Below are 72,089 nucleotides of genomic sequence, written 5' to 3'. Positions count from 1 at the left end.
TTCTCTGCCAGCCAGGTATTAAAAAGGAATAATGACCAGTATGTAGCATACACTGTTGGGTAATAGCAGTCCATGCCATGTTATTTCTTATCACCATCCTCAAGAATGCATGGCCCTGGTAGTAACACTAGGGGGAGAAGCAATAATATATTGGCCTCAGAATTTGCAGCACAAAATGTAACACAACAGAAAACAAGGTGGAGAAGTGTGATGACAATAGTGACACCGCTTATAGGTCATTGCGGAGACCTCACCTAGAGTAGTGTGTTCAGCTCTGGATCTCCAGAAGGACAAATACATTACAGATTGTGCAAATAAGGGAAATTGAAGGACCTTGATATGTACAGCTTCAAAGAGAAAGAGATACAGGGTTATGATAAAAGCTATCAATAAGTACAGGAGGGATGAATATTTCAGAGAAAGAGAAGTGCTAGAATAAGAAGTAATTTTCTAGCTCAGTGTTTTTCAACCTTTTTTTGGTTAAGAAACCCCAAGTGAAATTCTGTGGAGGCCCCAACCATCTCTAATAGCAACTCCGATCAGATGTATTGTAAGTTCTTCTGTATTTGTTACCATTTTGAAATGGCCAGAAAATTGCAGGGAATCCTTTAGGGATGGCCGAGGAACCCTGGTTTAAAAACACTGCTAGAGGGAGGAAGACTCGGGGAAATATGAGGAAGCATGTCTTCACAGAAAGGGTGCAGGATTCATGGACTAGCCTCACAGCAGAGGTGCTAGGGACTAGTACAGTAGGGCAGGAGTTCTCAACTTCAGTCCTCAAGAACCCCCCCCTCACTCCCACGCCCCCAACAGGTCAGGTTTTCAGGATATCCCTGCTTCAGCACAGGTGGCTCAATCAGTCACAGACTGAGCCACCAGTGCTGAAGCAGGGATATACAGAAAACCTTGCCTGTTGGGGAGGTCTTGAGGACTGGAGTTGAGAACCCCTGCAGTAGGGGAATTAAAAATGCTTAGGATACACACAAAGCTATCCTAAATATAAAAGGAAAACAAGGATGTTTCTATGTTACCCAATCACATTGAGTACTTTTATCTGTAGAAAAGATAAGTCTTTTTCAAAATAAAAGGAATTTCTTTAAGTTGTAAGATCACAACCATGCAATAAAAACATCAGAAATACTGCTCTAATACTTTCCCTTTTCAAATAAGTTGAGATATGCTGAATTAGAGCACAGTGCCACTAGTTTGGATTGGTAAGGGAGTTCTTGCACTTAATTTTTTAGGACTCTAGCACTGATGCACAGCAGCAAGGCATTGTGGGGTGTGACTTTGGAAGCTCCCGCAGTAATTGGCAGCTGTATCACCCATGCTGTGTGCACACACTGAGGTGCAGTTTGGGGCGTTATTAAGCGTGTATTTCCCCCGCGAGCACAGCACACTATACAACATGCGATCGGGCAAACCGTTTTGTTAGCAATAATGAGTAGATAATATGATTTATTAATTAGGGGTTCACAGAACAAATATCTTTAGCAGGAAGTACACAATGTAAAAAGATGTTAGGAGCCACTGGTCTACTCCGGGCCCTCCCAGTACAGTAATGCAAATGTCTGAACCACAACCATAGTTCTGTATCCTTCTATGTCCTGCAGAAGAATCTTAGTGGAGATTGGCAAGACTTTTTAGGGGCTCCCTTAATGTCTTAATTTACATTTGACTGAAAGAAAGAAAAATTCTATAGCCCAGGACCACAAAGTTCTGTTAAGTGACACCAGGTGTTGTTAACGTTAGTCACGGTGAGCTTAAAGCTGCAGTTCTAGCTGCCATTTAAAAAAAAAAATTCCGTCAATATGTACATCAATACAATCTGCACACTGACAAGTGATTAGCTAACTTGCAGATCAATCAGTTCTCCTGTAATCGATCGATTTGCTCGGGGTTATTGCTGCAAAACAGTACCCACAATGCAACGTTCTGTGGGGAAGATCATGTGACCAGGCAGTTACTAGATACAATTGGTGCACTGCTAGAGAGAGGGCGGGGCTTAAAAGACAGAGCCTGTCTCGGAAGAGGATGTGACTTCTAAATGGTTTGTACAGAAACAGAAATGCTTGCTACATTAGAATACATAAAAAATGTCTTTTAAAATAGTTTTTTTTTTTTTTTTAACTACAAGTATTTTCTCATAGTACAGAACTGATTTATTTTAAAAAAAAATACATGTAGGATATTGTTTGAACTGCAGCTTTATCGTCAAAGGCCAATAACGCAATGTTAAGTCATGTTTTGTACTGTAAAGAGCATTGCGCTAACTGTAAAGGGTGTTAGTGATGATTAAATGCAAATGAGGTATTACAATAACTGTGCATGTCCACAAATGTGCATTAGGGTTAATGTGTGGCGTTAACGTTACATTAAGTACTTCTATTTTATTGTGAACATTTTACACTACACCCAGCCTTTTCTTTTTTTTTTTTCTGCTTGACAAAGGGCTCGCTATAGCCCGAAATGTCTGGTGTTGCTGCTCATCAATACCGATGTGTGCCTATTTTGTATACAGATTTGGAGCCAATCTATCTGCTGCACTTAAACCCTCTGCTCATTTTCTGCATTTACTTTTTGACTGCTTCGTCCTCAATTTTGATTGATATGATGCCACAGCCCTTTAGGGGTCTATTCATCATAGGCCTCGTCCAGGGTGGCGCTGAGCGGACGGACGCGCTCACGCTGGCCGCGATGAAACACATTGCGGCAATGTGTGTGGCCAGCGTGAGCAAGCGCCTGCGCCCACTCGGCGCTCAGAATTTGCCGCTCGCAAGCGCGTCACATGAGCGGTTCGCCCAATGAGGGCGAACCAGCTCCGTGACGTCGTGGCCGCACCCCCAGGCGAGCAGGGGCACGAGCGCCAGCGCGCCCGTTCCCTGCCTGGCCACAGCCTTATTGAGCACCTCCATCAGTTCTATTTTTCTGTACATGTCTAACCATCAAATATACATCACAGAAAGATACCCAATTTACAGAATTGAATACTAGTTAAAAATGAATGAAATGTGTGTGTGTGTGTGTGTGTGTGTGTGTGTGTGTGTGTGTGTGTGTGTGTGTGTGTGTGTGTGTGTGTGTGTGTGTGTGTGTGTACATACTACATTATACTGTTTGTATACATAATATTACATACTGCTAACTGTTATAACTCTGAACATGACGGCGTTTCCATAGGTTTCAATGGCAGTGATAACGCATATTACACTACATTCTTACATATTGTTTATATTCAAGATTTTGGTGGAACGTAGAGGTACAAAATGCTTAACAAACATAACCATATAATCTGGTTTTATTTAGACTACGGAATACAAGGGAGAATATTGGGCAGGGCATCCTACAATTAAGATGTTCTGGGATGTTTTCCATCAATTGCCTCTCGATGAGAAAAAGCAGTTCTTATGTAAGTATTTCTTTCATTTCATTCTAGCAATTAGATTTAAGAGCCTGAACACCAGCATTTGTTGTTGACATGGAAACTAACATATGGCAGTAGCATATATATATTTATTTTTTTCTTAAATACCCTGCTTTTGGAGCTGTATTTTCATTTATATGGTAAACTCCGTGCCAGTCAGTGTCTTTACTCACTGAGCCACTCCTTCTCCAAGTTGTGATCTTAATATAAAAGGAAATAAAAGACTGTGAAAGTTATGTAAAATCACTTTGATGTCTGTGGGAACTTGAACATCCTGTACCAAAAACATTATCAGCAAAAGACACAACATTGCAGCGCCCAGATCAGGACACTATCACACAACACCTCTCATTGACTTCAATAGGAGTGTTTGTGCGATTTATTTCCATCATTAACACACTCACATTTTAATTAATATCTCCCTCTGTTCCAGTCTCTAGCAACAGCATATTTTCCCACCTTCCACTTTTCCGTTCCTGCTAAATGTTTCACCCTGGATATACCTGTGGTGTGTCCATGAAGCTCCAGAAATTGCTAATGTATTGGTAGTGAAGCAGCAATTAATTCAGCTCTTTATTTTTTCATGTATTGCTGGGGGGGTTTTGTTTGTTTTTTTTGTGTGTGAATATTGTAAATGAATGTGCCATTATTAAGTATTGCTGCTATTTCTGTGTGATTAATTGTCATTATTTCTTAACAGTATTTTTGACTGGCAGTGACCGAATTCCTATTCTTGGAATGAAAAGTTTAAAACTTGTGATACAGCCAACAGGAGCAAGCGAGGATTTTCTCCCAGTGGCTCACACTTGCTTCAATCTCCTAGATCTTCCCAAATACACAGATAAAGAAACTCTAAAATGCAAGTTGATCCAAGCCATAGATCACTATGAAGGTTTCAACCTTGTATAAGGATTTGATGCTGAGGAATTGCTGCCGCTGGTTATTCTAGTGATTTTTGATTTATGATTTCAAATAACTGAGCAAAACAGATGTGAGGTCTAATTTTCTATTTATATTCACAGGAATTTTCTGCCGGTCATCTTTGAAACTAATAAAACAAAATGTGTACAGGCTGTGTAAGTCACACACAACATGTACTGTATTTGTTGTACATAATGAATATCTAACGTCTTTCCATCTTAAAATAAATTGTGTACTATGGATACACAGGCATCAATTTTATCTCGTATCCATTTATGTATTTCTGATCACCAAACAACATTTATTTTGTTTATAATTGTTACACCACACACACCTTGTAATCAAGATTCTGCAGAACCACAATAAAATGTTTTTACATTTAGGATCCGCTTGCTACATTTTCCATCCCTTTTATTTGATTGGGAGATTCTGAAAATGTCCTCCAATGATTATACTCGGGATCGATTAACACTGTGAAATTGTGGTTTAATTTTTTAATAACTTTACTGATTTTAAATCGGTAAGCAGTGGTTCTCAAACATCTCCACACGACCACTAGCCACACCAGGTTTTACAGTAAGAATAACATGCACTTCCACCCAGCAGCAGAATGCACCTTGTTTGAATATAAAGTGTTGGGTGGTTGAACCCTTGTCGAGCTTCAGGCCTACGGAGCGGTTTGACAACCATTGTTAAGAGTACAGTGGTGTATTTCATATATGTAATAGTCTAGAAAATAAATGTTTTCTATGAATTCTTAGAAAAGGTGCACTCAATCATGGCAAATATAGCACCATAAATGTGCAGTCCCTGCAAGGTCACAAATAAAGGAACTTTAATATTAAATTGTTATTTTTCTAAATAATTATAGCTGTCAAATTATTAAAGAGATATCAATCAACTGCACTTAAACATGCCACAAACACTAGTTTGTATTAGTCATGTGAGTGACTGCCCCTTTTGAGTTATTCCAAAATGGATCTAACATTGGACAGTCTTCCAACACATGCTCCAATGTAGCCCACTCAATTGTATCTCTGCCCATCTTTTACTTTGTCTGTGCATGTTTTAAACACATTGAGGTGGCGCGGAGTACAGCATTGAAAGTAGATCTGTTTTGGTGCAGTTGTTACTGTATGCTGCAACTCTTTAAACATTACCAGACATCTGCTTTTCTTTTTCCTATAGTACATTGACATATTAGCAATATTAATAATAATGTATTGCTACATTCTATTTTATTAATCATACTTTTAGTGCATGTAATTAATAATTTGCAAATATTTACATTTATCCCCCTTAAATTTTGGTGATGTCTAAAGCTCCTTCCACTTGGCGCATAGAGCCAAAAACACCCTTAAAGGATTTGAACAGTTACATAGGAGTGTCCTCTAATCCAGGGGTTCTCAACTCTAGTCCTCAAGCCACCTTCCCCCGCACCCCCAACAGGTCATATTTTCAGGAAATCCCTGCTTCAGCACAGGTGGCTCAATCAGAGGCTCAGTCTTTGACTGAGCCTCTGATTGAGCCACCTGTGCTGTGCTGAAGCTGGGAAATCCTGCATTAGTCGAATCTGTTTTGAGTTTGCAGGGGCTGTATGTGTGTTTCTAATCTGTACCTACTGTACCTTGTGAAAATAAGGTGTAGATTTGTCCTAATTTATCCAGTAAAACGGTATAAACAATGTTTAAATAAAAAAAAAAAAAGCTGTATCATAGAAGAGCATCTCCAGGGTATCAAAGGTAAAGCAGGGAATTCATGAATACTGGTTAGGCAATAAGACAACCAAATTGATTGAGTAATTAGTAAAGGGGGTAAAAAATGCTACCCCACATTTAATTGACTTAACGAAATGAAACGGGCGAAGTGTAAAACTATTTTTAGCAACATTAACCAATAAGCCCACATGTACAGACCTTTGAGCATGGGCAATCTTTGATTAACCATTAAAAATATAAAGAAAACCCTGGATAATATCTAAACCAGTAGGAGGAGAAATCATTTCATCCAAGCATAACACTTCTGACTGCAATTAGCATAGGATCCTGAAGAGGGAGCAGGTCATTGCAGAAATGAATGTTGATTCTGCAGACCTACTGTACGCCAAGTATGTTGTTAAAAATGAATCCAGGGAGGCGCATGCGCGACCGCTGACTGCATGGACGTGTGAGTTGACAGCTCAGCTCACAGCCGTTGTCTAAGAGGAAAGGGGCCGATATTGTATTAATTCAGGAGACCCATTTTAGCACCACCAGCTTCCCGAAATATTTTGATAAACAATTCAAACAGGTGTTTTTGTCTTCTGCAAAAGAGAAGAAACGCGGAGTTGCGATACTCATACATAACAGAGTGGGACTGGTGGTGGACGCAGTAAAAAAGGACGGAGGGTAGGTTCCTCCTGCTTGCTGGGTCCATAAATTAGCAGCCAATAACAATTGTCGTAGTGTATGCACCAAATGGGCACGACGCGGCCTTCTACACAGCAACATTCACAGCTATTCAAAAACACACTAAAGGTGCCCTGATAGTAGGAGGTGACTTTAATACAATGCTGAACCCAGCCCTAGACAGATCAGGACCGCCCAGGCTTGGAGCAACGACTAGGCCCAAGGCACTGGAACGGGCTAAGGGATCTACAGTTGATCGATGTCTGGAGGAAGTCGCACCACTTAGACAAAAACTACACATATTCACACCCACATGACTCCTTTAGCAGAATCGATTACTTCTTTGTCTCTAGTAGACTGGTCCCAAAGATCTCCCACTCTGGGATCCACAACATTTCGTGGTGAGATCATGCACCCACAGAGCTTAGGTGCGCTCAGATAGGGCTAGACAGACCGGGAGAAAACTGGAAACTGAATGAGTCCTTACTAAAAATACCCAAATTACAGGAGAAGGTGGGGGGAAAATTAAACATTTCTTTAGAGAAAATGAGGGAAGCGTTCGCTCTCATATAACCCTCTGGGAGGCACATAAAGCAACACTAAGAGGCGTTTTAATTAATTTAGCGGCCAGGAGAAAGAGAAACACAAAAATTCTAGAAGGTCAGAACGAACTATAGGAGTTATGGGAACAGCATAAGAGGACTCCTAATCCGGCTATCCTCCAAAAGATTAGGGATGCTCAGATTAAGTTGAATCTGCTCCTTACCTCTCAGGCCGAGAAATCGTTAAGTTGGTCAAAGAGGAATTTTTTTGAAAAAGCAAACAAGCCAGATACCTTGCTGGCCAACCTCATTAATTCCAAAGATAAGAACTATAATATCCACCCCATACGATTACAATCGGGCATACGCTCTGCCAAGCCTAAAAAATTGTGGGGGAATTTAAGAACTTTTACGAAAAACTGTACGATAGAGGGAAGGTGACCCGCTCCTCTGGTACGGAGAAAGCCCTGAAGGATTTCCTGAAGGGCTCGAATCTACAGAGTCTGAGTGAGGTGGACAGAGAGGTGATGGGTAGGGATTTCATAGCAGAGGAAGTATCTGAGGTTATCAAAAATCTGAAACCCTCTAAAGCCCGGGGTACCGACAGATTCTCGAATCTCTATTCTAAAAAATTTAGGAAGCAATTGACTCCACATCTCCTCCGTATGTTCAACCAAGTGTTGGGAGGTACCCCCTTTCCCCAGCACATGCTCCAAGCGTCCATCTCTGTAATTCATAAACAGGGTAAAGACCCGCAGGACTGTAGAAGTTACAGGCCAATAACCCTGATTAATTCGGACATTAAAATCTACGCTAAATTAGTGGCCAATAGATTGGGTCTCATCCTGCCCAGACTGGTGCATCCAGATGAAGTCGGGTTTATCCCGGGTCGGCAGGCATCTGATAATACCTGACGAATTATTGATCTGTTAGAAATAGCCAATTCAAGATCCATACCAGTTATGGCGCTCAGTCTGGATGCGGAAAAAGAGTTTGACAGGATAGACTGGCCATATCTGGAGGCCATGCTTGGAGCATTCGGGTTGGGAGCAAAGTTGACAATAGCTATACTTTCTCTATACTCAGCTCCGTCGGCTAGGTGACCCATCAGGGATTCACTTCGGACCCCTTCCAAATCAAAAGCGGAACGAGGCAGGGCTGCCTGCTCGCCCCCTTCCTCTTTGCATTGTGTATGGAGCCCTTGGCTGCTCAGATACGCGATAGCAAAGATATTGCGGGTATTGTCATTGGAAGCCAGTCGCATAAGGTGGCGCTATATGCGGATGATGTTTTCCTGACAATATCTAGACCTCTTACCTCTCTGCCGAACCTGTTCGACTTGTTGGGGAGATTCAATAGGATCTCAGGATTCAAAATTAGCCAATCTAAATCGGACGCAATGAATATAAATTTATCTAAACATCTAGAGATTTCGATCACCCTCAACTTCAATTTGCAGCAGAAGCAAATTAAATATCTAGGCGTTAATGTAACTAAGGTATCCAAAATGCTGTATCGGGCAAACTACCCCAAATTGATGCACACCCTGAGAGGGGACATTAGGAGATGGGCCACTTCTAAAATTTCGTGGATATGGGAAGATCCACTGCGTCAAGATGAATTTGCTCCCGCGTCTTCTCTATCTCTATCAAACCCTCCCGGCGCCATTAAGGTTGAAGGATTACCTCTCGCTCCAATCTGAGATAAATTTATCTGGGGGCCGAAGAGAGCGAGAGTGGGTAAGCAGATAATGCGCAGGCAAACGGGCAGGTGGGCTAGCGGTACCTTGCTTGTTCTATTACAAGGCGGCTCAATTATGCCAAATTGTGCAATGGCACACCAACCCGGACTCAAAAAGATGGGTCGTTCCGCAAAAAGATCTATGCTCCCCTGTTGAGCTGGAACATCTAATTTGGCTCCCCAAAAAGGTGCGATTAGGCACCAAAATGCTGCTATCCTCAATGACCAACTCGCTCTCGGTATGGGAGTCCACCAGGCTCAAATGCAAATTGACCCACAAATCTTCAGGAATTACCCCACTATGGGGTAACCCATTGTTTGCTCCAGTACTGAACAGTGCGTACTTCACTATCTGGAAACACGAACACATCAATAGACTAGTAGATCTGTAGGGCAGAAGAGGCATTCAAACTTTTGAGCTACTTAAATCTGACAAAAATATCCCCAATGCCGAGTTCTTTAGATACCTCCAGGTCAGAGCATTTTATCAGGCTCATCAGCCCCAATCCCAATTAACGAACTTCGAAAAGCTCTGTCGTTAAGGGACATCCACAAAGGGACTTACATCGCAGATGTACAAGGAAGTGACCGGTTCTGGCTCGACTGTGACGGAAAAATTAGCGTATATGACCAAGTGGGAGACTGACTTGGGAGAGGTATTAGATCTAGAGGAGTGGACGAACATTGTCTTGGCAGCTTCCAAATAGATCCATGTGCACAACCTTAAGGGAGAATGCACATAAAGTTATGATGAGGTTGTACCACACCCCCATAAAATTGGCCACATTTCTGTCCAGTTACTCCCCATTGTGTCCAAGACAATGTGGACAGCAAGCAGACCTCTTGCACATGCTGTGGTCTTGCCCCAAAATCGCCCCGGTCTGGGACTTAATTAAAGATTGGCTGATCAGGATCAGGACACACACATCCCGCTAAACCCATGGTTGTTCCTTCTCAACAGGCCACATCAAAAAGAAAAATAAGTTGGTGACGCACTTTGCGATGGCAGTAAGGGGGGAGATCGCAGCACGATGGAAACAGAATGGGACAGTTTGCCAGATGGAGAAATTGACGAGTTTGGTCAATGATACTGGCGCAAATTATCTAAAAGTTTGGTTGCCTGGTTTGGCCCAGACAGACATACCGGGGGTGGAAAGGTCCACGATATGGCAATGATAGAGGCGAGTGCGTTCTCCTATGAAGACGTTACGATGAGATAGAATGACTGGACAGGCTAGAAACACCTAAACAGAGTTTGGCACAGTCGTATGGACGAGACACGGGTGGCGCTAGGAGGGAATCTGGCCGCCTTGGAAGCAGTGGGTCGGTAGACGTGAAGCATCCAGCGGAACCACGGTGGACGGACCCCCCTCCCCTCCTAACTACCCCTACCCCCTTTCCCTTGGGTTTGTGATCTGTGTTTGTCGGTCTGTCTACCCCGTATGTCTTGTTACTAGCTGTTGTAAGTACTTACACACGGACGAAGAGTATCGGATTGAATTTGTTTCTTTTTCTTTTAATGCAAATATATGACATGTCTGTAAACCATGTAAGTTATCAATAAAATTCAAGTTGAAAAAAAAAATGAATCCAGATGTCATAGAAGAAATCATGAACAAACTGAAGATACTCCTGAAAGTAAAGTATACTAAAATGGGGATAAAAAAAACAATTCATGGAACCAAACTGTCTCACTGATCATAAATTAAATACTTTTGAGGTTTGTAAAGATCATGTATAGCTGCCACAAGCTATCTGGTAAATCTATTCACACGTTTTGGTATAAATGCACATATTTTTAAATCTATTTGTTAAATGTAGGTGATTTAAATATAGCAGCAGAATACTCTGGAGCATTTTTACAATCATTACCATATCTCTTTCTGATTAGACTATTTGTAAACGCTCGTAGATACAGGCAAATTGATAATCCATGCAAATAAAAACCGGTCAGTCCTCCCAGTCTTCAATTGGTGCTGGGAGGACTGAACAAGATGCACACTTATCGTACATTTCCAATCCTCTGTATATATGTCATTTGACGGAATATTGAATTTTTTAGGAACTTATCAAGATTACTTTACTGGACACTGATTACATACAATATTCCGTGATATAAACGAATTGAATCCAGCTGATATGGCCCTCCCAGGACCAATTGGGTATATAAGGATAGTTAGGGAGAATAGTTGTTGCCCCTCCCACCCTGACGCAGCATAACCACATACGCGAAACGATTGACCATCGGTTTAAGATTACGTCATCGCATTGAAGGGGGTGGGGGGTGGGGGGGGGGTCTCTGAGAGACCTCTCTGATCTGTCTTTTGATTCATGTAAACTGCTACACTAATGGGTAAATTCCATTGGCTATTAAACTACTATATATATATATATATATATATATATATATATAATATATACACACACAAAATGTGAGCGCATTTCAGGATTTAGTTACTCCTTGTTGAGCAGCTTTCCATTGTTATACTTATTTTAGCACAGACCATTGTTCACTACTATTACTAGCCAACACCAATATATATTTTCCCCCCAATTACTGAGTGCTGGTATATTTTGTGCTTATATACACACACACACACTCACACTCACACTCACACACATTCACGTGGAGTCCTGTCCCCAGTCGGACCTGCCGATGCTGCTTGTGGCTCCCTGTCTTTATTCCTGTGGCTTATGTTCTAGCTACCTTTTGTGAGTGGCCAATTTTACTCAATTTATTAACGCCTGTTTTAAATTGATCTGCGCTTTGGGGCTTGCGCTCTCCTCTTTTGTTTTCTAGGAATTGAGGAGTTGGTTGCATCCTGTGGAGAGCTGCATGGAGTTCCAGCGGTTGTATTCTATTTTTGGGCTCTTATTTATTTGTATCCTTTTTTCTACTATTTCTGTCATATTGTTTCCCTCTGTGTTTTCCTGGTGTTTCTTCTTCCCTCCCCTCCTCCCCTTCTATGTTACATTTGTTATTGTTTGCTCTATGTCCTTGCCCGCAGCTCTGCTTACTTTATTATTAGGATTTTCATCAGTGGCTATTTTCCACTATTTGGCTCTTTTTCTTCATCTCATTGAAGGCGCTGTGATTTTTTTCCCTTTTGCTTTTATATATACGTGATATTTGCATATCATTTCCCAGAATCCCTTGCTGCAGTGGAAGCACTGTATGCTAGGTGATAATGGTGAAAGGCAGGGTTGCAGACCTGTCTAAGATATGTGAATTGTGTGTGTGTACATATACACGCGTATGTATACCAAACACAAGGATTGTGCTGCAGTAAAATCACCTATTCCTATCTACTAATAAATCACTGTGACGGGAGCTTTGTGACAGACTATAATAATACACCAAATAACTTGGTTGAACTGAACGAGGTTTAGATATAATAAAGTATATTTATTCCTTAAATAGGTGAACACAGCAATATAGTACAGTAACAGGCAAGAAGTGACACTTACTTGGGGGTGGGGAATGAGAAGTATCAGATAGCAATTCTCCAGCAATCAGGTCACAATCAAGATGGTATTAGAAGACAATGGATATAGGGTTGACCACAGTTTATATATCTTTTCAACCCTATTCTTAACATTGAGTACAGGCTATTGGATAGCAATTACCTGTAGCCAATCTTTAACGTGGGAACACATTGTAATCCATGCCCCCCAGCTAGTTAGCTCATGTGCACTAGGACCCTGAGGGTCTCATTACTGTAGCCCCACATTTACATCAGGGATGCCAGCCAGTCTAGCAAAAGGGATATCTGGTAGGATGCCCCTTGTTCACAGGTGTAAAACCTGACACTCACAAACCACTCTAGTTTGAGGCGTCTCCGCCTTCAGGAAAACAGGGAAGGTGACAAAATCCTTTGAACAGTACTTAAGTCCTAGACATTGGGTCGCCTCTCTGACCATATGCTTCCTTGTATGCAAAGGAATTTCCTCTGGGTTTTATCCCTGCCTTGGGATACAGTATTACAGGTAAAATACAAACATATTAAAATATCCGGTTCCGTGGGTCCAAACTACCCAGATCTCAATGCCGGAACTGGGACACCATATGGTCCAAGTTTCAGCCTACTACGACCTTCGGAACTGGAGTTACACAAATACCACTTAAACCGTTTCCAATTTTAATACAAAAAAACTCCGCTGTAAATTAAATCACGTTTTTTCACTAAATCCCCATTGAAAACAACGGGCTCCGCCGCCATAGACTTTCAATGGCAAACCACCGCCGTTGGCGGCTATGGGAATTCACCGCCATAGACTTTCAATGGGGCATCGCCGCCGTTGAAGTCTATGGGGTTTCTCCGCCACAGCCGGTCAATGGAAATTGGCCGCCGTTGAAGTCTATGGGAGAATTCCCGAACTTTCAAGGGGTTCCATACTCCGTCGGGTTGGTCCAAGAGGGTCAAGGATGGTTCTGCAGCCATGACGGAGCAGTGCCTACAGGTACCCCAAACCCTGGCCCTCAGGACCCTCTGGAACCGGAGGTATGGATTCATGGTTTGTAGTTTTTCGGACTTAGTCAAATTCCTGAGCTGTTTCTGCCGCCGCCATTGGAACCTATGGCGCGACGCGCTCTCTCGGCACGACCCTTCTCGGGGGTCCAGGATTCGGGGACCCGGTGGTGGTCGAGTGGGGGGGGGTCTAGGAACTAGGGGCAAAAATAATTTTATTTTTGGGTGCCCTAGAACTGTAGATTCCCACGCCACTTAACGTTGAACTTGACTAATCAGTGATCAAAGCTCTTTTTCAGAAAAAGTATCCGCTTTGCGGTTTGGACAGCAGCCATCTCCATTGAAGTCAATGAGCCCATTGACTTACAATGGGAAACCGCCGCTCCTCCTCTTGGACGCCACCTGCTGGTCTTTGAGGGAAACAGGTCCAAAACAGCAAGATCTGCCATTGAAATGCATTGAGCTCTAATGGCGGCCTATGGGACTCTGCAAAATGGTGCCTGAAAAGGCGGGAAAATTACACAAAGGGCTATAATCACTAAAGAACTATTAACCCTTGCCCTCCCGGATGGATCCCAGTGTGTGTGTGATGCAGACACTGATATAACAAGATACAACAATAAAGCATGGGGACAGGGGAATATACATTTTCATGCTATAACAAGGGTTAACCCATATTTTTGGACCGCAGCCAAGTAACCCCTTGTCTCCCTGGTGAGGTCAGGGGATGGCCAAATGGGGTGCAACCCCTTTAATACTGGGCCACCCCCTTTCTCCCTCTACAATCACAAAAAAACAGAAATAAGGGATAAAAGTACCCTCTGGTGATGCTAAAGGACGGATGGATTTTATTAATAACACAGAAAAGATAAACAGAATAAAATATAAGTAGAACAACAAAGACCGCTAAACTCTTAAATACTAATGCTGCAAATCAAGTACACAAATATATAACTAAAATAACCCAATACAAATAAATATACCTGTTGTTACTAATTATATGAAAAACACCTGTGCTAACGAGCATGTGCTGGGGTTAATGGAATGTAGAGAACAAATACCAATACAAACCAAGGGTAACAAATATTTTTCATTGTGAATGTAAATAAGACTGGCCTGTCAGTAAATAACTCTTCTGGAACCAGGATCACATGTAGGATGTGAATGACTCCAGTGGTTTAACTAATCCCCTTTTGAAAGCACACAAAGTCCTTCTATTTTCTTCAACTTTATTGGGGGAGTCAACAGAAATATAAAAGGTACTTGTTGATGGTGGTATGTAGTGTGAGTGCTTCTCTAGATGAAAGTGCCTTGGTATGGGGGACAGTAAAAAAGGATGGCCTTGCAGGGGGTGTAATGGAGGGTAGCATGTACTCACAAAGCCCTCTTGAATGGAAAGGAGCACATTTTCCTGTGACAGACAGGATGTTCTAAGGACCAATGTAACTGCTAGAAAGACACGGGAGCTTGGCTGAACCAACCTTCTAGCTAAGAAGATTGGAATGTTGCCAGGGCAACCAGCTAGGGCTATGTAAGAAGGCAAATGTAGCTATAATGTTGTGTTTTACACAGGCAGCTAGCTGCTGGAACAGGAGGAAAACATGCAGCTTAACTAGGGAGAACAGTAATCCTGTGAGCTGCAAAGGGACATAGAAAATGTGCAATCCTGTTCCAGGACAATAACCCTGCCAAACATGGTGTATGGTGGAACATGATATGCAGACAAATATAACCATCAGGTCAATCCTAATAGTAGAAACATACATGTAAGAGTCAACCCCTAATTATACTGAATCCAGGTTATATTGCCAAGATAGAGTCTCATGCCAGTGGTTGTAATTGAGGTAGAGAAAAATGTCCAGATCCCAGGTGCACTTATAACATGAGTATGGTTAGAATAAGTTCATGGTGACATGAGTAATGCACTTAACTCAGGCCTGCACAACTCGTAAAGTGCGAAGGGCCGAACTGCTCCAAGGAAAAATAAATTGGGCCGCACGGGTAAAATCATCATCATCATCATCATCATCATCTCTCCTCCAGCACCCATCATCATCCTCATATCTCCCCCAGAACCCAACACTATCAACCATTGCGATACTCCCCATCTATCTCTCATACCCCCATCTCTCCCCCTCACCCACACACAATACACCCCTCCACATCAAACACACAATACCCCCCTCCACATCAAACACACAATACCCCCCTACACCCCACACACATCCCACCACCCCCTGCAGCTCACATCCCTCCCCCCTGCAGCTCACATCCCTCCCCCCTGCAGCTCACATCCCTCTGCCCCCTTGCACCTCACATCCCTCTGCCCCCTTGCACCTCACATCCCTCCCCCCTGCAGCTCACATCCCTCTGCCCCCTTGCACCTCACATCCCTCTCCCCCCTTGCACCTCACATCCCTCTCCCCCCTTGCACCTCACATCCCTCTCCCCCCTTGCACCTCACATCCCTCTCCCTACTTGCACCTCACATCCCTCTCCCCCCCTGAACCTCACATCCCTCTCCCCCCTTGCACCTCACATCCCTCTTCCCCCTTGCACCTCACATCCCTCTCCCCCTTGCACCTCACATCCCTCTCCCCCTTGAACCTCACATCCCTCTCCCCCCCTGAACCTCACATCCCTCTCCCCCCATGAACCTCACATCCCTCTCCCCCCCCTTGCACCTCACATCCCTCTCCCCCCCTTGCACCTCACATCCCTCTCCCCCCCTTGCACCTCACATCCCTCTCCCCCCCTTGCACCTCACATCACTCTCCCCCCCTTGCACCTCACATCACTCTCCCCCTTGGGTGGGTGACAGTGACTGGGTGACAGTGACTGGGTGGGACACAGTGACTGGGTGGGTGACAGTGACTGGGTGGGTGACAGTGACTGGGTGGGTGACAGTGACTGGGTGGATAGGTGGGTGACAGTGACTGGGTGACAGTGACTGGGTGGGTGACAGTGACTGGGTGGGTGACAGTGACTGGGTGGGTGACAGTGACTGGGTGGGTGACAGTGACTGGGTGGGTGACAGTGACTGGGTGGATAGGTGGGTGACAGTGACTGGGTGGGTGACAGTGACTGGGTGGGTGACAGTGACTGGGTGGGTGACAGTGACTGGGTGGGTGACAGTGACTATGACAGTGACTGGGTGGGTGGGTGACAGTGACTGGGTGGGTGACAGTGACTGGGTGGGTGACAGTGACGGGGTGGGACACAGTGACTGGGTGGGAAGAGTGACTGGGTGGGAAGAGTGACTGGGTGGGACACAGTGACTGGGTGGGTGACTGGGTGGGTGGGTGACAGTGACACTGACAGTGACTGGGTGGGTGGGTGACAGTGACTGGGTGGGTGGGTGACAGTGACTGGGTGACAGGGTGACAGTGACTGGGTGGGTGACAGTGACTGGGTGGGTGGGTGACAGTGACCTTGACAGTGACTGGGTGGGTGGGTGACAGTGACTTGACAGTGACTGGGTGGCAGTGGGTGGGTGGGTGGGTGGGTGACAGTGGGTGGGTGGGTGACAGTGACTGGGTGACAGTGACTGGGTGGGTGACAGTGACTGGGTGGGTGGGTGACAGTGACCTTGACAGTGACTGGGTGGGTGGGTGACAGTGACTTGACAGTGACTGGGTGACAGTGACTGGGTGGGTGGGTGACAGTGGGTGGGTGGGTGACAGTGACTGGGTGGGTGACAGTGACTTGACAGTGACTGGGTGGGGGGGTGATAGTGACTGGGTGGGTGACAGTGACTGGGTGGGTGACAGTGACTGGGTGGATAGGTGGGTGACAGTGACTGGGTGGGTGACAGTGACTGGGTGGGTGACAGTGACTGGGTGGGTGACAGTGACTGGGTGGGTGACAGTGACTGGGTGGGTGACAGTGACTATGACAGTGACTGGGTGGGTGACAGTGACTGGGTGGGTGACAGTGACGGGGTGGGACACAGTGACTGGGTGGGAAGAGTGACAGGGTGGGACACAGTGACAGGGTGGGACAGTGACTGGGTGACTGGGTGGGTGACTGGGTGGGTGACTGGGTGGGTGGGTGACAGTGACACTGACAGTGGGTGGGTGGGTGACACTGACTGGGTGGGTGGGTGACAGTGACTGGGTGACAGGGTGACAGTGACTGGGTGGGTGACAGTGACTGGGTGGGTGGGTGACAGTGACTGGGTGGGTGGGTGACAGTGACTGGGTGGGTGGGTGACAGTGACTTGACAGTGACTGGGTGACAGTGACTGGGTGGGTGGGTGACAGTGACTTGACAGTGACTGGGTGGGTGACAGTGGGTGGGTAGGTGACAGTGACTGGGTGGGTGACAGTGACTTGACAGTGACTGGGTGGGTGACAGTGACTTGGGTGACAGTGACTTGGGTGACAGTGACTAACAGTGACAGTGACTTACCTTGACCCGGGTGGGTGCAGGTTGCCGCCGGACGCTTGCTCCTCCTGCCCCCGATATCCCTGCAGCAGCTGCCTGGGACGGGAGGTGGGCTTGGGGGCGCGGGTTGGGGGAAGGGGGGGAGGAGGGCACGGGAGGTGAGCTCGTGGGGGACGCGAGAAGCTGGCCGCGGAGGGAAGCGGTGAGAAGCAGGCCGCTGGAGGAGCTGAATTATTTAATTATTACTTCCCCCTCCAGCCCACGTTGGGAGCAGGGGGGGGAGCGGGCCCGCAAAGGAGCTGCATGTTGCTTCCCCTTCCGCCCCGCGTTGGGAGCAGGGAAGGGGGAGGGGAGCGGGCACGCAGAGGAGCTGTGTGTTGCTTCCCCCTCCGGCCCACGTTGGGAGCAGGGGGGGGGAGCGGGCCCGCAGAGGAGCTGCATGTTGCTTCCCCTTCCGCCCCGCGTTGGGAGCAGGGAAGGGGGAGGGGAGCGGGCACGCAGAGGAGCTGTGTGTTGCTTCCCCCTCCGGCCCACGTTGGGAGCAGGGGGGGGGAGCGGGCCCGCAGAGGAGCTGCATGTTGCTTCCCCTTCCGCCCCGCGTTGGGAGCAGGGAAGGGGGGGGGGACGGAGCGGGCCTAGCGCATGCGCGCCGGGACCGCAGGGAATTGGCGCCATTTTTTTTTCAAAGGTTTTTTTTTTTTCAAAAAAAAATTTTTTTCAAAGTTTTTTTTTTTTTTTTTAAATCTCATCGAGGGCCACACAGAGAGGCCAGGCGGGCCGCATGCGGCCCGCGGGCCGCGTGTTGTGCAGCCCTGACTTAACTCATGATACTAACAGTGAATGACATTCATAATGAAATTAAGCAGCATAAAATATATGATACTCAGTTAAATCCTCCAGTTGCTAATTTAGCAGAGCAGCCCAAAGTAAGAAGTGGTTAATACTTATGCAGTCCTGATGGGCAGCTCGCAAACTGGAACCGCAGTGTAGAGCTTGCTACTTGCGTGGCACCGGTACACAGCATGTTGGAGCAGGGGAATCACAGCAGGGAAGTGCACCTGAGAGCGGTCGACACGTGTTCTCTCCATCGCATCCGGGCCAAATGCTAATCGGTCAGAGAAGTGAGCAAAGCAGCGGCCAGGAACCGACGAGCAGGACGGAGATGAGGTCTCTGATCAGGAACTCCAACAGCCGTTTCGCCGTGAGGCTTCTTCGGGGAGTATAATGTCTGTGTGGAGCAGGAGCGCTATTTGAAGGTGCCGCCATAGTCGCTTCATAGGTCACATGTTGCACCAGAGCAAATCAGTGTACAGCCAGATCGCACTTTAAATCCTGTCACATAATAGTTACTTGACTGCAATGTTTCTGTGACTAAAAAGATATGAATGAATACAGATGCTAAAAAAGTATATACATATACAAATGTAAGAGATTGAGGATCATTATAACATAGACACACAGAAAAGAAATTATATAAAGAAAGCAGAAACATAAAACATATAAAAATAATATGCATGAAGACAAACTTTGTTCCAGGGAAGCAGAAAAAATACAACATAAAAGATATAAATTATAAGAGACAGAGATAATCACAGAAACATGGCAAAACCAATGTAATTGTTGAGTCCTGCTGGGATCATTGTTCCCAGCTGAACGATCCATCTACATTCCTTTTTTTAAAAGGGATTGCTCAATATCACCACCTATGATTCCTAATGTAATTTTATCTCTAGCAAATGCTAACAGAGAGGAACAATCGGATCCATGTGTAGTTAGAAAGTGTCTGGCTACACTTGTGATCTTTTTAAATGCTAAATCCAGTTGGGCATTTTTGATGTTTTTAGAATGCTCTAAAACTCTGATCCGAAATTCTCTGGTGGTCATCCCTATATATACAGTATCAGCCCACATGGACAGCTGAGATATTAAATTATGTTCTTAGATTTACAATTTAGGAAATGAAGAATCTTATACTCTCGTACCTGCAGAGTTTTTAAAGATACACGTTTGTTTCACGTATTTGCAGGCCGAGTAGACACTTGAAAAAGCCTTTGATCTCTGATTGGTTCAGAAAAGTGGTGCTTGAGGGAGAGGTATAATTACTCCTAACTAACTTGTCTCTTAAGTTCGGTGCTCTCCTACTTGTTAGTTGAACTTTATCGCCCAAAACTGATCTAAGATCTCTATCAGTAAGTAAGATACCCCAATACTGTTGTATGATATCTCTCAAGTTGTTCCAGTTACAATTATAAGTTCCGATAAAACGTATTATTTTATCGGATACTATTTTGGGGTTTTGGTTGAAGCAGGCACACTCTTTCTAACTTATGTCTATTTTTACAGCTACGTTGGATAAGTTTATTACTATAACCCCTTGCCTTGAATCTTGAAGACATTTATTTAGTCTGGGCATTAAAGATATCCAGTGTAGAACAGTTACAGTGTAACCGCACAAATTCCCCATTGAGTATACCCTTGATCTGATGGGGAGGGTGGAAGCTACTCGCATGTAAAATAGTATTGGTGGACATCTCCTTATAGTAGATATCCGTGAAGACATGTCCATCATGACCGAAAGAAATACTCGGGTCTAAGAACTTGACATTGGTATTACTCGATTGAAAAGTTAGTTTGATATTAATACTGTTGTGGTTGAGGACATCAATGAACTGGCTGAGTTGATGGGATGTACCCTGCCATAGTATAAATATGTCATCCATGTACCTCAAACACAACAGTACATGTGCACTCAACTCACGGTTTGCCTCCGAAAACACCCCTTCACATTCCCACCACCCCAGGAACAAATTTGCATAGGAGGGTGTGCATGTGGCGCCCATAGCCGTTCCCCTAATCTGTAAATAATAAGAATTTTTTTAAACAAAATAATTATGTTTTAGAACAAAGTCCAAAAAATATATTAATGTATCTGTCAAACTTTGCATGGATAAAAATAATTTAGAGGCATAAATGCTACCTCATGCCCGATACATGTCTAGTGTGTTTCTAGGTCACATGTTACAAGTATGGTTTGATTATCAACAATTATATTATCCAGCATGGATAGAATATCCATGCTATCTCTGAGGTAAGACGGTAGTGTCTCAACAGATAAATGAAGAAAAGAATCAATGAAATGGCAAATGGGCTCACACAACCCCCCTATGCCCGAAACAATAGGACGTCCTGGGGGGTGGGACAGGTGTTTATGTATCTTATGTAAAAGATATAATGTAGGGATTACCGGAAACTTTGTGATAAGACCATCACGGTGCCGTTTGGTTATAATACCCTGGGAGCAGGCCTCATACACAATAGAGTCAAGTTCTTTTGTGAACTTCACAGTTGGATCTCCAGGAAGTTCCCTATAACACTGAGCAACACGTAACTGCTTAAAAGCTTATTTTAATATCAAACCAACTTTTCAATCAAGTAATACCAATGTTAAGTTCTTAGACCTGAGTATTTCTATCGGTCATGATGGACATGTCTCCACAGATATCTACCGTAAGGAGACGTCCACCAGCCCTATTTTACATAGCTTTCACCCTCCCCATCAGATATGGGGTATACCCAATGGGGAATTTGTGCGGTTACGTCGGAACTGTTTCACACTGAATATCTTTAATGCCCAGACTAAATAAATGTCTTCAAGATTCAAGGCAAGGGATTATAGACATAAGCTTATCCAACATAGCTGTAAAAATAGTAATACGTTAGAGCGTCCCTACTTCAACCAAAACGAAAAAAAGTATCCAATAAAATAATACGTTTTATCGGAACTTATAATTGTAAATGGAACAACTTGAGAGATATCATACAACAGTATTGGGGTATCTTACTTACTGATAGAGATCTTAGATCAGTTTTGGGTGATAAAGTTCAACTAACAAGTAGGAGAGCACCGAACTTAAGAGACTAGTTCATTAGGAGTCATTATACCTCTCCTTCAAGCACCACTTTCATAACCAATCAAAGGTTTTTTCAAGTGTCTGCTCGGCCTGCAAATACATTAAACAAATGTGTATCTTTGAAAACTCTGCAGGTACGAGAGTATAAGATTCTTCATTTCCTAAATTGTAAATCTAAGAACATAATTTAATATCTCAGCTGTCCATGTCGGCTGATACTGTATATATAGGGATGACCACCAGAGAATTTCGGATCAGAGTTTTAGAGCATTCTAAAAACATCAAAAATGCCCAACTGGATTTGGCAGCATTTAAAAAGATCACAAGTGTAGCCAGACACTTTCTAACTACACATGGATCCGATTGTTCCTCTCTGTTAGCATTTGCTATAGATAAAATTACATTAGGAATCAGAGGTGGTGATATTGAGCAATCCCTTTTAAAAAAGGAATGTAGATGGATCGTTCAGCTGGGAATAATGATCCCAGCAGGACTCAACAATTACATTGGTTTTGCCATGTTTCTGTGATTATCTCTGTCTCTTTATAATGTATATCTTTTTTTGTATTTTTTCTGCTTCCTTTGAACAAAGCTTCTCTTTAAGCATATTATTTGTATATGTTTAATGTTTCTGCTTTCTTTATATCATTTCCGTACCGTGTGTCTGTTACAATGATCCTCAATCTCTTACGATTGTATATGTACAGGCAGTCCTCGGTTATCCGACACAATGTGTTACTCAAAATGGCGTTGTAAAGCGAAACGTTGTAAAGCGAAACACGTTTTCCCATAGGAACACTGTTTAAATGAAAGGTTCCGTTCCTGAAGGCATTTTTAACACTAAAATACACCAAATATTTTATGCAGGCAATAAGATATGCAGCACACACATAAATTATATAGTGTATATACTGTATTATATATATAATATAACATAATATATAATATATTATATAGTATATTATAATATTATATATTATAATATTATATATATACGCTCTTACGACGCTTTGCAACGTTGTTTATGTGAATGTGTATATATATACACACATACACAACGTTGCAAAGCGTCGTAAGAGCGTTGGATAAGCCATTTTGGCGTTGTAAAAATGAATATAGGTATGCATTGCATAGCGTTGGATAAGCCATTCGTTGTAAAGCGAAGCGTTGTAAAACGAGGACTGCCTGTATATACTTTTTTAGCATCTGTATTCATTCATATCTTTTTATCTTTCACCATTTCTCACATGGATTTTGTTTTTTAATTGTATCCATATATTATGTTCTGGTATTACTTATATCGTCAGATTGTATCCATATCTAATGAAAGAATTTCAACACCATTTCCACAAAAGAAACCGCAAGAAAACATATTGCACAATTGTATTTATTTATAAAAATGTTTTACCAGGAAGTAATACATTGAGAGTTACCTCTCGTTTTCAAGTATGTCCTGGGCAGAGTTATGATGACAAATAATACATGGTTACAAATACAGTTACATAAGTGAGCAGGGTATACATTATATACAAGACATTGCATGCACAGTAAAAGAGAATATATATTATAGGCGTATGTAACGGTTACAGACCAGATTAAAATGTGAGACAGCTTTAGTTGTGAAAGAAGGGGTCTAGGGATAAATGAATTATTTACCTATATAACCCTTACAATCAGTGATAACATTGCTTCTTGAATACATATATTGTTTTGTGAGATAAGCGATAGAAAACAGTAATAAACTACACATACTGCACAGTTATGGTTTTCATTGTAGAAGATGGTATCAAAGGGGGAGATACTTATCATTTTTGATCATGAGCTTTGTAAATCATATTATACATGTTCTCATCTTTTTCTGCCTTATATGTGTCAAACAACAAAAAAGGAGAAATTGTATCCCTCAGGAAATTAAAACTCATGTTTTTTTCTGTCTTCAAACAGGTAGGATTCACAGTTCTATTGATTAACATCTGTGATGTGCTATGAAGGAAATGAATCAGGAATTAAGCAGGAAATGAACCTGTTATTACCTACCGTATCTTCTCAAAATGTTTCTTTCATGGTTGTCACACAGGCACATGTTTGCCACCCATAGATAATTCGTTAGAAAAGATTGGTTCATGTATATTCAGTATAACTTAATTACTGGCTCACAGAGCAAATACCATGTGTTATATCCTGGTGTTTCTGCTTCTACCACTTCTATTGAGCGTAGACTGCTGCCAATATTGAGCTATCAGAGGAAGGGAAATCGCCATAGTTTAAAGCACCAATCTCCTTTTGGTGATTTGTAGTGGGGTTAAACCATTGAAGGACTGTGGTGATCATATCCCAGAAACCACCCAGAAGTGTAGAAACTATAAAAGATGTAGTTCTTGCCTTAGGAGGTCTATTCTAGTAGCTTTGATAAAATCACTGACACATCGAACGGTTTGGCATGACCCTACCTCACGGTTTGACATTTGTGTTATCACGGTATTCCGAAAGAATCAGAAAGCATTTCCGCAAGTCACAAACCGGGAGGTAGGAAAATGCCAATACCGCTCGGGACAGCAGTGACCTTATCTCAGCTTTTTTCTAAGTCCTACCGTTTCGATCTTTCTGTAGTCTGTAAGAACTGCACAGAGAGAGCTGCATCTCCCTGCACAGCTCTTACAGGCGATTGCACTGTTTTTATTTACATTTTAATAACAGTATTGTAGTAGGGGGTCTCTGGCGCTTAACCGCATTCATTTCAGCCACGGGGACCCCCTGCTTCCTGAGTTATAGGCCCCGGTAAGGGGTGCCGGTATCTCCTGCGCGTTTAAATGTCCCAGTCACGTGACGCGGGAAATGTAAACAATGCAGGGGGATATTGGTACCCCATACCGGGGCCTGTAACTCGGGAAGTAGGGGGTTCAAGAGGCTGAAATGAATGCGGTTCAGTCCCGGAGAATTAAATTCAAACAGCTTCATTAACTTAGCAGCTAGCCGCTAAGGCAATGAAGGGGTTAAACCCGGGTACCTTGTTTCTTGGGGGTAGAGGGGGTGGGTGAAGGGGGTAGTTGCCTCAGGGTGGGTTGTTAGGCCTACCGGGAAGGTTGTAGGAGGAGTTAACCCCTTCACTACCACAGCAGTGGTAACCGCTATGGTAATTAAGGGGTTAACAACCCCCGCTACTCTGGATTTAATGTTTCATGCGTCCACCATAAATGCAATACACGGGTGTTCCTAACCTAATCTTTTATGCTGCAACATTGTATGACCTTGTGACAGAATTCAGTCCCTGTAAGGGTGGTATTCCCCACCTGCAACTATTCCCCCAACGCCAGGAATACAGACGAGTGCCGTTAAGGGCCGGCCTTAGGGCAAAGCGAGCAAGGTGGTTGCCTTGGGCCCTGCACCTTCGGGGGGGGGGGGCCTGTGTTCCCTCCTCTTCCTGGCGGTACCGGGATCCAAATTCTGCTCGATGAGAGAAGAGAGCAGGAGGAGGGAGCTGGGGAGTCCCACAACTGACGCAGGACCACGTGTCTTAGTAAACATGTCCCAAAAGAAAGATAGAAGAGATGAATAGGTCCAGTTGTCACAATGTCCAGTTTGGGTCAGGAAATATTGACCCATTCAAGAGCTTTGCTGGGATTCAGGTTAGCATATTCTGAGGCTCAGCCAAGGTACTGTAGCTGCCTCTGCTGCACTGAGCCCCAGTACATCCTAAGGGCTGTTCTATAGTGTGTGTGCTTGCTGCGCAGTGCGCGTGCGGCATTTATAGTTGGCTGAGGTTAGTCAGCCATTCTATAATAGAACCGCGGTAGTGTGCGTGGAACTGGCCGACAGGGGGGAAGAGGAAAATAATGAATTCGCGCTGCTACCGCCGCTGAAGTGTGTGTGTGTGTGTATGTGTATGTGTGTGTGTGTATGTGTCAATAAGTGCACAAATAAAATATATATATTTATCAAACGTTTTTTTTTTCTTTTAAAAATCTTATTTATTTAAGTAATTATTCACTCACACAATCTATACACACATATACACACACACTACCATCCCAGCATGTCGCTCCCGGCAGCACTGACTCTATACACACAAAAAGTGTGTGGCATGGCCGCACACAGTATATTACGAGCCTAAAGCAGAGTCCAGTCTGACCAGGTCATTGGTTGGTCGTGGACTTGTATATGGTTCCATTTAATCTTACATTTTAACAGAAGCTGTGACACTTTGACCCCATACAGGCTGGTCAGTGTTTTATTGGTTAAAAGGGGAAGGCATTTCTGGTAATTGCCTTATAAGCAGAATGGCGAATTAGGTAGGCAGAAGGCAAAGTTTAACGAAGACATGCTTTATATTTACAGATGTAGGCTTACAATTGAACCTTGGAGGATATGGTGCTATATCTCCTGAGGACTGGGGTTGAGGACCCTTGCTCTTCCCTATGCTAATGTGCTTAATTATGACCATTATTTGCATATAATAACCACCCGCTCCTAGTTTTGGGTAACTTCATGGTACAGTATTTGCTCTGATTAAATAGAGCTTAGTAAATTGTACCACTTTTCAGTCCCACTTTTCGGTCATAAATAACATTTCAGGTCATCTGCTTTGGGTACTTCTTCATTAATGAGATTATTTGGTGTCAATTACTTTATTACACAATTGGATACATTTGAATGGACAATACACAGAGAAAACACTGGATAATAAACACATATGTAATGAATAGGAATAAACATGATAAATAGCATTTGTCAACATTTCTACAATACATAAAACGAGCACACATTGAATGTGGAAGTAGCCTTTTAACAAGCATTGTTTTGCCTACTATACACGTCTTTATTTTAGGCTGTGCACTACTTTTGCAAAGGGAATACCCATGCGCAGGGGAAGTTCATTGCAGCTTTTTGGAGAATGCTTTATTAGTCTACAAACAGGAATAGATGCTTTGCCTTTTTGTTCATTTAGTCTTAATAAATATGGGCTATCATTGCACTTTTGCTTGACATTGATGATACTATAGGGGACTATGTATCAATGTCAAAAAACGGCCCAGATCCTTTTGGTGCAGTTATTTTGCACACAGAAAATGTTGCTACAGCACGTTTTGTTAAATGCTATATGAGAGAAATAGAGACATGATTGCTTTTGGTGCCTATTTTTTCAAGTCTAATTTAATTTCTTGGTTAAAAAGGCAAGAGGGCATTCCATCTGCACTTCCTTTCAACATTTAGAAAAGAGTGTTAAAAAGCAGCAAATTTAATCCGTGTGAGAAGTAACTATATGTTGAAGAAGGAGACGGAACTCACCTCCCTCCCCCTTATTAATCCTTAAGGTGCCCTAATGACATTCCCAGAACGTCACAAGGGCTCCACTTCCGTTTGCGTCATTTGTGCCTAGTTGCGACCGTGTGATACCCCAAGGGAACACATGGTGGCGATCCTGCCGGCACATCTGGCATCAAAAAGGTGCAAATTACTTTAAAAATGCCAACTATGGGTAACCTTAAATTCAATTTCAAAATCATGGAGTAGGCGGAACTGTTGCAAAATTGTGTTAACAACTTTAAAGCATTTCCCATGGAAGCCGATGACAGCCATTTTTCCATGAACAGGGAGCACAACCATTATTACATATCAGAGGGAAACAAATACAAGCAAATATCTCCAGACAGCTGCAGTAGACACGTTAAATGATATGAAACGCTGTAGAAAAAATGGCTTGTTAAAAGTCAAGATGTACAAAACTTTCCAAAATGTATTTGCCAACTTTTTCGTTTTTTTACCAAAATTTGATTGAGTGATTTTACAGAAATTGTAAAGAATAAAAGTGTCACAGAAATAGTTGTTTAGCCACTTAAATCGCTGGTCATTCATAATTCGCAGTGATGGGCCAATCATCTTCTCCTCACCTGCAAAACCTGTATTTCAGTGTCTGGATGCGAGTCGGCATTATTAATTGAAATGCTTGGCGTATTCTGAACACGCGGCGACTTGGCTCTGTCTGGTTCACAAAGTTTTTCGTGAAAAACAAAGGGTTAGTTTCACATGGTTCGCGAACTTGGCAAAAGCTTTGTACATCTCTAGTTAAAAGGCTATCTCAACAAATTGGGTTTTATTTACATCATAGAGAACCACACGGTATAGTTTAAGCTAGTAATGATAGTAGATATTACATGCATAAGTATTCCCTTTATTGTAGTTCAAAGCTCTAATACCAATATTAGTCCTGGAGAGGTGTAAAACGCTGTAGTTGCAGGTTGTAATAGCTTTTACTAGACCAACATGACCATTCTGCATAAAATGAAAGTGTACAGAGCTTATGAAACCTTATGGATCTCGTATTTACTTGCTGGTTCATCAAAAGGTATCATAACCTGCAATTAGTCTTCCCATACTTGTCATTTTTGTATACATTCAATTAAATGCAGTTAATAGATATTTATACATGGAATAAAATAGATTACTATTCACAATATATATGCAGGGATACAATGACCAGGAGCCATGATGTGGGGGTAACGAGCCCTGATCTGCCGTTAACGGTCATTGGCTTGAATGGCAGTGGACATTGGATCATGCACAACACCCGGCATCGTGACTTTGTGAGTCCCAATGACAGGAAAACGCAGTTCAACAACAGAACATTGACGGGAAGTGTATTCAGATTTCATAGTTTCGGAATTTCCGGAGAAGCTCCGACGGGGTACTGGCGGACCAACGAAAACGCAGCAGGCAGAACGTCATGTCGGAGATTCCTACAAAATCAATGGCATTTCATTATAAAAGGGACAGAGGGACAAACAAAAACAGGAATTACTATCATGGTTATGTTGTTATGTTGTACATTCACAATATAGCAAATATTGCCCGGACCGCTCACCCTGTATTATCCTAAATTTATTATCTATTAATCCGCAAGGTGCATGGTGTGAATATATATATATTTTATACAAAGTGGATCCAAAAAGAGCCCTCACATAATGCACTCAATGCTAGTAGGATAAATGTGATTTTAGGACTGTTTTGATACCAGCTTTTAATATATCTCACGAACACACAGTCCTAACCACATTTATCCAACTAGCATTGGATGCATTATGTGAGGGCTCTTTTTGGTACATTCAACTGATATAAGTGGGTGCACTTTTTATTCAAACTCCAGTAACACATGTGTTATGTTAATGCAGAACTGCACGGTAACAAGGAAGCAAAAGACCATCCATACTGTCGGACACAAAAACAATTAATTCCTAACGCATTCTAGAAGAGTCAAACTATTAGGTACTTGCTACAAATATGGCAATGCCTCGCAATAGAAAAATTATGGAAGGAAATTCAGACTTCTTATAATAGTAACAGGAGTTAGATACCAAATGAATCTCTGGTGCATATATTTGGATAAACCGCCTCAGAAGCTAAAGCCACCTAAAGCTAAATTAACATTGCATATTTTAGTGGCAGCTAGGTGCAGTTTTGAATTGCATTTGAGACTGTAACAGGGACTTATCACTGTTTGAGAGAAACTGCCTCTAAATCCAGCAGTGTGCTGGTTAATTGCACACAGGCAATCAACAAGATTCCACCTGGCTGATTAGGACTCTTAGAAAAAGCCTGATGTGAGAAACAGGAGAGAGATTCCTTAGCTCACATTTGGGCTGACATGAGGAGAAAGAGGACTGCAGAGATTTCCTTAGCCCACAACTGGGCTGACCTGAGGAAAATATGATGTCTTGATGCACACAAAAGGACTGTATGCTGACAACAAGACAAGGGGACAAGACCTCTATACCTGGACACAGAGAGTGCCATAGCTCACAAGGATGCTGACCCAGGAGAATAGAGAGGCCTTACCCTACAGCTACAACAGAAACAGATCAAAGACTTTCTTGTTGGTCGTGTGTGTGTGTGTGTGTGTGTGTGTATGTGTATGTGTATGTGTATATATTAGTGTTTAGGGTGGTAACCAGCTTAGCTGCCCACCCAGTTAGAAAGGGCTGGAGTAAAGGTTTAGTTATTCTCCTAAGTGGAGTAGGCCTTTATTTTGTTTGTTTGTTTATGTATGTTTTTCCCTGTTAAAAGAAACAGGCGCAATAAAGCCAGGATTTAATTTCTCCATTAAATGTACCTCTGCACACATCTCTTACAGAGACAAATACAAAACCCTCCTTTAAGTATTGTTTGCAAAAGAGCATAGAATATAAGGACTATAACGAAATATACTTATGTAATCCATGATGAAATGGAGAAATTAAATGAGATGTGGATGGAGTGGATCAAGCGTAAGGGAACAACTGTGAGAGCTCTCACGCTCAGATATAATCCAATGCAAGGTAGAAAGCAGGACCATGACTCATACGGCCTTTAGAAATAATGGTGTATTATTCTTTATCCGATACATTATGTTTTGTAAAGGCTTTTGTATTTTAGTTATTTTATATAAGTTGTATTTGTTTTTATCTTGTTTTTAAAGTCTATGTATTATATAAAATATATATATATATATTTATGGGAAAAATAATACAATTTATGCTTCCTGTAACCTGATATAAAGGAAGGGAGGAGGGGTGGGGGGGGGGAATGAATATTAAAAACTGCTGGGTAGTAGTATAGATGTAGCAGGCTTCGTTGTTCCCCCAGATACTCCAACACAGGGGTGCGCAATCTTTTTCCACTGCATCCCCCTGCCAATGTTGTATTTAAAAAGGCATTAGTCACCCAGATGTACCCCTTAAACATGTTATAAGGTTAAAGGGGCAATGCCTCCTAAAACCAAAGTATTAGACACAATTACATCATGTACATGCCTTTACACACAGATAGAAAGAGATTTGCAACTGTATGCAGGTCATTTTTGCACCGTAAATGAATTGATTGTTACTTTGTTGGGAACCTGTTTAATTAATCATTATGAACAAGCAAAAGCTTAACAGTCCAAACATAAATGATCTTTGGTGCAATAACGGCAGCTGCAATGGTTCTGTGGCGATTACAAGACAGAAGGAAGCACCTTATTTATTAAAAAGTCCATACATAAGATAGAATGGACATACTGTACATATATACGTTCTATATACGTTCTTACAGCATCTGTGGTTATACAGTAAATGCTGTCAGAGCCAATGTCTTCTCTGTGTGTTCCAGTAGATCTAGACGAGTTTGAGTGCAAACCAATGCAGAGTATTTGCATCGTAATAATGACTCTCTCTACTATGATATAATCTTTGTCACAGAGTTGATAGAGATTTTTCTTAGGTTGTAGGAAGTATTCAAATTATTTATGGATGGAATTATACAATACAGTGTATAGAACAGGGATGGCAAATGCCATTCATGAAGGCCACCAACAGGTCAGGTTTGAAGGATATCCCTGCTTCAGTACAGGTGGCTCAGTCAGAATGACTGAGCCACTTGTGCTGAAGCAGGGATATCCTTAAAACCTGACCTGTTGGTGGCCTTTGAGGACTGGGAGTTGGCCATTCCTGGTATAGAGCTTTCAAAACTTCACAGGTCTCTTCTTCAAAAAAGGTATCTAAAGCTATGTACAGTTTAATTCTCTTTGAAGAAGTTAGTCCCCTAAAAGGTCATGTGTTAAATCGATTATGAAAACCAGCACAATCGACATCCCTTTTTATACCGACATTTTTCCTTGCTCGATCTTTATAGGCACAATCCCTGTTATTCTTCATAAAACTATAACACGATCACATACACGTTCCCTTTATATAGAACAAATGAATTGCCAAACTTCTAAATACATCTGAATAAAAACAGGATGTTGCATTATGCAATATGGAGTTGTTGGCTTTTTAATTAACATATCTACTTCAATGAAAGCCTGTTCACAAATAATTATGTATAACCTTTTGGTTTACTACCACAAACCCTATTTACTGAAGGTCTCAACCCATGTGTATTATTTAAGAACACATGCAGAAAAAAGGATGAATTCTAAAATCATATACAGATGTAACAGGCTTCCTCTCAGCATGGCTCAGAACGTCACGTACTTTCCACAGGATTCAACGTTGTCTTAGACTATTACAGAGTCCAGGCATACCACAAATAAAACAATGACAGCTACCACATCCATAATTTGTCTGTCCAAGCCAAATTGGAAAAACATAAATAATATTAAAAAGTATGGAGCACATAGCATTGTCATTACGTGATATAATCAACATACAGATGTAACAGCTAATTGTTTCCCAGGGGTACCCCTCGGGTGCCAGGACTCCCCCATATATTCGAAGCAATGTGGTTTTTTTTTATTACTGCAAAAGCTATGCATTTAACGCACATTCTTGCGTAAATTCCGTTTGCGCATATGTTTGACAAATGTGCCCTATTTGGGTACCGAGTCCCTATTAGTAATTCTAATATATGGCAGGAGTTTTTCAACCAGTTTCCTAAAGGGGCCGGTTCGGAAAAGAAAGGATGGAGTAGTAAGAGCTCTGGTGGATGGCGTTACCGTCGCATTACGATTGGGCTTGCATTGCAGTTTGACTAGTAATACAGAGAATATATATAGAGCGAGGACAGAGAGAGAGGTAAGCGCATAAGAAATATGCACTAAATACCGGCACTGACAAAAGTTTAGAAGAGAATAAAGATGTGTTTATTTAATCCATAAAACCCTTGTCTTGGAGCTTTGGGGGAGGAGGAGGAGGAGGAGGAGAATAGCGAGATAGAGATTCATATTCTATCCCTTGAGACCTTTATGAGTTTTCCCTTTATTTATGAATCAACTTTATACTCTTTGTGCTACTAAACTGCTTATACTCTTGTTTCCTTGTTCTCTTGAGGTTTCGTGTATTCACTGGGGGACTTTGCTTCTGCTTAGCTACATTCCAGGGGTTCCCAGCTATATGCAGCTGCACCCACTTTTTAACTGTGCCTTTATAAGTAGCCATTCACTGCCTTGTTAATTATTTTGACAAAGGTCTCAGACGAAGCCTGTAACATTGATCCTTTATTAAAAACCTGTGGGTGCCGGCTATTTCATTGGTTTTGTTGTAAGTCTTTTGTAATGCACCCAGGCAAATTACTTACCCTATGGCTGGAGTGACATGTATCATAGAACTTAAATTGTGTATCTATTCCCAAATAGAAGTTATGCAAGAATTTACATTAATTGTGTAACTTTCACGGCAATAAGAAACAAACAAAAAAAATTATTTTTTATTTGTTATTCATCGGCCTGGCAATGCACTAAGCTTCTTACTGCAAACCATGGCATACCATAGTGCGTGCTACACATGTATTCATGGGCGAATTGCCCTATTGGGCAAATCGGGGCTGAGCCGGTGTGGTGGCTCCCTGACCGCTTACAGGCGAAGGAGAGAACTGCAGAGGTGCAGGACCGCTCCTCACCCCAAGGTAAATGTGTGTGTATTGGAATGAGGGAGGGAGGGGGGGGTCTTGTCTTCTCCGGAACGACCCTCCTCCTGCAGTATCCCGTTGTCCTGGCGACCCAACATCAAATGGTGAAGAGACGTCACATGGTGATGCATTTCCATGGCAACGCAATTTCACGTGGTGCAGCGACGCTGCAGGAGGGGGGCCACTCTTCAAGGAATTGCTCAGGCTGGTATGTACTATGCACCCTTGTAGGTATCTGAGGCCCTATGTTACCATGCTGTGTAAGATTACCTACTGTATGAAGATTAATTACTATGGCTGTCTAAAAGGAGAAATAAACTCAATCAAGCCGTATAGAAGTAAACAACCACTCCCTGTGGTCTGACTGCTTTTGCAATGTTGCAAAAAAAAATGCTAGTGTAGAAAAAATTGGATGACACAACAGATGTAATTGTTACCAAATGTTAGTAAATGAACAGGATTCAAAATAGTCTTTGAAGGTTCCCCAGGAATCTGGCACTTAAATATTTGCAACGTTTAGGTTGAATTTTAACCCAGATGCTTTTTAATACAGCAAAGCCTGTGCCTATTATATGCTAAGTGTTTGTGCGCGCTATTATTAATAGTTAGGATCTCAAAAGAATAGTGCAAACTCCTACGTACGATGCTGACAAAGAAATAAGAGTGTGAGCACGAAAACAAGCAGATGAATGATATTGTGGTAGATATTTAAAAGGGAAGACTGTGTGGGTAGCACGCTGGTCTCTGAAGTGGGAAAAGGATTTTGAAACCTAGTTCCAACTACTCACGACTTTGGCAAGTCTCTCTATTTCTGACAGACGAGACATTGCAACAGAATGAGGCTTACAAAACACAGAAGAGGTTATTCATTAAACTGGTAAAGTACAGATCAGGCACCAGCATATGGACGTTTCCATGCGATAGTGACCAATAGGTTCTACCGCACTTTAGTGAAAAACCACAGTCACATGGACACTCAGATACACACAACAATAACACAAATTGATACACAACAGATGAAAGAAGGTGGGTATAGCATGAAGCACACACTCCCTGATCATGGGTTGGCATTATTAATGGGTTCACACCAGTATGATACCCAAGAATAGGAATTATTTATTTCATTATGCCCAATACTTGCTTTCTTTCTTACTGTTCTCTTACTCTTCTTCAGACAACTCCCACATTTATCTTCCATTGCCCTGGTCTTTTGTACCATCCAATATTCTTCTGCCATTTCTTTCTTCCACCATTCCCATCTTCCCTTCTTCTCTGGAGCACATTGATCATACTTTCTTCTCCATTATAACCAGTAATCCCTTTTATGTTCACATCTCTATCTTTCACCGTCTTCCTCATATTCCCCTCTTTTCTACCTTCTCAATCTATTACAGTATATCCCACACTTATTTTTCATACCTCCCCAGTTTTCGCTTTTAAACTCCCCAATTCCAATTGATTCTGTCCCACCTTAACCTAAGTTGATTGATCCTAAGAGGTGGAACGTCAGAAGACACCCCTACCTTTATAGGAGGGGAAGAAATGGGAAGGGCAGAGGACCTTGCAGCTCGTGATATACATGTCCGTAGTAGAATGAAGCATTGCTCTAAGTATTTCTCTCCATATTCTTATTTTCTCTTCCAACATCTACATTTCCCTTTCCTGAGGCCCTCTGTTGCAATGCAAATTAAAAAAAAAATGTTTCTGTTAACCATTTGGGACAGGCATTGGCAACTTTGTATTACACTTACCTTCAGGACTTTTTGGTGACACTAAACCAATGGCTTCTGGCATTTTCCCAAATATATCAGTTTCAATATCATCTATCATTTCAGATTTCTTTTCTCTGGACTCAGGTGATATTTTATTTTGCACATCGTTTGAAGACTCCGAAATAGGTGCATCCAGCATTGGCTCTTTGCTCTTAACCGCCCAGTGCATTGACTGAAGAAGAAGAAAACAATCCATATTTGTACTTAATATAGATATATAGGTCCAATATTATTTTAATGGTTTCTTCAAAGATAAATTAGAGGACCCAACATTTGCTAAGCCTACTCTAATGTATGGTGACACAAACATAGAATATGATGGCAGATAACCAATTCACCCATCTAGCCCGCCCATTTTCCCATCTGTTACAAAATATTACACCCTATTTGATCCTGGACTTTCTTCTACATTTGATAGCCTTATGTCTATACCAAGCCTTTTTTATTTCCTTCACTGTATTAGCCCATACCACCTCTGTTGAGAGACTATTTCAAATCTACCACCACCTCTTGTTCTAGCAGTTCTCTCTCTTAATATTGCTTCCCCCTGTACCTTATTGAAACCCTTTATATATATTTGAAAGTTGCAATCAATCATATTTTCCCTCTCCCCTCTAAGCTGTTGATATTAACCTATGATTAGCTGTAGAAGCTGCACATTTATCTTGGTGGTTGCTGGAATGCTAAAATTGGGCCGTTCCAGATGTCTGCTATCAAACATTTGACTGTATTGAACCATACCCTTTACATTATTCAATGGAATTGGAAGGTTGCTTTTCCTGTCTTTATGTCAGAGTATTTGTTGTTTAATTGCCTGATCGAGTACCATACTGGCCACCTGATCCTCATAATTCAGAAGACTCCCTGCACATTTGTCAAACTTTTCTACCATCTCCCTGATAGAATGTTCCTCATCCCAGTGCCATCCGAGCCAGCATAAGATGAAGATATTGTATGTGCCTGATTACTAAACTAGCGTTAATTCATATTTAATGCCAATTTGATTTATCAACCAATTCACTAAAGCCACGTCCCCAGTGGTTTAAAAAAAAAAACCCTAAAAAAGTACAGAATGTGTTTTTTAAAGTTTGCGATAGATCTGCAATAGTTTTAAACGCAGGTGTATGCAAAAGAATTAGTACTTATTCACATACTATTTACTAAAGATCCAATACCTGGCAATATTGTGCTACCACCAAAAATGATTGCAGGGCTGGCGTTGACGTATCTTGCTGGTGTATATAATGGACACTATATACGTAGTCAAAAGAAGACTAGCCAACCCAGAATATGTGATAAAATACATAATATACCAACTCTTCAATAGCCTAATTGGCCAACTAGTGTGTTTATCCATGAGTGGTTAATATTTGCACATATGAATGTTATGCTTCTCGTGTTTTATTTGTAAGGTGTCTATGTTGTATGATAAACAGCATTCCCTCACAATGCATTTGACCTCAGGCTTTAAAGGGGTTGAATCATTTCTGCCACAGGGTTTTGTAACAGTGTCATACCTTTAATGGCTAACTAATGTTAAAGAAGAGTGTAAGCTTCCTGGATCACTTGGGCCCCTTCTTCAGGTCCCGAGAAATAAACACTGTGTATAAATCTGCCATGCTATTTCAGTTTATTATGTATAAATGTATCCAGCTATTGTACATCTGCATATGTAAAAAGAGTCCCGTGACTCTAAATCCCCAAAGAAAACTTGTTTTCGTTTATACGGAAAGCGACACTGTAGTCACATGTTTGTTTTTTTTAAGCATGGTCAATACTGAGCCAGAAGAGAACAAACATTACCGTAAATTAAAGGTTATTATAGTGCAACAAGCTAGTTTACAGATTACTGGAGAAGTTCTTTTGGGATATGTTGACTATGATGAAAGACACAACAACATCGGTGACGAAATGTTGTGTCCCGGTCATCTCCTGCTCTCGGAAAATTGCACAACAGCAAGCAATGAAAACCTGGCGCAGGCCGACAAATTCTCAGAAATGGAAATCTTCCTTCAATTCCCGTTCATTAAGCATCTGCGCACTCACCTAGATAATTAAATCCAGGCGCGCGCAACATTGTTTTTGTTTTTGAAAGACACGAGGGGCAGAACTTGACACGCTGAACAAAATCCAGATATCATTCTGAAACCCTAAAGCGCAGCAGAATGAGGCAACGTTTGGGAAAATGTTACCGCTGTTCATGTTCTAGGGTCATTTTTTTTTTGTTCAATTTTCTGTACCGTCCCCGGAAGATTGGCAGCACTTTGTTCTTCTGGCAGCAAAAGGGTTAAATAAATATTAACTTATGTAAAGCAAAGAAGTGTGGGGAGCCGTGTTGGTTCTTTCTTTCATGTAGTAGCAAAGGAGGGGGAAGGAGTAGCGGGTACGATACCTTTTATTGGACCAACAAGTTGTTGATATGTTACAAGCTTTACACCCTCTAGGGTTCCTTCATCTGGTATCCCTGACCCAGAGAGGTTTAAAAGCCTGTAACAGATCAACTACTTGATGGTCCAATAAAAGTTATCGTACCCGCTACTCCCCCTTTCTACTTTGTTACTAACGTATCAAAGAAAAGTTAGATACATGTCTGATTGCATTCACATGGAATTACAATATATTGCAAAGGTAAAGAGGACTGCACATTTGTACCATCAGTAGAATATTAACACATTTCATATAGCACTTTTCTCACAACACTTCACAATTACAGTATAGCGCATGGAACGCAGCACATAGAAATATCTGCAGATTTTACAGTCCCTGCCCAGGTGAGCTTACAATCTATGTTTAGGTGCCTGAGGCACAGGGAGACACGGTGACTTGCTCGAGGTCACACGGAGTTGACTCTGGGATTTGAATCAGGCCTGATTCAAACTCAGTGTCATTGTCTTTACTCACTGAGCCCCTCCTCCTCCCTATAAACACACGACTTCGGTTGAAAGCAACAGCACAATGGTGGCAGACTGCTACATAATAAAGCATTCAAGAAAATGAAATAGAAAAACAACTGACCATTTTGAGAGAATCGTGCAGCGCTTCCCATTGTTGGAACGGGATCAGAATGTTGCTGCGTCGCCAATAATCGTACTGAGCGCGACTTTCCGCGTTTGTTAGAGTCTCCTTGGCCTGTTGCAGTTTTTGAAAATCTTCCACTACAAAAAAAAAAAAGGGATACAATTGCTCTTATTGCTGAGGTGATGTGAAACCACTTCCCAGCACTGGAGAAGAATTCAGCTCCATGCAAATACATGGGGCTAAAACCTTCTCCCGCACAGGGAAGATACCTTCACATCATATTGAATAAGGGCTAAAGTGGTTATGGATGATGAGGACAAAAAAAATAATATATTATAAAAGCCCTCCATTGCACTATTACAGTAATGACATAAAAAAAAGTATTAGGGGCTTATTTTATAAGCTCCATTCAATTATATGGAGTTTCCAAACAATAAAACAATCCCCTTAAGGTCATATTTACTAAGCAGTGCTAAGCTTACAGTACATCCAAGTTACTAGAAGAAGCCGTAAGGTGTCTAACGGCTCAGCAACATTCAGCTGATATGACCCTTCATAAAAAGGTACAGATACAGATGTAGCAGGAGTCATTGTCCTTTCTGTGCATTATGGTGCTATAATGTGTAATATCCCACACCAACATGGCCATTGAATCTTATAAAAACTCTATGACAAGTCGTGTTATCTTCTGGAGGAACAATGCCAAGGGCTACATCTGGAAATATGTTAAGTCAAAACAGATATGTATTTCACATATGCTGAGTCTATGAACATATACAGCACAGAGCAGCTAATTGTTTACAGTTCCTATAACTAAGTTTATCCGAGTCCATTCATAGCATTAGTTGTTTTTTCCATTCTCTCCCATAAGTAGCATGCCCCAGCTCATGCGCTCATATAGTATTAAGAGAAGCATCCCTTGGTTGCAGTTATTAGCTTAGGCAAGTTCCCTAAAAGAGGGAGAAAAACAAGTACATGGATGGGACAGGCACATCATGCATTGCCATGGTTGGACTAAGAAATAAATCTGTAATCCCCCCCTCTAAAGGGTTACAAGTATGGTTCGTGTGTCCCGGGTACCACCCTGCGTTGTCATCGGAACGGAGGGTATATAAAAGGGAGGATAAGTTAGGTTCCAGGAGGACAAAAGGAGAGGAGCCTCTGGGATAGTACAAAAGTAATATTCATAAAGTAATAGTACAGACCTGCCCCCCCCCCCCCCCCTGGTCATTATGTTGTAGTTAAGGACAGTACCCTTTAAGCTATGATCCCCAAATGAAGAAATAAGAGTCCTGAGTATTACAGGAAAGTGTCAGCGGATCAGCTCTAACCTCAGTTCTGCATTAATATTTCTCATCAGTCTGTATTGAAGTGGCCGTTCCCAAACAGGTCAAAGGTATTGGGTCACAGGAGAAAGACCCACTGGGACTCCATTAGGGTGATTGGATTAATCCCGATGAGTTCTGAAGCAACAAGGGGAGCCGGGTCCCATATCTACGAAGAGCAACTAAGTACAGTAAAAGTACCTCCATTTGAGTGTTAAGAGTGGGAACTAATGGAAGAAACCATACAGTATTCATGTATGTATGATATAAAATACAGTGCAACGTGTCAACATGTGTATGAGCGATCCCTGTGCTTGGGGACACGAATAAATGAGAGTTGTACTATAAAAGCTCCTGGCACACATTATTTTACAACTTTGCTACCTCATTGCCCAGCCGCCTGAATAATGCAATCAGAGTCAAGGTAAAACATGCGGAGTAGCCATACATAACACACCAATGCAATCTCCCTAAAAGCCAGGCAGGGAGGGTTACAAATGCATGAAAGAGACGACATGCAGGTAAGGTATCCTCGATTAGTACATTTAACTAATAAACTCAGTTGGGTAGGCGTTTCTTCAACAGCAATTTCCATAACACATCATGGAGCTAAAGCAGAAGTACTATTAGGATGTTCATGTTCATGCGGGTGCTTATCTTTAGCAGATGTCTTCTAAGGGTTGTGAGGCTTAGGACAACTGGATGAAGAGAGAACACACACTTTGACTTTCTTCTTATTACAGGGCAGTAACACTCACCCTCATTCTGTTTTATGGCGGAAATTTGGTGCAAAATATTCTAGCTTGCTCCAAGATGGAAGTGTGTCAATTGCCTCAATTTCTAAAAAGGCATCACATCAGTCAGTGCAATCAGAGGAAATGAGAAGCTATAATGTGGTCCAGTTGATGGACCACGAAGCCCACAATGACAGTCCAGATGTGCAACTGCTGTAGAAAGTGGCCGCACCAGCAGGGCATGAGATTAAGCGAACCCAACTATGCGGTGCGGTGGCTGGAGATGGGAAAGCGTAAGACCAACAGAAAATGTCACTCAGAGTTTGGTAGGACACAGAATAACTGGAATTCAGAAGAAGTGGAGCCTCTACCAAGGAGCATTAGCTTACTCAATTAAGCAGGGACTCCTTTTCCTAAATGTTGCTTTTATGTCTGAAGCACTTATTCCCATGATCTGTTATTTGTTATCTATATGATGGTCACGTGTATTACTGCTGTGCTATGTACATTAATGGCGCTATGTAAATAATGACATACGTACATTACCTAGAGCAGGGGCACACAAACTTCTTGAGTTGCGGCCCCCTTCCCGGGAGCCGCAGTGTTCGTGCCGCCCTCTCCCAATGGCTCGGCATCAAATTACGTTGTGGGTCATGTGATGTCACATCACGTGACCCCATCACGTCATTAGACGCACGTTGCCATGGCGACACGTGACATCACATGACCCCGCTGCGTCATTTGACTCTGCGTTGCCATGGCGACGTGTCGCCAAATACCGGCTGGCAGCAGGTAAGTGAGTTACAGAGACCTCACGCCCCCCCCCCCCCCGGCATTTCATTTAAATGCCGTGGGGAAGAGCGCGGGGTCTCTGTAACCATCACGCCCCCCCTAGAAATTCTCCCCGCCCCCCAGTTTGTGCACAGCTGACCTAGAGAAAGGAGAACTATATCTAAAGCTGAACAGAGTTATTTTCTGCTTTGTAATCTCCCTCCCAGCACCTCACTTGGTTCCCAAGATAATTACTGGTGAAGTTACTGGTGTTAATGCTGGAGATTTAAATGGTCGTCCCATAGGATGTAGGACACAGGACAACACCGGGAGGGTAAAGTGCAATGAGGTTCATTGTTAACCCTGTGGCTTCTGCTTCTTCTGGTACAGCACAAAGCTCCACTTTCTCTCCTTGAACTGATATTTTAGACACCAATCAACATGGACACGTTTGGGCTGTCCCAAGAGAAGCTGGGCCAGAGTGAGTAGTAATAAAACTGTGCATTTCAGCACCATACAACTTTCATTCTCAAACCCTTACTCACTCACTACCCAGTTTCTCTGGAGCTTTCTTCCCTCCAATGTTCTCCAAGTTATCTCTTAAGGTCAAGTTAAAAATCCACCCTTTAAAAGGTCACATTTCAATAGCATTGAGATACCACTAAGTTCACCTCCATCTCAACAAATACACCTCAATGATTCTGCCATGCACTGATAGCGCAATAGCCTTAATGTGTGTATCTACTTCTATCCTTCTTTTTAGATCGCAATATCTTGGGAGTAGGGATTACCTTTGCCCTATGTTTTCATCCATATGTAGTTCTTTTAACCCCATTTCATAACTTCCTGTATTTTCAAGTGGTCTCATTTTATATAGGGGAGAAGGCTGACTTTATTTTAAATAAAGCACAAATTATATTCAAAATACCTGCTTTTTGGTTTCCAGGGTGTTTGTCTGGATGACAGTCGAGGGCTCTAATCTTATATTCTGTAAGAATTTGTTCAACCTGAAGGGGAATACAAAAGAACATACACTTGGCTTACACATTAAAATGTCTAAATGTTCTTTGCATGCCAATTCTTTAAACGGTCTTCATATTACAATCATCATCCATCGATAAAAGCAAGTCTAAGAATACAATAGAATGGGAATTAATTGTGTGTGTGAAAATAAGTGCCATAGTGTTGTGATTGAAAAAAGGAATAAATCTAATGTACTCACCCCCATCCCAAATAATCAGAATATCATCTATGAAATGGCCATAGTAGATCAGGCCCGCCCACAGTGGTTCAAACAAATTGATCTTCCCAGAGTCCCATAAAAAAGATTGCATAACTGGAGGAGAATCTGATAGCCATGGCCGTTGCACAGATCTGTACGAAAAATGTATTGTGAAACATAAGGCCTCGGCCATGTTTACTGCTTGCTGGCGGAAGCGCGCTGATGCGCGCTCCCGCTCAGCACTGAGCCCCCACAGCCGCAATTAGAGAGCCTTTAGCAGGGGCTCACCTGCGCTTCCGCGTGCTTGCGGAAGCGCAGGTCTTAGGAGAATTTAAAATTCCCCCGCTTGCTGGTGCGACAGGCCGGTCACGTGAGCGGTTCGCCCAATGAGGGCGAACCAGCTCCGTGACATCACTGGCCCGCCTCCGGCCAGTGACGCGCCCGCCCGCTGACGGCGCGTGTGGTAAGCAACCGCAAGGCCAGGGAAAGCACCCGCTTTCCCTGAGCCTCAGCGCGCCTCAGCGAGCAAGCAGGGAGCATGGACTCGGCCTTAAATAGATATGTCTTAGCATGAAATTTATACTAGACAAAATAAACTGTTTTTGAACATAGGGGAGAGAGAGATTTGTCAGAGTCTAAACAAAAATGTACAGCTTCAATAGCTTGCAATGCCCGTTGCAGGTATAGCGCGACTGCAAGTTGCAGGTTGCCCGTTTATGCGTATTTTTCCATATAATCTCTGTGATAGTGTCAATGACATGCCGCATGTCCCTAAGGGAAGGCCTGAGTTTGATAACATATGGTTGTAAAATGAAATCCACGTATTTGGGACAACCTAGATGTCATCAACTCTATCCTGGAGACCGTGAGACCTCCAGGAGGGTTCGATGGATCTTTGTGTACCTTCAGCAAATTATAGAAGGTGGGAATTCTGGGGTTCTGAATAAACAAGAATTTACATTTAGTATCAGTAATGATTGTACTCTGTATTGCTTTATTTAGATGAGACTGATACATTTTTTGATAATCTTTTGTGGGGTTTCCAGTTAGTTCTCTATATATGACACATTGTCACCCAACAGATAGAGAGAGATAGAGATACACATACATATTTTCGTCGTGCAGCACTAAACTCCCCCCCCCCCCTTGTCTGCCTGTCTAATCACTAAGTGCTCCAATTTTTGTCATTCACTTAATTCTTTCTTTTCACCTATTATTTCTCAATTATTTCTCAAAAAAGGGGTCAAGTGTGTAGAAACTATTGATAAAATTACCCTTCGACTGATAGGGAAAGAAACGAGATTTGGGATTAAACAGGGGAATGCACTATAGGTGACTGATCCAAAGTATTATCTCAAAGATGTTGGCTTAATAATGATGACAAATAACATTCTCAGGATGAAGAAAATATACAAGTAGCATCAAATGAAATGGTAGACATTCTGAGTCAGCCAGCAAAGATACCAATATACATACATGGTCTCAATCTTTAGAATCCAAACCTATTGTAACATTCATTTTAGCCTCAATAAATAATGCATTTTAAAGGGTAATTTTATGTATGAAGCTATTAAGATCTACAAAAGGAGAACCAAAAAAAAAAAAAAAAAAAAGAGTTGGGACCTGAACTAGGACAAAAAGGACAACCCATTACCAAGGAGTGAAACTTCATTCCTAGTAAGCATGTGGGAGGATAATTAATAAACCCCATTAGGTTCTAGTGGTATTTCAATTAGTTTATTCTGTTCTCTCCCCTGACTAGCTCTTTCCCACTCTTGTTCCTCTACTATTAAATCTCCTCCTTTTCTCCGTAAGGGACGAATTGACTCGATTTTGATCCCAAATATAATTCTTCTGTCATTTGGGAATCTGTCTGTATTGTCTTCACTAAAAAAGACTCAGTGCTATTGTAGGTTTAATATGAAATTGTCTCTTGGGTTAGGCTCCCAGTTCCCACAGTCTAGACTCTGACGAGAGTTTTTTTACTAGTGCGAGCAGAGGGGCAGTCAGTACTCAATACTGTGAATCTTTTTTAGATGTAAACACAACATACCTAATATCCATCTAGGACTCTACCATCAGTAGTTTTAAAATGAACAGCAGTTGTGAAATACAAAAAAGGTCCAAACTTATAGGGTTTCATGTTAAAATGGACAAGAAGCAAAAAGTGACCTGCTGTGAGTGATTATGTGCATGTCATTACCCAGAATCCCTGGCTGCAGTGCAGTGAAAGCATTGTATGCTAAGAGATCACGGGGAAAGGCAGGGGGGCAGACCTGTCTGAAACATTTGAATGTGCTCGCAAGTGGTATTTTTATTTGCTGTACACTGTCATTTTGTGTCCGGGAAAATATCTGTGTGGTTCTTTTACAGATTAGGAGAGTGATGCAGGCACTCTATAGAAATAATCAATAGGTACTTCTCAGCCGGTGCACCACACAAACAGGGTATCCTGAAGTCCCAAAGAAATCAGCAGTAGAGGTAGGAGTGATACAGGCACACAGGCTTACTAATAAAAGAAATTGTATGATGCCAAAGTGAACCAATGTTTTGGTCGCATATATCAGCTGCTCCCCTTGACAAAGACTGATATACTGTATGCAGCCGAAACGTTGGTTTACTTTGGCATAACACATTACTTTGATTAGCAAATCCATGTGCCTGTATCACTGCTACCTCTACTGGTCTTTTACAGATAATATAAAAAAATAATATATTATATTGTGATCTGTAAAATAATCACAAAAATATGACATTATACATACATATCCGATATGAATATTTAATTATTTGTTTAATATTTCCATCTTTTGTTCTTTGTTTCTGCTTCCAGTGTATCTGGCATAAGAGATTATATAGATACACACACACACACATTTTAGTAAACAATAAAAATGATAACAGATAAAAGGATCATAAATTTGCCAGCTTTTTACTGTATCTTGATAATTTATAGGAAACACAGCTCACGGAGATATGGCATTGTAAAAATATAATCAATCATATTTACCATATCCTTTAGGACATTTAAATGGGTAACTATTCTGATATAGTTACATACATTCTACATCACAGACAAAAAATATATCATGACAGTAGTGTGCACTCTCAACAGTTTTGCAAATAGTACTATACATAATTATAGCATACCTCAAATTATGCTCCCCAAATATTTTATTCCTAATAAAACTGGTTAGAGTATACATAATTGGTATAGACTTGCCAGGCTCTTAAAGTACATTTACAATATATGGGAATGCAGACAATGTAATATTCATTATAATGAAAACAATACTTTCTGTATAATCTTTACATTAATAGTTGAGATTGAAATGGGTAGCTGTGATTTAGTTGAATTTTATATGCATATCACAACAAACATATTTTTTAAAAAGTAGATATTTATGCAACGGCAGGATATATCTCTTATGCAAATCCTATATAAAATGATGCTCCCAAATGCTATTCCTAATGAAAACGTAATTATAGCATTGTTTTTTCTTGCTATACATATTATTGCTAAGCAGAGCAGAGTTTCCAAATAGACTTTAAAGGATATGCAGACATGATAACGTATTCACAAAAGAAAGTATACATTATATAGGCTTATACATTATATAGGCTCATAAATTATATATATATAAAAAAAATAACAGCAGAAGATATATGATATGGATACTAACCGTGGATAATTCATCACATCCTAGCAATGTGTAATAGTCCATCCCCATAGAATCTAAATTGCTGTTTAGAATTGAATCCATGTTACAAGATGAAGATGACACAGAGACTCAATGCGATATCAAAGCGATCAGTATAATACCCCGACAATGTAACAGACTGGATGGGCTCTGAAGTCTGAACCTTTCTGTTTATATGGGAAGCTGCACACTTGTTGCACTCCATTGGCTCATGGGTGGAGGAAAGGGCTGCTTTTTTCGCAATGCAGCATGGGATTTGTAGTTCACAAAAGCAAGCATGTATCATGCTGTTATAGGAAGATCTGGAAGTGTTTCTGTCTCACAGAGCTGTGTGTATTCATCAATATTTGGTCACTCCCTATTTATAAATGAGCATAATAGGTAGCCCTTAGCTTCTGAATTGTCATATTGAATATTTATGAGTAAGCCTATTGGGTAGCACTTTAATAATAATTATCATTATAAGTAGCTCTCTGTTTGTTTAATAACCATAGTGGCTAATTTTCGCAATTTATTAAATATACAGAATAGGTCCATGCATGATCTCCATTTATGAATTATCTTTCTTGGTAACACTATTTATAAGTTATCTTACTGGGTAACTTTCTATGAATAAATGATCATAATGTGTAACTATTAATTATCATATTGGGTAACTCTATTTATGAATTATCATACTGGGTAGCTTTCTATTCATTAATTATCTTACTAGGTAAATAATCACGAGTTATGATATTTATTTACTCTCTATGAAATATCATACTTGGTATCTCCCTGTATTTATAGATCATTATATTGGATAATTCCTTATTTAGAAATGATCATTTTGGGTGGGTAATTCTCCTTATTGATCATCATCCTTTATTTTTTTAAGTAAATGCAGGCCTTCACTCAAGGGCAATACTTTACGCAATACTTTACAGTCAGTTTGATAACAATTACAATTAAATACAATTATTTTGTTACACAAGAGACAGACAGGAAAATACAGAGTTATAATAATAAATTATTGCATTAAATGAAAAAAAGTAATACACATTTAGTTTACAGATATTTAAGGGACAGTCAGAGATATTATTATTGGCATAACTTTGTTCACATTATTAATACTAATGATATTAATCTTAAATTAACTTTTCAAACCAATATTGCAAAGATTGATTATCTTGATGTGACTATCCATGGTGATCCAACTAGGGGCATTCAAACAGATATATTTACAAAGACCCACGCCAGAAATTCCTATTTACATGCTAATAGCAGCCACCCCAAATCTTTGATCCGCGGGATTCCCAAGGGTCAATTTTTGAGATACAAACAACTGTGCTCAAACCAAGACACATTTTTGCAACATTCTGAAACATTGAGTTCTAAATTCTTATCAAGAGGGTATTCTAAGAAGGATATAGATTCAGCCTTTTTGAACGCAGAGTCTATAGATAGAGCCAGTTTGATTAAACATAAGGATAAAAGGAATCATAATGATAAGAAATAGTTTTCTGATAGTCCTTTATTTATTTATTTATAAAATATTTTACCAGGAAGTAATACATTGAGAGTTACCTCTCGTTTTCAAGTATGTCCTGGGCACAGAGTTAAGACAAATAATACATGGTTACAAATACAGTTACATAAATGAACAGGGTATACATTATATACAAGACATTGCATGCACAGTTAAAGAAAATATATGTTATGGGCGTATGTAACAGTTACAGACCAGATTAAAATGTGAGACAGCCTTAGATTTCAAAGAACTTAAACTGGTGGTGGATGTGAGAGTCTCTGGTAGGTTGTTCCAGTTTTGGGGTGCACGGTAAGAGAAGGAGGAACGGCCGGATACTTTGTTGAGCCTTGGGACCATGAACAGTCTTTTGGAGTCAGATCTCAGATGATAGGTGCTGCATATGGTAGGGGTGAGGAGCTTGTTCAGGTAGCTAGGTAGCTTGCCCATAAAGAATTTAAAGGCAAGACAGGAAAGGTGAACTTTGCGCCTAGACTCTAGTGATGACCAATCTAGTTCTTTGAGCATTTCGCAGTGATGTGTGTTGTAGTTGCATTGGAGAACAAAACGACAAATAAAATTTTAGAGGGTGTCAAGAATGCTAAGGTGGGTTTGAGGTGCCGTGCCATATACTATGTCTCCATAGTCAATAATTGGCATTAGCATCTGCTGTGTGATACGCTTTCTGACCAGGAGACTTAGGGAGGATTTGTTCCTCTAAAGTACCCCTAGTTTGGCATAGGTCTTGGTTGTCAGGGTATCAATGTGCATCCCGAATGTTAAGTGGGAGTCAAACCATAAGCCCAGGTATTTAAAACTGGTAACAGGAGTTAGGGTGGTGTTAGTGTTGGTTCTAATATGGAGCTCAGTCGCTGGAAGCTTTAAGAATTTAGTCTTGGTCCCAAATACCATTGTTACAGTCTTGTCAGTGTTTAAAAACAGTTTGTTTTGGGAAATCCAGTTTTTGAGTCTCAAAAAGTCAGACTGAAGTATGTGTTGAAGGTCAGAGAGGCTACAGTATGGCTGTGTGCATATAGGATTGTGTCATCTGCATACATGTGTATTGAGGCTTCCTTACAAGCTGTGGGAAGATCATTAATGAACACTGAGAAGAGTAAGGGCCCCAGAACAGAGCCTTGCGGGACACCACAGGTGATATCCAGGGGGTTGGAGTTAGAGCCTGAGATGGACACATGTTGGGATCTTCCTGATAGGGAGGACTGAAACCAGTTTAAAGCATGCTTCCCTATTCCAGAGCTCTGGAGTTTGTTAAGCAGGATAGCATGATCAACTGTATCAAAAGCCTTTGCAAAATCTAGGAATACTGCACCAGTGAGTTGTCCCCGTTCCATTCCACACTGGATTTCATTGCAAACTTTTAGCAGGGTAGTTACGGTGGAGTGTTTGGGACAAAAGCCAGATTGGAATTTGCTAGGGAAATTTGTCTTGGTGTAGTAGTCATTTAATTGGGAGTGGACACATTTTTCCATGACTTTGGATAGAATTGGGAGAAGTGAGATTGGTCTGTAGTTTGAGACAGTGTTTTTGTCCCCACTTTTGAAGATTGGGACAACTCTGGCAGTTTTCCAGGTCTTAGGGATATGGCCTGCAGACAGGATAGAGTTGACTATGGAAGCAATTGGTTTGGCAATGGCTGGGGCACCAAGTTGTAGGAACCTAGATTGTAGCAAGTCAGGTCCGCATTGGCTGCTTAGTTTTAGTTTGAGGAGCGCATGTGTAATCTATAACGATACAAACCGGCGCCTTTAAAGTCCAAAATAGGACCTTTTGTGGAGTCCAATAATAGAGACAATGTCCACTGAAGGAGAGTCCAATCTTTGACTGCAGGCTCCACAGCAGGGATTTACATACGTGATGCAAATGAGAAAAAAGAAAAGAAAAACAATCATAGTGCAACAATGATAACTGCAAACATATAGGACTCACAAGACAAGACAAACACAAAACAATGACAAGTAGGCTGACTAATATTAATAAAGGAGTATATTTAATGAACAACTAAAAAACGCTTGGAGCAGATGTCGGATCCGGTTGGTAAAACCGGAATCCTACTTACAAGATGTCCAATATATATAGGCAGTAATGCACGGTGATGGAACTCCGGCAGCAGCTATTCGTAGACTCGTGGCAATCAGGCAGATGCTCCGATCACTTTCTGGGTTCTGTATCCGGATGTACGTCACCTTGGGTTGGTCTCCGGTTTCTCCTGGTGCTTGCTGCCACTCCGTTGCCGGAAATGCGTCACGGGAGGCGGAACAAATGTTCGAAACTCCCTTCTCCTGCTCAAATAACTGGACAAATTCGTGTATTGCTCTGCTGACAAGCTACTACTCTCTCTTCCAACTGCCCAACGCGTTTCGTGCGCATGCGCACTTCATCTCCTCTTCAGATACTGGGCCAAATTGAAAATTGTGGGCAGTGTTGGGAAGGGGTGGGGCTATGTGGGCACTCCCAGGATGAGATTCAGGTTTGTGGTTTGGGCTGTGTTTCGCTAGTAAGTTAGTGGCACACCCCACAAAGTAATCATTGAATGCATTTGCAATGTTAGTGGGGTTTGTCAGAGTAATATCCCCCTTAGTGATATTACTTGGTTGTTGATGGTTAGGAGGCTGGAATATATTGTTGATAACCTTCCAGAAGTTAGCTGGGTTTGATGTGTTTTGGTGGAGATTGTCAGAGTAATATTGTGCTTTTGCGTGCCTTGTTTGCCTTGTGCATATGTTCCGCAGGCATCTGTAGTGATTGAGATCCTTGGTAGTGCCAGTTAATTTGTAGCTGTTCCACAAGGTATCCCTGAGCTGGTAGAGTGCAATAAGGTCAGTTGTAACCCATGGAAGATGGGCCCCCCGTACCCTTATTTTGTATAGTGTAGCATGGGTATCGCAGAGTTTTAAGAACTCGGATTGGAAATAGTCGAGCGCAGAATCAGGGTCGGGAATTAAATCGATTCTGTGCCATGGGCAGTTGGTAAGGTCTTCCAGAAACTGTTGTGGGTTAAAGTTTTTAAATGTTCTAGTGAGGAGAACTTTAGGGCTTGAATGGGGCGTTTTAATTTTCCTTACACAGTACACTATTGCATGGTCACTGAAAATGTCCGGAAGGATGCCAGAGGATTGGATTCTGCTGGGGTTTGAGGAGAGAATCCAGTCTAGCAAGGAATGGTTATGCGATTTCAGGTTTGTCCGTGTGGGTTGGGAAATGAGTTGTGATAGGTTAAGTGACTTGAGTTGTATCTGTATTTTATGGTTTTTAGGGTCAAGCCAGTTGAAGTTGAAATCCCCTAGAACTAGCAGCTCACTCTTCTCGTTCAGAGAGGAAATGGAGCGAAGAAACTGGGTGATATCAGCCAGGGATTGTAGAGGGGCTTTAGGGGGGCGGTAGATGCCAGCAAGCAAGATGGGCTTAGAAAAGGGGAGGCAGATTTTGCCAACTAGAATTTCAAAAGAGGGTGGGCTTGGGGGGCAATTTAACAGTGTAAATTGTAATGTGTCTGCAATATAAAATAACACCCCTCCTCCTCTCTTTGACCTATCTCTCCTAAAAATGGAGTATCCCTGAATGGCGTTGTTTGCATCAGGGGTTTTATGGGTCAGCCATGTTTCTGTAAGAACGATGGCTTTGGGTTTATGCATAAGGCACCATGCCCTTAGTTCGTCCAGTTTGGGCAGCAGGCTCCGGATATTTATATTGGAAATAGCCCTTTTTGGAATTTAAAGGTGGAATTCTCAGGGGCATGGGACAAATTTGAATTGGGAGGACCTGGGTTTGGTTCAATATCACCTGCTAAAGAGAGTAATAGTATGAGCAGAAATTTGGGTAGTTGTTTGCAAGTTGTAGATTTGTGGTGTTTGCCATTAGAGTGAGCAGTGGTTGGTGTGCTGGTTTTTAGAGTTCTCCACCAACATTCCATAGATAGTGAAATGCTTTTGAGTAGTCCAGGGTGTATGGTGATGTTGGGTGTGGGCCAGGATGGAGAAGTTTGTAGTGTATAGAGGGAGTAACATTTCCATGAGGCCAGTAGAAAGAAAAAAGGTAAGATACATAGCAGGTTCATGATGCCAGAGGTAGGCTGTGCTGCATGGAGCTGTTGTGAGTGTGTGCAGACTAAACAGCAGGGGTGTGCCTGTTCCTTGTCAAATGTTTTGCTGCATTGCAATGCTAGTCAGTTCTGGGTTTCAGTGGGCTGAGTGGGTGTGGGAGGTATTTTGTGCAGTCAGTTTTGTGAGAGGCTGCAGTGAAACAAGTTGTAAAGGGGTGGGAGGTTAAAATATGCAGTGTAAAAAGCATGGTCATATAAGTGTGGTCATATAAGCTCACCGTTTGTTGCCTTGAGTAAGAGAGTTTGCAGAAAGGATGCAGTCCCCAGTCACCTCTAGTCAAACTATACTCTAACTATATTTATCACTTAAAATGATCACTTTAAATGCATCACTCTTAAGATGCCAATGCTTCCTTGCCAATGCAAGGGGAATAAGTGTTTTATACATCTAAAGCAGTCACATGACCCCCCCCCCCCCCCCGCCCCAATAAATCAGCTTATTCCAGTTGGTCAATTAACAGCACAGAGTTAAGAGGGGAAAAAAAAACCACCTTTTGATATTCAAACATACCAAAATTATCACTGCTTAAGGCCACTGAGTAAATCTTTTAAACAGGACTTGCACATCAAGGGACATGCCAAAATTATCACTGCTTAAGGCCACTGAGTAAATCTTTTAAAAGGACTTACACATCAAGGGACATACCAAAATTATCACTGCTTAAGGCCACTGAGTAAATCTTTTAAACAGGACTTGCACATCAAGGGACATACCAAAATTATCACTGCTTAAGGACACTGAGTAAATCTTTTAAACAGGACTTGCACATCAAGGGACATACCTGTGAAGAGAATGCAATTAGATCCATGTCATATCAGCTGAGGTTATTGGTTTTGCATGAAGAAAGTAAGTATATTAACTATAGTCTAACTATATTTATCACTTAAAATGATCACTTTAAATGCATCACTCTTAAGATGCCAATGCTTCCTTGCCAATGCTTCCTTGCCAATGCAAGGGGAATAAGTGTTTTATACATCTAAAGCAGTCATGATTTATAACAAGATATAGCAAACAGGCATCACAAATAAGACAGATTATCTTCAAACATTGGAATATACTTAAACTGGATTCTGATTTAGAATCAATTACAAAATCTGGACCGAGATTCGCGTTCAGGAAGGCGAAAACATTAGCCGCCTCAGTCTCCAAAAGTCTTTTTCAATCGACACGCCAATCCTGCATTAAGAACATACCTAAAGGATTCCACAAATGTGGTTTCTGCAAATACTGTAAATATGCACTCCCTACGAAAAGGGTGCGTACATTATTTCCAAATACCCCCCCCCCCACACCGCCATTCATCCCCACTCACTCCCCCTCCCTCCCTTCCCCACCTTTCCCCCTGTCTTTCATTATGGTTCATTATGTTTTTTTATGCTTCATTATGGTTTAATATTATATTTATCAGGTTACATGACTGCTGTCATATGCTTTTTCCTGTTAGATTTGGCTTTATATATGGGTATAGTTTAAACATATAATTGATATTCTTATTTCTGAAAATTTAGTGTTACACTTATATCTATTTTATGTTGTTTTAAAGTCTTGGACCATTTCTATGTATTGATGATGTCATATTTAATTTTTGTCCAATTATGTTGGTAATGTTTGACATATTTTGTATTTGTGGTCCATGTTTTAATGTATTTGTATAATGTGTGATGATGTAACCACAAACACCTGTTGCCTATCTTTTGATTGGCAATTCATACAGGTGTTTTGGGTTAACACATACTATATTAAGGTGTTTTTTCTACTGACGGATCACTCTTTGACAAAGGCCAGGGGGCTGAAACGCGTCAGAGGATCCGTCAGTACACTGTGCGAATAAAGATTATTTAGTCACTACACCAGCCTACCTTCGTTTTCTACTTACGGCTGTGCTTTGTATTTGCCTCCCATTGGAGGAGTTCCTGTGTTCTGTTTTTTGTAAACCGGATCATCAGCGCAACGGAATTTCATGTATTTTTAGACGGACATTGTCTCTTTTATATTTTAATAAATTAGCTTAACTGATTATTTCAGCAGTGTATTGATTGTTTATTGTTAGTGTGTTGATCTTGTCCTGTCCTAGTTGTTTGTTGTTACTGTATGTTGTTTATGCAGCAGTACACACTATGATTGTCCCTTGTGTTTAATCCCACATGTCCTGAGGAAATGTCTTCGTGAATTATTCAAGTGGATCCGGATGTTCCAGATTGGATTTCTGTAACAAGGTTTCATATTACCTTATGTAACATGGCCTCCCGGCAGTTACTTCTTTGTCTGGGACTTTTCCTCTGTCAGCTCTGTTAGAACAGGCAGTGGAAAGGTTAATTCCTTCAAAAGGCCTGTATGTGTATTCAGCCTTGAATATGTAGCCATATTCGAGGGCGGGCCTTGCAACCTGAGGTTTGTCAATCAAAGGGGTGGATATTGGTTGGAACGCCCCCTGCTGTGTGTGGTCCAATCTGTATCCGGCTTTGTCTTGTAATGATTCAAAGTTAGAGACACTCCCCTGAGATGTCCAAATTGAGACACACCTCCCAAATTAAGGTTCAGTTAGTCAGTTAGTTGGAAGAGAGTTGTCTGAGATCTACCAACAGAGATGAGTGATTATAGGAACTCTCTCTCTCCCTCCACCCATGCTGGGCTGGAGGGAGAGGGCCAAGAAGAAGAGATGCTAGCCAGGGCTCTGAGCTAGGGAGTCAGGAAGGATGCTGATGATACTGTGCTGCTATACTACTGCTATGCTGTATAGAGAAAAAGAATTACCGGCGCCTAGAAAGTCCATTAAATAAATGTCAATCAGATAAAATCCAAACCATTCAGTGATAAGTCCCAATAGTGTGCTTAGGTGAACAGGCAGTGCAGGGGTGAACAAACGATTCTCACCATACAGCAGTGCAATATGTGGAAATAAGAGAGAAACAAATTATGGTGCAGTACGCCCAAAAATGTTGACATAAAAACATAAAGGACTAACAATACACAATAAACAAGATACACAAATACAACAATACTAGCAAGGCTATAAACTTTGACACAAAGCTATTTATTAAACAACTAATGCTGGGTTCCGGAGGGTACAGTGATTGGCACCGAAGTACAGAAGGGTTAAAGGTGAAACCCTACTTACAGGACAATAGATGTATACAGGCAGTACAGATGGAAATAACACCGATGCTCCTTAGAGATGGCGACCGGAGCTCCTTCCGAAACGTTCCCTCGTGTGGGGGGTAGATGGTGAGTCGCACGAAATGCGGAACTTCCGGGCGGATGTGACGTCACACACCACGAGGGTTCCAATACCGATGCTCCTCTCTCTCTCTTCTCCCCTTACGGCCTGAACAGCTGCTATACAATGTCCTCCGCAACCAAAAAGCAGCTCTAAAAAACAAGTAGAACTTCCCAACGCGTTTCATGCGCATGCGCGCACTTCAGAAATGTTTCATTGTCTGACTGTACTGTCAGTATTTGCCAGGCTGCCAGTTTTTTTATTTATCTATTTAAGAACACATTTATATTAGTATTTTTTTTTTAGCGCTGTTTTACACCGTCTTCTTTCGTCGTTACTGCTATGCTGTGATACTGTGCTGCGACACTGGAATAAAGCTAAGAGAAAGATACTGCTGTGTGGAATCCCTGTCTTTGGTGAATGAGGAGTGTCAGTGGGGGTCCCTCCTCTGAAGACCCCAGAGGATCCCTACTGGCTGGAGGCGCTGCTACCATCCAGAGATGACCCAATCCAGGTAACCTGTCTCAACCCCTGTCCCTGTCCTGGCTCTCCCCACACCACCGTGGAGCCTCAGCCCTCCTGTTACCTGCAGGTTCAGCACCAAAACCCCTGTGTAACCAGCAAAGGAGTGTAACCCCCCCCCCCAGATCACTTAGGGGGGGATGGGATAAAAGGGTTACACTTATATTTGCATTTATTTGACTTTTTTGAGGCGCCAGTTTGTATTTGTTATATGTATGTTTCCCTGATCTTGTTCGGTCAGTTTGTTATCAGGCAGCCTTGCTTTTATGTATAAGTATCTGTACACTTGTTGATTATATTTAGTCACTAGTGGTCACAACACATATTGTTTGTAAGCAGAAGCGCTTCCAGCACTTTCCTTTTTGTTGTATTGTGGAAGCAATAGAACAGCTGTAACATTACCAAACAGCAGCAAACAGCTGACACCCTTTGGCTGCCAACCTTTGGGTCGACGCATATGTAAACTGAAGGGGTTCTGAATGAATTCAGCTGGGCTTTGAAATTCCTTTGTCCAGTCATAAACACTTCAGGGGGTGAAGTTGCCGAAACACATGATGAAGGAGATGCATGAGACATGAATAAAGGCTCTCTCAGCTCCTTGCAGGTAAAAAGGAAATAATGAGATTTCCTTTGCTTCCCACCAAAACTCGTTTATACAGGTTTCACGCGTTGGCTAATATGTCGATTACTAAGACGCATCTTTGTGCTTTTTTATATTCCGCAGTATTTGATGCCTCTCATTCAACAAATAAAAATACCACTTGTGAGAAAATTAACATGTCAGACAGCTCTGCGACCCTGCTTTTTCACCATGATGTCCTATCATACAGTAGTACTCCGTATAATTTGAAATTAACGCTGAGATGTAGACAAGAGCATAGGTCCCTCTGTAGAGACTTGAAAGTGCGAAGAAGAACCATGGCGGGAAACCAGGAGAGGGATTTAGGCAGATGAACAGACACTGATATGATATTGATATTATTTTTAATATGAAGTATGATATAAAGATGACGTTTTAGGGACAGAGCAAGAAAAGGTTTACAACCTAAATATTGTGTGTAAGGTGCTACCTCTAGTGGCCAGTATAGAACTTGCTGAGCATCATTTTCTGTATTATTTAACTAAGGCCCAGCTTATAGTGGAGGAGTTGCTGCGCGCGTGAGCATCAACCACTCTTCAGTAACTGGCTATATCAGTTAGCCAAGTGCCTGTGCGCCTGCAGGCGAAGAGGCGCATTGACGAGGCAGCGTTTGGAGGAGACAATAAATGTTGTCGCTTGTGTTTCAGCCGCACGGCACGGTAGGAGCGCGCACTTTCGCTAACAAGCGGAGTGTATAATCTGTGCCTTAGCTTGGATGTACTGCAGGGATGTCACATATACGGCCCGCCGACCACTTTCAACCGTCCGGCAGATGTGACTGGGAGTGCAGCACGGGGTGGCAGCTTCTAGGGGGGGTGGAAAAGTGGCGTTCTAGCTTCCACCCTTTGCCGGGAGATGAGGTGAAGGGGAGTGGGGTGAGGGAGCAGAGGAGCGGCATATGAGAGGTCCCATATTTGAATCCTGTCTCAATCACCCCTTGCTGTGTGTATTTTAGTATATGCAACTGTAACAATCCTAGGTAAATCCCATATTTGAATCCTGTCTCCAATTCACCCCTTGATGCAATATTTAAATCCTGTCTCCAATAACCCCTTAATTAAATTCAGCTTTCACACCTAGGCAGGGAACACCCTGTGTAGAAAAACCCTCTGTTTTAATGTGCCTCACATGTGCTAATTAAGCAGGCTGAACTTAACTGTCAGGTGAAGTCTTAGGCCCATATAAACACAGGCATAGCAGCCCTAAGCTGTCTGCAGCCATGTCCAAGTAGCACATTGTAAGTAGCAAGCAAACTGGTGTTTAAAAGGAGTGAACAAGTGGACAACACATACTGGCCCTGATTCCTGGATTTGATTTGCGCTGGAAAGGAGGATACTATATATCCCAGATTGCATATCTCAGCAGTTAACTATTGCTGTGATGCTGCCTCTACTATTTATATTTGCTATGGCCTCACTTCTTTTCAAATTATGCACTTCTTTCTACCAGTCTCATGTCTCCAACACTATTCATATATCTCCATCTCTCTTTTCTTCGCCACTTCTCAGTTCACATGAACTACTTCCTCACCTGCGTCCTCTCACACCACACAGTTATGCCGCCTGCACTAAAACACATCCCTACAAATAATCCTCACACATCCTCTTTCTATCCATGCTTCTCCTCCTTGCTTCTGGGGATATCTCTCCCAATACTGGTCCGTGCCTTATTTCTACATGCGCTCGTCCTCGTCTCCCACAACTCCCGCAACTTCTACTCCTTCTGGTATCAACCCCTCCAAACTCATACCCATCCCCTGCCACCCTCCCTCCTCTCTTCCTTTCTCCTGTGCCCTTTGGAATGCTCGCTCCCTTTCTAACAAGTTCCTCTCTGTACATGGCTTCCTTCTCTCTCACTCTCTGCTCCTATTTGCTATAACTGAGACCTGGCTCACTCAGTCTGACTCTGCTCTGGAAGCTGCCCTCTCTTATGGTGGCCTTTCTTTCTCCCACACTCCATGCCATGATGGCAGGGGTGGAGGCGTGGGGCTCCTGCTCTCCTCTCTCTGCCGTTACTGAACACTTCCTATTCCTCCCTATCTTGCTTTTCCTTCTTTTGAGAGTCACACTGTCCAGATCCTCTCCCTGTCCACGTGGCGGTCATCTATCGCCCACCTACCTCTACTCATCCCCTTTCTGCCTTTCTCTCTCACTTTAAATCCTGGCTCTCTTTATTTCTCTCCTCAGACTCCCCTGTTCTTCTCCTTGGGGACTTCAACTGCCACATTGATGACTCCTCTCTCCCTTGGGCTTCCCGCTTTATCTCTCTAACCTCTTCTTTTGGCTTTCATCAATGGACTGCAGCCAGCACCCACAAGGATGGCCACTACCTAGACCTGGTTTTTACTAAAACTTTTCTCTCTCTTATTTCTCCATTTCCCCCTTTCCTCTCTCTGACAATCACCTCTATCTCATTTTCTCTCCCTCGCTTCTACCCTGCTGCATCTCCATCTACCCCTCGTTTCTACAGAAACCTGCGCTCTATTAACCTACCGGCTTTTGATTCCACTTTACGCTCCTCCCTATCCTCTCTCAGTTCTATTCCAGAGCCTAACAACCTGGTCAGGAACTACAACTCTAAGGTGCAAAATAAGTGTATACAAGCGCTAGTGCAACAATTGTAAACAAACAGGAGAAACAAAACCTGAGATACAGTCCTAGAGGGTAGGTAGTCCTGGAGCTGCCGTAGAGGGTTAATCTGGGATCTTCCAACCAGATATGCAAGATGTGGATAGAAAAACCTCTTATGGCGCTGAGGGTAAGTGGCTGGAACAAGAGTCTTGTGCTGAGGTTTCTATTAGATAAGCTCAGAGAGGGAGACAAGAGAAATACAAACAACACAATAGTGTATTATCCTTTAGACAATATAAGACATGTAGATGGAAAATGGAGCATTTATTAGTTAAAACAATTGTGACTACAATTGAAGTAAAACATGAACTGTAAAATAAACAGTGGATGATCTTCTGTTAATAAAAGAAATAGGGGCTTCCCAGCACTTGGGCAGAGAGAAGCCTTGCTGCTCCACCAGAGGTAAAACCGAAATCCTACTCACCGTCCTGGAGTAGGACATGTGCATTGGTACGGGGTCTTTTAGCCAGGGGTAGCCGTCTGCTGTGGGGTACCGGACGTCTGCTTGAAGCGTGCGGGGAGATTTCAGGAATACTCGTGCAATCAACAACACCGCGTGAATTTCGCGCGTCTCCTCCGCTGACGTCACCGCCGGATTGACTCAGCTACGGTGTCCCTGGATGACCACAATACCTTCCTACGCGTTTCGAAACACTCGATCACGTGTTTCTTCGTCAGGGAATGAATGCTACACGGGTTGGGCTTCCTTATATACCCCCAATGTTCTAATTGACCAGTGGGAACTCCCAGAAAGGCGGGTCCAAAAGATAATGAGTCCATAAACACTTGCCTTGATCACATCATTAGTGCAAGGAGATATAGAGACACAAGATAGTTAAATAATTAAATAATTGCTGCAAGGATAAATGCCCTGCAGAAGAAATATACAACATGAATAACAATAGAATGACAGATACAAATAACTCACATGAATAACGATTGGTTTTTGTGCTGTTGTTTCCTGAGACCATATTGTTTGTTAAAACCCAATTGATGCCCAATATAATTAATTGGATTGATTATTGGTGAAAGGGTATGGTTGATTAGTGTATAGATGTTAACCAAGAAGTCAAAGTAAATACAGCACCTTAACCAAGGCTATACATGTGTGTAATACAATACGATCTATGAATATTAGAATGCAGATGTTTTAACAATTGCTAATACAATAATACCAACACTTTATCTGCATAATGGAGTCTACAACAGAGTGGATCAAATAAACATATTTCTATCCAAAATAATTATTCTTTAAACACTATTAAGACAATTATATAATTATACAGACAATTAAACAGTTTGATCTGATAATTTCACAATTTAGTCTGTTAATTATATATTTCATAGTGGCCAGAAAAATGACACATTTGATGTAATAAACATCAGATAATGTCATTTGTAAAACAATACATATGTATAGGATCAATAAATAAAGTCCTATTTGGAAAATGGTCAAAGTGGAGAGGCACATCTCACATGGACAGGGAGGAATTCTTAGAATCAAATGAAACATGAAAAACTTAATGTGATTACTATTTATGTTAATACATTAATTATAATTAATAGTGCAACTGTTTGAGTCTCATTAATCTAATAAATAAGTAAATACAAAATCAAATTATAATAATATAAGTGTTAAAACATTGAATAATTAAATGTGTAATATATTATTGAATTAAATTAATTTGGTGTACTAACTTAGTTTGTGTATTTATAATTTTATAAGTGTAACAACATTGAATTATTGAATATGTAATAAATTAAATTAATTTAGTGTACTAACTTGGTTTGTGTATTATTAGTGATATACTTAGTGATATGTGATACTGGCTAGGCGCATCCACATTGGTAAGAGTGTCGGCGGACAAGCACTAACAAACTTAATAATTGGAAAAGAAAAAAACAGCCAGAACAATAAGCGAATGAGAGAATATAAAAAAACTAAACAACAGCTTAACATATTCAATATAAGTAAATATGAATTAACTAAATATGAAAAACAAGTGTTGAGTAAGGGGTTGACGTTTGCCCCTACCAGTAATCCCAATCATTTTGAGATCTATATAGATGTGCAAAAATTTATTAGAAAATTAGCCCTTAAAAGTTTTTTTGCAAAAAATAACAACAAAACATCTACCATTGGGATTGTGGGTGGGGCAACTGATAATTTCACCCAGTTCAAATCAGCATCAACATTTTACCTGAAATTTGCAAGGGGTAATCTAGTTGAATCATTCGCGGAGATGGTCACAGCGGATATAGAGAGGCACATTTCATCGGAGGGAAGGAAGAAAGAGAATCTTAGTTTTGATGAAAGGCAGGCGATAACACAATTGGAGAACAACAAACAAATAGTTATTAAATCGGCGGACAAGGGGGGAGGTATTGTCGTCATGGATGCGTCCTACTACATAGAGGAGTCTGGGCGCATACTTGATGACACAGACACTTACCTCCCTTTAAATCATAATCCATCATCCAAATACTAGGATATATTAAAATCTTTATTGGAGGGAGCTTTAAACGACGGTGTTATAAATTATAGGGAATATGAATTCTTGTTCAATTTACATCCAAGAATCCCTATCTTTTATATGATACCAAAAATCCACAAGGATATTAATAGACCACCTGGTCGCCCGATAATTTCGGGTATTGGATCAATTACTTCTGCACTGTCAGAGTATATTGACCACCACTTGCAAAAACATGTAATTAATCTGCGTTCACATTTAAGGGACACCACACACATTTTGCAAATCTTGGGGGATCTTCCCTGGCAATCAAATTACATCATTGTCACAGCCGATGTAACATCGCTTTACACCGTGATTTCACACTCTAAGGGATGTGAAGCAGTAAAATCAACATTAGAAAGTGACAAATCTATGTCCATTCCACTGGTCAAATTCTTGATGGAGTCCATAAATTACATACTTAGACATAACTATTTTTCATTTAAAGATCAATTTTATCTTCAGACATGTGGCACCGCCATGGGTACGAGGTTCGCCCCCAGTTACGCGAACCTATATATGGGTAAGTGGGAGGACGACACCATCTGGTCCAATGAAGAGCTGGGGGCGAACCTCATCCTATGGCGGCGCTACATAGACGACGTTATTTTTGTTTGGGGGGGTCCTGTCTGTGAACTGGAATCATTTAAAATGTACCTTAATAACAACGATAGAAACTTGGTCTTTACATTCAAAGAAAGTACTAACTGTATTGAGTTTCTAGATTTACAGTTATACACAGAAGACAACATCTTAAAAACAAAAACTTACTACAAACCAGTACAGGCGAATACCTATTTACTGGCCAGTAGTCATCATAATCCAAATTGGATTAGAAACATCCCCAAAGGACAACTGGTCAGGATTAAACGCAATTGCACTGACCCCGCTGTCTTTGACTCCCAAGCACAAGAATTAAAACAAAAATTCATTGACCGTGAGTACAACAAACATCAGTTGGACAATGCCATTAAGACCGTTACAGCTATGACAAGGTCAGACCTGTTACAATATAAACCAAAAGATAAGACAACCACAACAGGTAATACAGTGGCCTTTATTACAAAATACAGTTCACTTGCACCCCAACTAGTCAAAACATTTGAGAAATACTGGGGTTTGTTACGGCAAGATGACATCCTAAAAGATTTTTTGAAAGATAAGCCGGAAATTTATTTTAGAAAAGCGAATAATTTAAAAACAAAAATATCCCCAAGTTGTCCTTTCAGCAGAGATGTCCCACACATAAGAGATAGCATCAAAGGCTATTTCCCTTGTGCCAAATGCATAGCATGCCAATATAGTGTCAAAGTACAAAAATTTGTTTCTAATATTACATCAAAAGAATACTCAATCAGAACACTCATCAATTGCCATAGCCAATTTGCCATCTATTTGCTGGAATGCCCGTGTGGCTTACAATATGTGGGCCGCACGGCCGGCAGAACACTGCAGAGAAGACTAGGAGAACACATATACAATATCAGGAGAGGCTTTGAGGCCCACAATGTGTCACTCCACTTCAAACTTAAACATGCACAAAGTCCAATGGGACTAAAATGTCATGCTATTGAATGTCCCACATTCAGCCAAAGAGGGGGGGATAAAATTAACATCATTTCCAGGAGAGAATCCTATTGGATATTTGAATTGAAAACTCTCAGCCCTCTTGGGCTGAATGTGGAATTCAACTTGACATCATTTCTCAAATAACATCATTTCTCAAATAATTTCACAATTTACACATCTACATTACTATTTTCCACGTATATATTAAGTTTGTTAGTGCTTGTCCGCCGACACTCTTACCAATGTGGATGCGCCTAGCCAGTATCACATATCACTAAGTATATCACTAATAATACACAAACCAAGTTAGTACACTAAATTAATTTAATTTATTACATATTCAATAATTCAATGTTGTTACACTTATAAAATTATAAATACACAAACTAAGTTAGTACACCAAATTAATTTAATTCAATAATATATTACACATTTAATTATTCAATGTTTTAACACTTATATTATTATAATTTGATTTTGTATTTACTTATTATTAGATTAATGAGAATCAAACAGTTGCACTATTAATTATAATTAATGTATTAACATAAATAGTAATCACATTAAGTTTTTCATGTTTCATTTGATTCTAAGAATTCCTCCCTGTCCATGTGAGATGTGCCTCTCCACTTTGACCATTTTCCAAATAGGACTTTATTTATTGGTCCTATACATATGTATTGTTTTACAAATGACATTATCTGATGTTTATTACATCAAATGTGTCATTTTTCTGGCCACTGTGAAATATATAATTAACAGACTAAATTGTGAAATTATCAGATCAAACTGTTTAATTGTCTGTATAATTATATAATTGTCTTAATAGTGTTTAAAGAATAATTATTTTGGATAGAAATATGTTTATTTGATCCACTCTGTTGTAGACTCCATTATGCAGATAAAGTGTTGGTATTATTGTATTAGCAATTGTTAAAACATCTGCATTCTAATATTCATAGATCGTATTGTATTACACACATGTATAGCCTTGGTTAAGGTGCTGTATTTACTTTGACTTCTTGGTTAACATCTATACACTAATCAACCATACCCTTTCACCAATAATCAATCCAATTAATTATATTGGGCATCAATTGGGTTTTAACAAACAATATGGTCTCAGGAAACAACAGCACAAAAACCAATCGTTATTCATGTGAGTTATTTGTATCTGTCATTCTATTGTTATTCATGTTGTATATTTCTTCTGCAGGGCATTTATCCTTGCAGCAATTATTTAATTATTTAACTATCTTGTGTCTCTATATCTCCTTGCACTAATGATGTGATCAAGGCAAGTGTTTATGGACTCATTATCTTTTGGACCCGCCTTTCTGGGAGTTCCCACTGGTCAATTAGAACATTGGGGGTATATAAGGAAGCCCAACCCGTGTAGCATTCATTCCCTGACGAAGAAACACGTGATCGAGTGTTTCGAAACGCGTAGGAAGGTATTGTGGTCATCCAGGGACACCGTAACTGAGTCAATCCGGCGGTGACGTCAGCGGAGGAGACGCGCGAAATTCACGCGGTGTTGTTGATTGCACGAGTATTCCTGAAATCTCCCCGCACGCTTCAAGCAGACGTCCGGTACCCCACAGCAGACGGCTACCCCTGGCTAAAAGACCCCGTACCAATGCACATGTCCTACTCCAGGACGGTGAGTAGGATTTCGGTTTTACCTCTGGTGGAGCAGCAAGGCTTCTCTCTGCCCAAGTGCTGGGAAGCCCCTATTTCTTTTATTAACAGAAGATCATCCACTGTTTATTTTACAGTTCATGTTTTACTTCAATTGTAGTCACAATTGTTTTAACTAATAAATGCTCCATTTTCCATCTACATGTCTTATATTGTCTAAAGGATAATACACTATTGTGTTGTTTGTATTTCTCTTGTCTCCCTCTCTGAGCTTATCTAATAGAAACCTCAGCACAAGATTCTTGTTCCAGCCACTTACCCTCAGCGCCATAAGAGGTTTTTCTATCCACAGGAACTACAACTCTGCCTTATCCTCCTCTCTTGATCTACATGCCCCGCTTTCTCTCTGCCATCCTCACCCTTCTAACCCCAGACCCTGGTAAAATTCCCACACTCGCATGCTGCGTTCCTGCACTCGTTCCTCTGAATGCCTTTTGAGGAAATCTCACACTCTCACAGACTTCCTTCACTACAAATTTATACTATCCTGTTTCAACTCTGCCCTCTCTCAGACTAAACAACCCTAGTTTTCTTCACTAATCAACATGTACAAGTCTAACCCACTCCGACTCTTCTCTGTCTTTGACTCTCTACTCAAACCAACCTCAGCTGCCTCTTCTTCTTCATCCATCTCACCTCAGGACTTTGCTGACTATTTTAAGGAAAAGGTGGAATCCATACGTCAGAACGTCCCCTCTGTTTCCTCCTCCTATTCTACACTGCTTCCTAACTCTCCTCCTGCCTTCCTTGACTCGTTTTCGGCTGTCTCTGAGGAGGATGTGTCACTGCTGATCTCCTCATCTCCCTCTACCACTTGCCCTCTTGACCCTATTCCCACCCATCGGGTGTCAATGAATTCCCACTCCGTGAAGAACAGCTGTCCTCATGGGCTCCCACTCCAGTCAGTGAAGACGATCACATTTCAAGCTGCCCAAATCTCCACATACACGGTGCTGGAGAACGTCCACACGGCAGTAAAATACACCCGGTAGGAGTCAGAACACACAGCGGATCGGAGGAACAATCTAACCCTCACTGCAGGCTCTATGGTAAATCCCACAGCACAAGCCACAGCTCCACGGTGCTAACAAGCGATACTGCTGACATCAGTAGACTGTGCTGCACTGAAGAAGTAGACTAGTTCTACAAAACACCTAGGAAATTTTATTTGGCATTTGCTTTATTTCCCCATTCACTGCTTATGCTTATCCGGTAGCTTGCGGTAGCTTGCGGAGTCAGCATATTATACCACAAATTATTGTTTTATTATATGTACTGTGGCAGGACAGCCTTGCAGCAGGGTCAGTAAGACGCTAGACACGGTATGAAATGTTAACTGTAGTGATTTATTAGTCACGAACAAATAAACTCAGGGTGCACTGTCCCTTTAAGAAAACCAAATCATAGAAAATAAACACCTATTCCCTTTAGGGAAAGCTAACTACACCATAGTTTCGCCCTCACTAACTGCATGGCCAGCTAAGCTGCTTCCAAAGCCAACAACATGCCCTGGCATATGCCACAGTGTAACAACTTTACACAAAAAACTTGGGTCCAAATTTTTTTGGGGGTATACTTTATATAGTCGCTACTGAAACTACAAAATTACACAATTGTGTATATATGTCACTAACTATTACACAATTGGTGTCCAGTTATATTTTTCTTTTATATTTGGATAAACCTGGTTTGAATCCCAGTATCAGCTCCCCTTGTGACCCTGGGCGAGTTTGTTTATCTCCCTGTGCCTAAGGCATCAAAGAATGATCCTGTGTTCTACAGGGGAAAGGAATTACTGTGCCTGAAAAGTCCGTGCAGCACTATATAAAGGAAAAAACATAATTACAGTTATTATAAATGCAATAGATACTACTCACAAAAGAAGTGACTTGCTCAAGGTTATGCTTCTTAGTATATACCAAATGACTATGCCGCTGCAGTCCTCAACTCACTGAAGAGGTGGACATTGAGGGGGTAAAAAACCCCTCTATCCATGTTATAACATAGTTATTATAAACAATGAATGCAGCACTGCAATAAAAATAATACATTTCATAGTTAAAGGATTTATAATGCTAAAAGTGACCACTTCATATGTATATTTGCAAGACCATTATGAGAATTTGTTGTGCTTGCCATGTGTCACTTTATGATTTTCCTGCTGTCGGAAATAGTGGGCCTTGCTTTCCTCTGGAGACTTTATTCTGCACACCTGCATTTCTCCCACAGGTATCATTCTGAGCACAGACAGTAATTAGTTTTACCTAATCTTTGTGTACGTGTGAGCTCTAGAGATTACATTCTGTACTCTGTTTGAGTGGAACAGCTAATTATTTAGCAAACATGATTTTTGTTTTCGTTTGTTTTGCTCCGGAGGTTTAGTCATTAGAGAGATAAGAGACTATTAAAGGTTCAGATAGGAATTCGCTTTTTAAAGAAGGGAACTAAATTGCAACTTCCAGGTAAAACAGAGCATGCCATTAGTGTAATGATTACAAATATTTTTCCGTTAAACACAAAGAAGTATGTGATATTAACGCAGAATACAAAGGTACCGACCTGTTTCCTTAAACTTGTTGCATATATTCATATCAATAGAAATAACTAAAAGTTCAGGCAACTAGAAGATGCTCATATATTATTTTGTTAACGAAAATCACACTTAATTGCTTGATATATTTCCTATGTTTGCTGCATAAAATTTAAGGTGCATTGTAGGTAGTTTTATCTAGTAAAATTGTGATTTTTTTTTACGTTAATAGATAAAAAAAAGAGTACATATATATTAAAACAAACTGCCCCCAGCTGGTTACAATCTACAAGCGGAGACACTGTGTGAGTCTCTTTGCAAGGGTTTGGCTTTCCGCATCAGTTCTCTGAGTATGCAATTCTAGGATGAAAGTAAAAGTAAGAAGTCAGGAGGGGCATGGGATAGGTAGCCTTGAAAAAGTGTGTTTTTAAGGAACTTTTAAATGTATGTATTGTAGGGGAGAGTGTAAACTTGCGAGGTAGGGGAGAGTGTAAACCTGCGAGGTAGGGGAGAGTCTAAACCAGCGAGGTAGGGGAGAGACTAAACCTGCGAGGTAGGGGAGAGTCTAAACCTGCGAGGTAGGGGAGAGACTAAACCTGCGAGGTAGGGGAAAGTCTAAACCAGCGAGGTAGGGGAGAGACTAAACCTGCGAGGTAGGGGAGAGTCTAAACCTGTGAGGTAGGGGAGAGTCTAAACCTGCGAGGTAGGGGAGAGTCTAAACCAGCGAGGTAGGGGAGAGTCTAAACCTGCGAGGTAGGGGAGAGTCTAAACCTGCGAGGTAGGGGAGAGTCTAAACCAGTGAGGTAGGGGAGAGACTAAACCTGCGAGGTAGGGGAGAGTCTAAACCTGTGAGGTAGGGGAGAGTCTAAACCTGGGAGGTAGGGGAGAGTCTAAACCATCGAGGTAGGGGAGAGTCTAAACCTGCGAGGTAGGGGAGAGTCTAAACCTGCGAGGTAGGGGAGAGTCTAAACCAGCGAGGTAGGGGAGAGACTAAACCTGCGAGGTAGGGGAGAGTCTTAACCTGTGAGCTAGGGGAGAGTCTAAACCTGGGAGGTAGGGGAGAGTCTAAACCATCGAGGTAGGGGAGAGTCTAAACCTGGGAGGTAGGGGAGAGTCTAAACCTGGGAGGTAGGGAAGAGTCTAAACCTGCGAGGTAGGGGAGAGTCTAAACCTGCGAGGTAGGGGAGAGGCTAAACCTGCGAGGTAGGGGAGAGTCTAAACCTGCGAGGTAGGGGAGAGTCTAAACCTGCGAGGTAGGGGAGAGTCTAAACCTGCGAGGTAGGGGAGAGTCTAAACCTGCGAGGTAGGGGAGAGTCTAAACCGGTGAGGTAGGGGAGAGACTAAACCTGCGAGGTAGGGGAGAGTCTAAACCTGCGAGGTAGGGGAGAGTCTAAACCGGCGAGGTAGGGGAGAGTCTAAACCGGCGAGGTAGGGGAGAGACTAAACCTGCGAGGTAGGGGAGAGTCTAAACCTGCGAGGTAGGGGAGAGTCTAAACCTGTGAGGTAGGGGAGCGTCTAAACCTGCGAGGTAGGGGAGAGTCTAAACCTGCGAGGTAGGGGAGAGTCTAAACCTGCGAGGTAGGGGAGAGTCTAAACCAGCGAGGTAGGGGAGAGTCTAAACCAGCGAGGTAGGGGAGAGTCTAAACCTGCGAGGTAGGGGACAGTCTAAACCTGCGAGGTAGGGGAGAGTCTAAACCTGCGAGGTAGGGGAGAGTCTAAACCTGCGAGGTAGCCAATTCTAGATTTGCAGCATGGGGAAAGTCTTGAAGGTAGTGAGAGGAGGAAATCAGTGGAGAGACACAGTAGATCATGAGCAGAACTGAGACTGCATGTGGGAGAAAGGAGGACAGAGATGTAGAGAGGAGCAGAGTTATATACTGTACAGCTTTGTAGGTGAGGACAAGTGTCTTGAATTTGACTCTGAGAGATATAGGTAGCCAAGGTAGTGACTTGCATAGTGGTTCAGCAGAAGAAGAGTGGGTGTTGAGGTAAATCAGCCTGGCAGCAGCATCTAGAATAGACTGGAGAGGAGACATGACAACGGGGACGCCCAACTAAAAGCAGGTTGCAATAGTCAAGTTGGTGATATAATGAGTCATGTTGTTCATTGATGAAGGTCATTATTAAAGAGATTAAGATTCAGTATTGAACAGGGCATTGTCTGATGCATATAATCAATAACATAAGATATGTAAAATACTTTGATGCTTTGATGCTATGTAAGAGGAATGTAGAGTTATAGAGACTGCTCAACAATGTTATTCACTTGTATGGAACAATATCAGAATATTTCAGAATACTGCTGCATCCTGCAGCTATAAACGGCTTGATTCCTGACTTCAGTGGGACTTATAATTAAACCCATGTTTGCATCCAATGTTGGATTTTTTTTGCTTAACCAAATATATAGCACTTCGCAGAAATAGTTGACAAGTTATAATACAGGAAACGTAAAGCTTCCACATTTCTGAAAGGCTCAACTGGGATAGGTTTATATGACACACACACACACACACACACACACACACACACACACACACACACACACACACACACACACACACACACACACACACACACACACACACACACACACACACACACACACACACACACACACATCAAATAGAGTAGGAGGCTGCTCTAAAAATGTTTTCTGTGTTGCTTTAAGTCAAATAAGACTTAGCTTTGTTGATTTTTACAAGCCTTTTATGTTTCGTTATTCCTACAAATGTAATAGAAGTCATACCCGGTAACATATTTGGGGAGAAATCCGTATCGCATAATTTCAGGGCATCTCCATTTAGCACTTCACAATTGCAGTATACAGTAGTGCACTGTACGCAGCACATAGGAATATTTACAGACACAGACCCAAAGAGTTTACAATCTTTGTTTTTGGTGAGGCACCGGGAGATAAAGTGATTTGCTGAAAGGCGACAAGGAGCTGACACCGGGAATTCAACCAGTTTCCCCTGCTTCAAACTCAATGCCGTTGTTTTAAGAGTCAGCGTCTCTACTCTCTGAGCCACTCCTATCTTATGATATTCCACTCATCTTCATGACCTGATATTGAACGATAGGAGCGGCACCGGGAGTAAAGGTAAGTATCTGTCGTCTAAATTTAGCATTGGTTGAACTTGATGGACATATGTCTTTTCTCAACCTCATCTACTATGTATGTAACTATGTAATCCTTATGGACCTGTGTAATAATGACATTTGAAAGGTCCCAGAATATCTTTACAATCATAGAGGAAGAGTACACAAATAAACAATGATAAAGGAGAAATGTTTATTCAAAATAGACCAAATGCCCTACTAACGTTTCACATTTTCTTGAATACAGGAAAATATGAAAGAGACATTTTCTGCCCTATTTGATGATGGATTTCAGTAAGGTGAGTCCTTATGGCAATAGTTACTTACAGGCTCCCAATGTAACGGGTGTTACCCGCCGAGGAATACAGATGTACAGTACAGCAGCAGGCTTTATTGTTTCCTCTTGTTGGGATACGTTGCTACATTCTGCATTATTACTGACATTGAATCTTATGAAAAGTCAGTGACATTCTGAGTTGTAACGGGATAAGGGGAGCACGTTGGAGAATCAATGAGGCTGGATACATCCATGTACACAGTAAACTTGTAAATTGCGTTAAAAAAAAAGACATATTCCATAAAGGTGAAGATACCATGAAATGTTGACACAGCTGATTTCCACTTTTTACCACCTGCTCCCTCTCCTTGAGTTGCGCTGCAGCAGTTAATTCCGGGGCACAACTCTCTCAGTCTTGGTGGTAACTGACAGGTAAAAGCCTGTTAGTGACGGCCAGCTGCTCACCTGTAAGTTAGAGAAAGTCTAACTGCAGAACAAATTGCTTAAACTTGTAACCACAAGACATGGCATGATGGTACTCAGGTCGGCTGTCAGTGAAGGGTATTGAAAGTATAAGGGTGTGTTTGATGACTTTATTCTGGGGCTTTGTCTGATCAGACCCTGCGCTAGCAACACCATAGAGAGTATTGCAACCTTTCTACTCACAATTTCAGTTACAGTCTGTGGGGTGATATAACTTATTAACCAAGAATAACGTAACCTCTATTTGTCAAATCTCCCTTTCCCCATCTAATGCTCTAAAAAGCATTATATAAATATTTTATCAAACAGAACGTTGTGTGAAGAGGGGGCCACAGTATCAGCTATCTGGGAAGGTGTTGTAAGGTAGTGAAGAGAACTAAAGGATATTGAGAAAGCTGATATGCAATGGGTTAATGGGTTGATATGCAATGTGTCCTCCCCCTATGAGTTTGAAACTTCCCATGCAGAATATTTTAAGTCCCAGTTTTTATCATCTATTATTTTAAAACGGAACCTCAAAAGTGATGCCTACATAGAAATCATATTGTGCTACATATGGATATGTAACTTCTATCAGGACGCTGAGAATTGGTGCAGGTTGTCATAGGTCCTATGTACTCATTTGAGTTGAGTTGCATCAAAAATGGCAGTGCTAAAAAGTAATACAAACCATCATAAAATGTGAGGCGGATGTATGAAGGTCGTTATATGACCTCCTACATATGACGCATAACAGTTGTATAAAATGATTATTTACACATCCCTCGTGTTAAATACCCTGATTGTATCAATTTAGATCAAAATTAAACAACGAGGCAGCTATAGAGGAGGGGATATAAAGATGATGGACACAACACTCTTAGGATCTTGGGCGTAATTCATCTTCCTCATCCTGGAGAAAAGTTCAGTTCAGATGAAGGAGACTAATATCTTCTCCAGCAACAGGGTAAATAGCTTCATAGTGTATCCAAGAGAGAGAAATCACAGAAAGAGAACGGAATGGAAAGAGAGAGAAAGAAAGCTATGACTAGAACAGAGGTTCCCAACTCCAGTCCTCAAGGACCACTAACAGTGCAGGTTTAAATCTATCCTCTTATTAGCACAGGTGGCCCAATCATTTTGACTGAACCACCTGTGCTCAAGCCGGGGTATCATTAAATCCTGCACTGTTCGTGGGCCTTGAGGGCTGCAGTTGGGAACATATAATAAGGTAGAAACCAACAAAAGAAATACAGGTTAGGGCAAAGACCAGTGACATCCTGGTAACAGAGGAGTATTTAATATATCAGATCTATGATAGTAATACCATAGAGTTTCTTCTGTTATGCAGCAGCAATTGTGTGAGGAGAGAGCAACAGGATCAGTCTCTAGAAGATGCTGTTGGCTAGTGGAGGGAGATCCAGCATATTGAAGGATCTGAAGTGCAGTGAATGAAGGAATACCACATTTATGTTGGATATTTTTCCTGTATGAAATGTCAGTCTCCGTTTTTGCCATCTGGGCACAGATCCACAGAGCTTGGTTATTGACTTAAAGAGGCGTTAACTTGAGTTAACGCCTCATTATGTGTTAACAGGGACCTTCAAAGTGCGCTAA

The 72,089-nt window shown here is 41.6% G+C and overlaps 2 protein-coding genes across 5 annotated transcripts in view; one reads left to right on the top strand and one right to left on the bottom strand.

Moving 5' to 3' along the window:
- Nucleotides 1-4,725, top strand: part of HERC4 (HECT and RLD domain containing E3 ubiquitin protein ligase 4) — a 64,711-nt gene extending 59,986 nt beyond the window's left edge. For all 3 annotated transcript variants that reach the window (XM_075610886.1, XM_075610885.1, XM_075610887.1), the window contains 2 exons: nucleotides 3,304-3,406; nucleotides 4,122-4,725. In XM_075610886.1, the coding sequence (XP_075467001.1) occupies nucleotides 3,304-3,406; nucleotides 4,122-4,330 (312 nt within the window). In that variant the 3' untranslated portion in view covers nucleotides 4,331-4,725. The remainder of the gene's footprint in view (nucleotides 1-3,303; nucleotides 3,407-4,121) is intronic.
- An 18,421-nt stretch (nucleotides 4,726-23,146) lies between these two features.
- Nucleotides 23,147-45,889, bottom strand: DNAJC12 (DnaJ heat shock protein family (Hsp40) member C12). 2 transcript variants are annotated; one of them, XM_075610877.1, is made up of 5 exons: nucleotides 45,661-45,873; nucleotides 41,684-41,762; nucleotides 37,923-38,062; nucleotides 34,887-35,079; nucleotides 23,147-28,511 (listed from the first exon to the last, which is right to left on the bottom strand). In XM_075610877.1, exons 1-5 carry the CDS (start codon nucleotides 45,739-45,741, stop codon nucleotides 28,417-28,419), a joined length of 588 nt encoding a protein of 195 aa, XP_075466992.1. In that variant the 5' UTR covers nucleotides 45,742-45,873; the 3' UTR covers nucleotides 23,147-28,416. The 2 variants fall into 2 exon arrangements, with proteins under 2 accessions (XP_075466992.1, XP_075466993.1); XM_075610878.1 differs by lacking the exons at nucleotides 23,147-28,511; nucleotides 34,887-35,079 and having other exon boundaries at nucleotides 37,878-38,062; nucleotides 45,661-45,889.
- Nucleotides 45,890-72,089: the final 26,200 nt, after the last annotated feature.

This window comes from Ascaphus truei, chromosome 8 (assembly GCF_040206685.1).
Source record: "Ascaphus truei isolate aAscTru1 chromosome 8, aAscTru1.hap1, whole genome shotgun sequence".
NCBI classification, from domain to species: domain Eukaryota; kingdom Metazoa; phylum Chordata; class Amphibia; order Anura; family Ascaphidae; genus Ascaphus; species Ascaphus truei.
Note: the sequence above shows the minus strand (reverse complement) of the source record. Positions and strands in the feature narration are given on the sequence as shown.

Excerpts from the sequence above, each read along its gene's own strand:
- DNAJC12 (XM_075610877.1), bottom strand. The coding sequence starts at position 45,741 with ATGGATTCAATTCTAAACAGCAATTTAGATTCTATGGGGATGGACTAT. Across the intron at positions 38,063-41,683 it reads CCCTGGAAACCAAAAAGCAG|TGGAAGATTTTCAAAAACTG; the intron begins GTATTTTGAATA and ends TTTTTTTTGTAG. Across the intron at positions 35,080-37,922 it reads TGCACGATTCTCTCAAAATG|TCAATGCACTGGGCGGTTAA; the intron begins GTCAGTTGTTTT and ends CTTCTTCTTCAG.